General features: G+C 35.2%; 7 protein-coding genes and 1 long non-coding RNA gene across 9 annotated transcripts; 3 read left to right on the top strand and 5 right to left on the bottom strand.

Moving 5' to 3' along the window:
• Positions 1-343: 343 nt before the first annotated feature.
• On the bottom strand, positions 344-7,377 carry LOC101742022 (probable dolichyl pyrophosphate Glc1Man9GlcNAc2 alpha-1,3-glucosyltransferase). Its single transcript, XM_004927809.5, has 8 exons — positions 6,727-7,377; positions 6,362-6,634; positions 5,313-5,460; positions 4,653-4,895; positions 4,371-4,476; positions 2,416-2,614; positions 993-1,079; positions 344-902 (listed from the first exon to the last, which is right to left on the bottom strand). The coding sequence occupies exons 1-8, from the start codon at positions 6,783-6,785 to the stop codon at positions 425-427; spliced, it is 1,593 nt and encodes a 530-aa protein (XP_004927866.1). The 5' UTR covers positions 6,786-7,377; the 3' UTR covers positions 344-424.
• Positions 7,378-9,335: 1,958 nt separating this feature from the next.
• Positions 9,336-31,950, bottom strand: LOC101742597 (RWD domain-containing protein 2A). The gene is made up of 2 exons (XM_062671787.1): positions 31,781-31,950; positions 9,336-11,740 (listed from the first exon to the last, which is right to left on the bottom strand). Exon 2 carries the CDS (start codon positions 10,259-10,261, stop codon positions 9,410-9,412), a length of 852 nt encoding a protein of 283 aa, XP_062527771.1. The 5' UTR covers positions 10,262-11,740; positions 31,781-31,950; the 3' UTR covers positions 9,336-9,409.
• LOC119629381 (uncharacterized) lies at positions 12,566-13,300 on the bottom strand. Its single transcript, XM_038015062.1, has one exon. It carries the CDS (start codon positions 13,298-13,300, stop codon positions 12,566-12,568), a length of 735 nt encoding a protein of 244 aa, XP_037870990.1.
• LOC101742453 (anaphase-promoting complex subunit 4) lies at positions 18,775-26,623 on the top strand. The gene is made up of 6 exons (XM_012691780.4): positions 18,775-19,654; positions 20,184-20,287; positions 20,378-20,569; positions 22,590-23,121; positions 24,218-24,417; positions 25,372-26,623. Exons 1-6 carry the CDS (start codon positions 19,549-19,551, stop codon positions 26,584-26,586), a joined length of 2,349 nt encoding a protein of 782 aa, XP_012547234.2. The 5' UTR covers positions 18,775-19,548; the 3' UTR covers positions 26,587-26,623.
• LOC101742302 (uncharacterized) lies at positions 26,568-32,465 on the bottom strand. 2 transcript variants are annotated; one of them, XR_009974677.1, is made up of 3 exons: positions 31,629-32,465; positions 30,363-30,594; positions 26,568-27,007 (listed from the first exon to the last, which is right to left on the bottom strand). XR_009974677.1 is itself a non-coding variant. In XM_004927811.5 (3 exons), exons 1-3 carry the CDS (start codon positions 31,800-31,802, stop codon positions 26,808-26,810), a joined length of 606 nt encoding a protein of 201 aa, XP_004927868.1. In that variant the 5' UTR covers positions 31,803-31,909; the 3' UTR covers positions 26,568-26,807. The 2 variants fall into 2 exon arrangements, 1 of the variants encoding a protein (XP_004927868.1); XM_004927811.5 differs by having other exon boundaries at positions 31,629-31,909.
• A 3,149-nt stretch (positions 32,466-35,614) lies between these two features.
• On the top strand, positions 35,615-42,670 carry LOC101742891 (COP9 signalosome complex subunit 3). Its single transcript, XM_004927815.5, has 9 exons — positions 35,615-35,934; positions 36,103-36,257; positions 37,334-37,430; positions 38,589-38,806; positions 39,955-40,152; positions 40,506-40,658; positions 40,805-40,936; positions 42,018-42,200; positions 42,536-42,670. The coding sequence occupies exons 1-9, from the start codon at positions 35,880-35,882 to the stop codon at positions 42,614-42,616; spliced, it is 1,272 nt and encodes a 423-aa protein (XP_004927872.1). The 5' UTR covers positions 35,615-35,879; the 3' UTR covers positions 42,617-42,670.
• Positions 42,650-45,071, bottom strand: LOC101742739 (uroporphyrinogen decarboxylase). The gene is made up of 7 exons (XM_004927814.4): positions 44,523-45,071; positions 44,164-44,451; positions 43,937-44,095; positions 43,710-43,853; positions 43,431-43,586; positions 43,177-43,344; positions 42,650-42,857 (listed from the first exon to the last, which is right to left on the bottom strand). Exons 1-7 carry the CDS (start codon positions 44,538-44,540, stop codon positions 42,714-42,716), a joined length of 1,077 nt encoding a protein of 358 aa, XP_004927871.1. The 5' UTR covers positions 44,541-45,071; the 3' UTR covers positions 42,650-42,713.
• Positions 45,072-46,631: 1,560 nt separating this feature from the next.
• LOC110385550 (uncharacterized) lies at positions 46,632-49,197 on the top strand. Its single transcript, XR_002430813.3, has 3 exons — positions 46,632-46,845; positions 46,980-47,038; positions 48,946-49,197. It is a non-coding gene; the product is annotated as an uncharacterized LOC110385550 (long non-coding RNA).
• The last annotated feature ends 20,606 nt before the right edge of the window (positions 49,198-69,803 follow it).

The raw sequence follows: 69,803 nt of genomic DNA, 5'->3' as shown, positions 1-69,803 counted from the left end.
CGCGTACGTGTCCTCTCCTGTTTCTCTTGTATTACGTAAATATCCAATCTATTCTTTTAAATTATTAAACACAGGGACGAAGAAGGTAGGTGCGGTGAATTAAGGAAAGTATCCACCCGCCTATACATGTCGGCAGGAAAATTTATGACCTCGAACATATTTACCACTCGAGGGGGGATTCAGTGATCAATCTCGTCACTATTTCGAAGGTATTAATGTTGTATGTAACGTTCACGATATAGGGAATGTTTTGGTAAATTGTGGATTATTAGCCTTTACCTGACACCTGAATACGGCATATCAGAGTATCTAATATCACTAAAGCATTCAATGAAATACAAGATACGTATTTAGAACATTTTTTATTGATTCAAATTTAATCTCTCGATCTTTTTTCTGTATTCAAAGTTAATAAAATACATAATTATTTGCTTTTCCTTATATTGTATGACGAAGTGCCTTGGCCGAACGTCGGAACTTTACTCACGTTAAAAGTTAAAAAATAATGGTAGTATTTGATCCAAAAATAAAAAACGCCCAGCGCACAATACGTGGACGTCATCATTAGTGGTAAGAATGGCAGCGTTTTGTCTAAGCCCCATGCAACATGTAACATATTTTCGTAAACGCACAATAAAATAAGACCGTATATGTAAATAGATTCAAACGGTCCAATCATCGGCAGTCTCATGAAACGACGTCTCCGCTTCTTAGTAGCTTTCGTTTCAACTGTATACAAAGCTGGAACGTTACCAAAAACAATCGCCACGTGTGTCAATAGAAGAAATATTTTTATTGACAACAAATCTTTCGGGTACAGAAGCGGAAAAAGTGAATAGTGACCCACGGTTGAGAGTAAAATGAATAATCTTCCGTCCACGTCGCCAAGAACCGACAGAAAACTGAAACGAATAAAACAATGAACGGATACAGAATAAATAATTAAAAAAAAAAAGAAACGCAATACACAATTGTTTTTCTTAAACTCTTACCTCAACGGTATTATAATCATCAAAATTGCTTTCTCGTGAACATGCCAACCCAGCATAAACGAACAAGTCGCACAGACGACAATACATCTATGGAACAAAAAATACCAACATATGAACACAATTATCGAAGCTTACCTGTTTTAGTTTCATATAAAAAAAATCGTTTTTTTTTTATTATAAATTAGTACTGGTAACATCATTTTCGCGTTTATTGCAATTGAAATAAATAAATAAATCACCACCCTTCGTTAATTTAGAAATTCCTTTATATGCTTCAAATTGAGTACGGAATTCACTCGAACTATAGACATAGGTACCTACTAATTATATTTGATGCTCTCCACTCCACAACATATCGAGGGGTGAAAAGATACTTGGTTAAAGCGACATTTTTGCAACTTACACGAGAGCTATTTAAAGTGTAAATTATAGAAAAAAATATCATAACAAAAAACTTCTTCGGCTGTTTGAATGGAGTAAACTTAATTGAAGTTCAATAAAAAACATCGAATTGTTGATACTAACACCAAATAAAACGGACCTTTAATTACAAAGATACATCGTCTTTTCGCATTAAAAGTGTACAATTTCCAGAAATATTCTAAATTGAGTTAATATGAGGAATAATTTGGCATCACCAGTATTTTTCTTACAAATACTGTCAAAAGAGCGTAGTTTCGTTTTGTTTTTTTTTTGTTTACCTACATTTTGACTACTATAACAAAACTAATACATAATTTTATCTTACTACTAGCTGACCCGGCAAACATTGTTTTGCCATATATAAGATTTCTAGGGAATTTCTAGTGTAGAAAAAAAAACTTAACTTATTGTAAGTGTGTAAGGATGTGGTAAATGATTGAAAGAGGTATGTAGTGCTGTGAACGATGAGGGAATATATAATAAAAATAACAAAACCTCATTCAACCACATAATACCTCATTATAACAAAAAAAATGTCCAAATAAAAAAATATGTTAGGGGTGGACAACCCTAATCACTTAGGGGTATGAAAAATAGATAGTAGCCGATTCTCAGGCTTACTGAATATGCATAAAAAAATTCATGAGAATCGGTCAAGCGGTTTCGGAGGAGTATGGGAACGAACATTGTGACACGAGAATTTTATATATTAAGATAAAAGACAGATAATGTAACTGGTAAAAAATAAAAAATAAAAGTTGCAAAGATGATTAATATCAAAAATATCACATGTTAAACCTTTAAAACACTCTCTCAAAATTAGTAAGTTTTGAGATTATACAGTTTTAATGCGAGAATGTGTGTGATGATGAGAGATGAAATAATGTCGTGTATTAAGCGAAATGTCGTTTAAACCAAATAGCCAAATAGATATACAGGCAGTAGGTTGGCACCAACGGGCGTGGACTTACAACTATACCAGCAGCTGTTCGTAATTTACCTTATAAAACAAATAGGTCTGTATCTTCTGTCCGCACAAAGACACCACATCTTGTACAATGCGGGCATCATAGACAAACACGTCATTATAAAAGTGAAACTCGGCGTAATTGATGGTAAAACTGAATGGTCGTATTCTTGCACTAGCCCTCCTGTCATCGATGCTTCCGATTTCGGTATGTTAATTCCATATTTTGTTACTAGAAAATTAAAAGATTATAATATAAAGGTTTACAAAATTCTTATATATGTACTTAGTTTTTAAAATATCATTTCTACCCTCTTTTAATTCATCTACTTTCATGATGTTCCTGTGTGATGTAAAATAGCTGTTGATTGACTTACTTGGCTTTTATCACACAACCATAGCATGTTCGATTAATAAAGACTACTCTACAACTATTTGATTTTAAATTGATGGCCATACTTTAATTTTGTCCCTGTGGTTCCCAATTAGTCACTCTCAAAAGTCCTGAATACCACTTCATAAACGAGCTACCACTCTATCGATTTCCGCAGCCTTTCTCTTATGAGGACACTCTTAGTGGACACTAATAAAAATACGACTGAACATCCTTTAAAATTTATCAATATTACGGAAATATCAGTGGTGATGCACTTCTTAGTCCACTGTCAAATAAATACCTAGGCGTCACTCTCGACAGAGGGATGACATTCCACCCCCACATTAAGTCGGTATGCGACTGAGCCGCGTTCATACTAGGACGCTTCTATTCGATTATTTGCAAGGGAAGTAAATTGTCGACGACGTGGACCTAGAATCCATATCAGTAAGTATCTATAATTGACATCAGAGCCCCATTTCGAAAAAGCGGCACGACACGAGAACCCTCTCATCGTGGCAGTAACTACATTCCTGATCCTGCAGACCGAAAGGTAAACAGTCGACATCACCCAAAACACGTCACTTCGGATCCTCCCGATCCACAAACGTTGCTTTTAGGTACCCCAAGCAACGGTCATTGTTCTCGTCGAACCCGTCGCTTGCGACGAAGGGCTCGGCGAGTAAATTAACCCACAGACACAGCCCACTGAGTTTCACGCCGGATCTTCTCAGTGGGTCGCGTTTCCGGTCCGGTGGTAGATTCTGCAAAGTGCTGCTCTTGCTAGGGCTAGTGTTAGCAGCGCCTCCAGGTTTGAACCCCGAAAGCTCACATACACGTTAGGGTTTCGCTGACATAGCCTTTCAAGGCTATCAACTTAGGTAGAATAAAAAAGCACCTCTTTAAAGTTCCGATGTCTTTCATTTAACTGGCTCGATGGTGCAGTAGTTAGCGCCCTTGTTCGACTTTACTTCGAGGTTCCATTCTCACATCGAGCAAATATTCGTGTGATGAACACATTTGTTCACTCTTTGTCTATGTGTGTTTATTATATAGATATATGTATATACATTTATTTATATGTTTATAGGTATTTACATCAGTGATTGGTTCCCATTATATGTACTTATATGTAGGTGTCTACGCGAGACACTGTGGCTTTATTGTTTCAATAATAACACCAATTGAATGCTTGCTACTTGCTTTAATTACAATTTACAATGCTTTAGTCGTGATTGTTCGTCGATGAATGTATGAATGTGACCTTTCTCGAAAAGGAAGGATCTTGTGCCCATAATGATTATAGGTATATTATGAGGTATATTAAGAATGTTGTTGAATGCTGTCAGCGCGCGGTGCCGGTAGTAGTAAATGTTTTGGCTAGCTTGCTGTGCTAAACGCGTCAGGCGCCGCGACAGTAGGTATACCCATTATATGTATTGCCATAAATATAGCTGTGCTTAGCATTACCAATGTACACCAATAAAGGTTTACTTCTAATCCTAACAAGACCATCAAATTAAAATATTATACTGGAATACATGCAAAGTCAGTTTTTACATTAATCTATATATCTATTAATATATCTAAAAATTAAAACAAAAATACTTACATAAAAATACTAATAATTTATCACCTAAATTGTACAGAGCCCAGAAATTGGGAGCCCAATATGCGTGGCAAAGTCCTCTTTTAAATGGAAATAATCTGACTAAAATCTAAAATAAAATGATTCCATTTGTACATTCATTTTAGAATAATATAGTTTAACTTTTAAACACATATTGTCAGAATTTGTTAACTTTGGTAGCAATAGTCATCTAAAAGCAAACAAAATAAGGCTCTATCAAATAATGGAACCAGAATATTTAAATAAAATAAAAAAATCACTCACCTGATTCAAATGGTCTAAAAATGGTCCAAACGATAAAGTAAATACTGATACAACAACAAATGCCAGTTTAATAAAATTTGTTATTGAAAAGGAATACCAAGCTGTGTGAACTCCGTCTATTGATGAAAGAGTGAAACAGTATGCTCTTAACAAATATACCACATACACTGGGGCAATATATAAAAATATATGTTTAAAGTTAAGTAACATAGCAAACCAGAATGCTGCTTGTAGATGATTACACTGAAAAATAAATAAAAGTTTATCATAACTTTTAGTAGTTCAAGAAAGAAAACATTTTTTTGACACAGTTTCAGATGTTGAACAGCTGTTAATCAATTCCTAATATTTCATTTTAATAACTTCATGGTCCTTGAGCACCACAACAAGAGTTACACCATCACCTTGAGACCCGATGTTATAGTCTCCATTGTATTATGATAACAACTGTTCTAAAAGTCAAACTTAAATGCATGACATCTACGGAGCAAAAATAGGCACAATAATCACAGTTGTGTACATGTGTGGAGGCTAATTTTTAAATTGATTTCTCCCTTGCTAATGAATTATAGATAATGATTGATTCAGCTATTTTATAATTGGGTAGTTATATTTAATCTTATTACTTATATTATATAGGAACATCAAGCAAATACATACCCTTATCATGTTCGATATAGAAAACAGAAGAAAACCATATAAAAATCCATTATATTGAAAGTGTATATGATCAACCATCAGCAAGCCAGGGTTGGACACTAATAAAATAAAAACTAATAGCTTTCCATTGCTGACTAGATTTGAGCAACTGAAAAAAAATTACATTAAATTGAAAGTATTTCTTTCCCAACACTACTAAGGATGTAAGGAAATCAAGGGTGAGCACCTATTAGCATTATGCTTAGTAATTAATGAACAACTCATTAAAGCAACAATTGTCAAGTGTAACTTTCCATAACTTAATGCAATACTAGCATCATCATCATGTTATCAAACTGTCCAAACATAGTTTCTTTTTTTATTGCAACAAAGGTAGATGAGTGTGTACCTAGTGGTAAGTGGCCACAGTCACTCATGGACATCATAATGCCAGGGGCAAAGCAAAGCTGCTGCCTATAACACGTGTTAACAGCAGCTTCACTCACTATATCTAGTAAATCAGATTTCTATTATACTGAGATAACTAACTTAAATACAAGTGCGCTTTGATACATTGAAACACCACCATCTATCAAGCTACATTTTCCCATTACCATTTTTTCTACATAAGAGTGAATTTGAAATTTTGTGGGACAAGTAATTGTTACTGTTTCTTTTAAGCAATGATTATTATTGATACAGTTGTAAGTTATAATAGGTATAGTTTTCAGTATTAAAATGTTATCACTCTATTGCCTTTTTGTTTTGAGATGTTAAAAGTACGATATGAATATGAGGAATATGTTTTCAGTAAAGATTTGAAACATTTTTTTAACCCTTTAAGGATGTAATATCATAGACAGGTTTATGAGATGTTACTGTCACTTGATATTGCAAACTCAACTAAGTAGATGGTGACAAATTAGTCAGTCAGAGCTAATAATTTTGGCAATTAAATGAATGCAATCTGCATCATAAGTAATTTCAGTAAAAAACCATAGATTAAATCACTTTATTAAGTGATTTAAAACCATTATATCATGGTAAACAGCTAAATAATATCAACATACCTTTTAACACTAAAAATGTAAACAAAGTCTAAAAAAATCACAGATAATCTTTGGAATAGCACGGCCATATCAGATTTATAATTTAGATTTTCTATTTTTATCATTTTGGGATCAAAATATTTTGCTACAATAGACAAGCCATATTCTAGCCAGGCAAAGAGTGGAGGGTAGTCCAGTGTCCACTCTGATGTCGATTCGTAATACCACTCTTCGACGGAAACATTATTCGTGATAGCCAACCAATTTCGATGCACTTCAAAGTCTGTTGAATGACTAAAACAAATTGAAAAACAATTCATTTAATTATAAGATATGCATAATATGAAAATTTGCAGATGTAAAATGCAATGTATATGTATACTCACTACAATGGTATGAACATAAACTTAACGGCTGTAACTATTAGTACTACTTGGGTAATCATCTTTAACACTTTTTCATTTACCTACAGTAACACTCACAAAGTCTATTAAAACGCACCGGGATAATTTGTAAACATAACCTTCTATTGCAAATTGCAATTGCATTTCATTTTTCTAATGGGAAAGGCGAAGGTGTCACACCAACGGCTTAATGTTTTGTAATTCTATTAAATAAAGATCTGGAGCCAAATAAAATGAATTTGATTAATTTGAGAACAATGTAGACGGTAGAACACTTCGAGGATGAGACATTGGTCAGAACAAGTGGCCGTCAAACACATCTTAAATATTAAGTGTACCTATGATCTATGACTCAGAATGCGAATGCCTCAGTCTCTTCCACAGGCCGCAAAGATCGTAGCAAGTAGAAGAGTTTTCTGCAGCAATGCGTTTCGGTTTGAAGGGTGGGGTAGCTGTTGTAAACTACACTAAGACCTTAGAACTTATATCTCAAGGTGGGTGACGTTGTAGATGTCTATGGGCTCCAGTAACCACTTAACACCAGGTGGGCTGTGAGCTCGTCCACCCATCTAAGCAATAAGAGAAAAAAAAACAGAAGAACAGAAGGACTTTTTGACGGGAAGGGAAGGAGTAAAGTTGTGTGATTTGTTTTATTTTGTTTACTTAGTGTTTATTCAGGTTTAAAGCCTTCGTCAAACAGAACGCGTACTTAGCGCGCGTCAGAGCGCTAAACGCGTTATGACGCCGGGATCATACCGTCAAACAGAGCGCCAGCGCTATAGCGCTCCTGGCTTACCTGGGTTACCGTAGTAGTACAACACATCTCGGCGTCATAGCGTAGCGCTCTGACGCGCGCTAATTACGCGTTCTGTTTGACGAAGCCTTAAGTGCCTTATTCACGATCCATCTTGCTGTACGTCCCGCCAAGGCCATGCACGATGCACGATGCAAAAGGATCATGAATAGGCTTGACGTACGTCGATAATTATTATTAATTGCGGCCTTGAGCTGACGTACAGCCGTGATGGATCGTGAATAAAGCGCTAAATGCATCGTGCATCGTGCATGGCCTTGGCGGGACGTACAGCAAGATGGATCGTGAATAAGGCACTTTAAGTGTGTAGTAACGGTGGTTTATTAACTGTTAAATATCTGTGAAAGTGCACAAATTTGGGAAAATGTATGAATTCTATTTCATCCCATTTCATTTGATTTCATCCCAGTTGAATTGTCTCAAATTAGTCATATTCATTTCATTTCACTCCATATTATCATTTTTCATAAAAATAAGAATTTATAAAATATTTTGTATCTCAGGAATGTGGACAAGATAGGATCATAATAACAAATTACATTGAATTACATAAATATTGTAGTGTTGACAATTGTTATTTTTATATTGTTGGTTATCAATATGTGTAATTTTCAGATGCCCGATGAAGGTCTAATAAAAGACCGAAACGTTGCAAAAATAATAATGTAATTTATTATTATGATCCTATCTTGTCCACATTCCTGAGACACAAAATATTTTATTAATAATTATGGACGATATTATTGATAATAATAAGAGTTTATATTAAATAAGATATGACTTAAAAGTCTTATTTACCAGGTCATAAAATCCCTTAAAAAAGGGACAGGACTTTTTGGCGGGAACGCAAGGAGTGAAGTTGTATGATTTGATATATTTTGTCTATTCAGTGTTTCTTCAGGTTTAAATGTGTAATAACGGTGGTTTATTAACTGTTTACTATCTGTGAAAGTATGAAAGTGCACAAATGTGAGAATATGCAACAAAGCCGCTGGACGCAACTTCTCGGGATCCTAAAAGTCCACTGAAAATTTTTCAGTAAATGACCACCATTTTACGGAGACTATATTTCATTCCATATCATCTCATCTCATTTCATTTATTTTCATTCCAGTTGATTAATGTCTCAAATTAATCATCTTCATTTCATTTCATTTCGTTTCACTCCATATTATCATGTTTCATAAAAATAAGAATATAAATTAAAATAAGACATGACCGGTTAAACTTTCCTTTTGGGTCCGTCGATTTTTGGGTCGGGATGGAGGGGGTAAGGGTTTCTGTATACAAAGGTATACCATACTGTACTGTAAGATAGGTACCACCATCCTTATATCTTTACTGTGTAATAGTTCAGTGCACAAGTAATGCCTAGCCATTACAAATTGTAATTGAGATTTCAACATCAGAGTCTCAAGGTTAGTACCAGCATATAATGTGTTATGTCTGTGGGCTTTGGTAACCAGTTAAGATCAGGTCGGTCATAAGATCATTTCCATATAAGTAGTGCATAAAAAACTTAAGAAGCATGAAAGCTTCAGTGAACCTTGTTCCCTATTTCTACTAAGGCATTACGAAGGCTTATTAGGGCACTAGCTTTTAAAAATAACCTGTATTTTACAGAACCCACCTAGGCTGTTTGGCAGCAGCCTCCAAATGGAGGACAGCCACTGGCCAGTTGGGCTCTATTGCCATGTGAAATTGTTTTACGCCACCAAAGGATTACCTACATCAATGATGAAACATTCAAAGATGTGAAATATAAAATTTAAATCTATTTCAATATTGAAACATATAATTTATTAGTCTATCAAGAAATATTTAGTAATAGAAAAAAAAATAACTATATAGTCATAATCCAAATAATTCATTAAATATTGACTGAAAACCATTCAAGTTCATGAATTTGGAAAACTCACTCATGTTAGAAAATTTTGTGTTATTGTTAGATTGAAATTGTAATTCCTCAAAATTAGTAAACTTTCTATCATTTTCTAAACATTCTAAAACCTCTGATTTCTGAATAACTAATTTCTGCCAATTTAAACATTTGATCTCCCTCCACCAATCTTCACAGTCTTTTGTTTCACCTTCAATGCAGACTATTCCAGGTTTACCGGGCAAACAGAAGCCAGTCAAATTTAACTCTTTTGCTTTCTTCACAATCTTTTCTCTCTTTTTCTTGTTATATATATGATGAGAATACACCCAAAGTCTTGAAAACTTTTCATCAAATAATTTTGAAGTATTAGTTTCTTCTGCAGGAAGTACTTCTGATAGTTTTATATCCTCAATATGTTCTTGTATCCATGTTATGATTGTGTATAAACACAACTCGCCTCTGTTAATAGTTTTCATAAATTCTTGCAGTTGACTATTGATTAGAGTTTCTTGCATTCGATTTAGTTGATTACATCTAATGTATACATCTGGTTCTTCTTCTGGGTAAAAACTTGGAAGATTGATTGAAATTTCAATTTTAAATTGATTGTTAAAAAGATTTAACGTAAAATCTAAATTATCAGGAACATATTCAGAATTATTCTCAATAAAAGACTTAATGTCTTTTATGTTTTTATTACATAAAAGTAAATCCCCTTTATTGGGATACATTGATTCTAATAATTCTAATTCACTCAATTGCTGCGTTAAGCACTCAACAAATCGTTCTTTACTTGAATTATTTGTTCCTTCAATATCCATTTTACGAAGATAAACAATTCAGAGGAACTAGGTACATTAATATTTACTGATAGAAATATGTTTTAAATAGTAATGAAAACTTTTTTTTTTGTCTACACATAATTCTTCTTCCGTTTGATTTTGGCTCGCGCGGCTTGCGCATTTGCCACAAAGAAAATAAAAGCTTGGGAAACTACATAATAAAAACAAAAACTTGAACGAATTCGCAGGGGAGATTAGGAAAGTTAGAGAATATATGAAGATACATATATAAATAAGATTAAATAAAATATGTACATCATTAGATAATATAAATAAAGACAATAAACTGTATACATTATTAGATATGTATGTAGAATTCATAGATACGCCAAATTAGATTGCTACATATATTTTGTCTATTTAGTGTTTCTTCAGGCTTAAATGCAGTGTGACCATCTCTAAACAATAGATCCTGCCTTACTTTAGTTGAAAACCTGCCAAATCCTGCCAACGTCTATAGTAAAAAATGCTTAATTAATGCCAACTTTATTAACCGTTGTAATAAACCAAGAAAAATAAAAATACAGGAGTTTCATATTTTCACATACGCTCTTTCATATTTTCGCTTCATCACCACCACCAATAATAATAAGTATCGCCCAAGAAATGTCTAATATCATAATCCTACCTAATCTATCTATAATTATGTCTCTATGACTGATTAAATCTTCGATCAATAATAGTTATACTCTATTATTTATCGAAGGATTAAATTGAAATATAAACCGTAAACTCGTAGTTATGAATACTCGTTTCAAGATTATCAACTTTCTAAGCAAAGTTTTAAAGTTGTTAATTGAATGTGATACGAATATAGCACGAGAAGTATGGGGAAATCCCCTACATGCTCAAGAAGCAGGATCTTCAGGGTTGTCATTTTTTACATTTTATTTTATTTTCTTTATCCAAATTCCCAATACGACCAAAAAGTGCCAGAAGCTAAAATAAGAGTATGTGGCGTTTAAGAACGCACCTTTTTATGATGCGTAAGCCGGAACGCACGAGAGGTGGGAAAAAGAATATAGTCTGTGCCACGGGACCTTTTTACCGCCAAATATTTAAAACGTAAAAATAATTTATAATGTGTTAAATAACTAATATAATATAATTACTTAGAATTGTTTATGCCGCTACAACAATAAAATTTAAACATTTATTTAAATTTAACATTTACGCAAAATGCGTGTTTGGTGCTCCTGAGGTTACTTTTCTCGGAAACAGAATATCCGCCGACGGAACACAACCACCATCAGAGCGCATTCAAGCTCTAAAAGATTTTCTTCTACCACAGACCGTACAAGGACTCCGTCGTTTCATTGGGATGGTTAATTATTATCGCCGATTTCTGCGCAATGCGGCGAAGTTACAAGCACCGCTAGTCAACGCGATCGTGGCCGCTGGAGGTAAAGGTCTCACACCGATCATTTGGACACCTGAGCTCGAGGAATGCTTTAATGCCTGTAAAGATAATAATAATAATAATAACTCTTTATTTATATAACACCTTAATATGTACACAGTAAAGTAATAAAACAAAAGTCGGTATATAAATCGGCGGCCTTATCGCTGAAAGCGATCTCTTCCAGGCAACCTTGCAGGGAGAGGAATAAGTTAACTGGACGGTGCTATATCTTAATAAACTTACATAAAAATATATACTTAAATACACATGTGAAAAATAAATACCATATAAGATACACAAATCTAGCAGGTTATCCATCACCGATATATGTTCACATATGTATTTTTGAGCATATTCATAATTTTTAGTTACATTGTCCAAATCAGTTTTCAACGAATTTATTTGTGAAGTTAACTTTTCTATTTCTAACTCATGATTGTGATGAACATGTTGTAATTCTTCAAGTGAAGTATCTAGTTTTGTACGCAGTGCATTTCGGTCTTTGCATATAGTTTTTATATAATTAATAGATTTTCTAGTTTTTAAAAGTTGCTCCGTTTTATTTATAAACTTATTTAACTTAGAATATCTCTTATACTTTTTCTTACTAAGAACTAATCGAGAGGAATGTGTGTTAAGATTTTATGTGGAAGAATAAGCAGACTCTTTTTAATATCACAAATTATATTTTATTCACACGACACAATCTTATTAAGTAGAGAATGTATCCATGGTAACGAGTCAACATGACTAGTGCGGCGATACGCAGCTAGTGCTATATCTCAACACTCCTCCTAAATGATAACATGGCTTACAGTTATTATTTAATACACAACTATATCTAACTTAACTAAACAAACAGTAAACTAACTAATTAAGAATTAGCACAAAAACTTCTTAATGCATTTATAAAACTTGTCTGTGCTCAAACTTTTAGTCATAACATCCGCTAAATTTTCATTGGTACAAATATGTTCAATGCTGATCACCTTATTGACAACCAAGTCTTTTATATAATGAAACCGTATGTCAATGTGTTTTGTACGCTTAGAGTTCTCGTAATTCTTGGCCATTGATATCGCACTTTTGTTGTCAACAAATAGCACGGCATTTACATCACAACCTAGGTGCTTACATATGCCTTTTAAATTAACAAATTCCTGTGCTAATGATGCGGCGGCTACATACTCGCTTTCAGCAGACGATAAAGTTACGCATTGTTGCTTCTTTGAAAACCAAGCAATGGGGTTTTGCCCTTGTAGGATAATACCACCGCTAACACTTTTTCTGTCGCTTCTATCTCCAGCCCAATCGGCATCAGAAAATCCGTATAAATTATTGTCATTTGTCTTTTTAAATAATAATCCTTTTTCTTTTGTTTCTTTCAAATAACGTACTACTCTTTTTCCAGCTTTCCATAATTCTTCGTTCGGTTTATCTAAAAATCTGCTCAGATATGACACTGCAAATGTTAAATCCGGTCTTGTTGTTACAGTAAGATAAATTAGACTTCCTATTAGTTCTCGATACGGTACGTCCAAAACTTCTGTATTGTCATTTATTTCTATATTGTAATTTCTTTCCATGGGAGTTTTAATTCCGTTACATTCATCCATTTTGAATTTAGTCAATATCTTTTCAATCATTTTAGTTTGTTTCAGTTCTAATGTATCTTTATTTCTTTTAACTTCCATTCCGAGAAAGTTTTTTCATTTCGCCCATATATTTTGCGTTAAACTCCTCCTTAAGTGCTTTAATAATATCTTCCCCGTTTCCAATGATTAGGATATCGTCCACGTAAATGAGCATCCAGCAATCTTCTTTGTAATACAAACAGTAATCATATTCTGATCTTTGGAATCCCTTAGCTTTCGCAAATTCGTCAATTGTTTCATTCCAACATTTTGGTGATTCAATCAATCCATACAATGCTCTCTTTAGTTTTAATGCTGTATTATTATTATTTTTTATTTCTAATCCTTGGGGTATTTTGATAAATACATCAGACTTCAATTTTCCATTTAGGAATGCAGTGGGAATGTCTAGTTGAATAATCTTTAAATCATCTTGTACAGCTTTTGATAAGATCATTCTTATGGTTGAATGTCTAGCAACGGGTGCATAAACGCTGTCAAAAATATCTTTTTTCTTTTGTTGGAAGCCTCTAGCTACCAGTCTTGCCTTTTTTGTTCCATCTTCTTTTTGTTTAAATATCCATTTTGTATCTATGAGCTTTCTTCCATCGGTTATTTCTTGTTCTTCCCACGTTTGTACTCTTTGGAGTGCATCTAGCTCTTTATTGATTGCGTTTTTCCATTCTGGTTCTTTTATAGCTTCTTCGAAAGTTTCTGGTGCATTTGCACTCAGACATATAACAATATTAGTTTCATTTATGTTTTCTATATTCGTCTCGTAATCTTTAAGATAAGCAGGAGGATTTATCGTTCTTTTGGGTCTGATTATTGCTTCTTCAATCTGATCAGTGTTCATTTCTGCATCTTTAAATTCATCTTCCTGTTCTACAATATCTTGATTTTCTTTATTGATTTCTTCTTCTTTGTCTTGAATATATCTAACTTGTTTCACTTCTTCGTTATTTTTGAATTTAATATCGCTTTCATCAAATCTTACATCTCTGGAAATAACTATTTTATCTTCTTCTGGATCCCATAATCTGTAACCAACAGTTCCATAACCTACCATTCTTGTTTCTTTTGCTCTCTTGGCAAACTTGTCCGGTTTGGGTACTATAGTAGCCCAAGCTTTGGAACCAAATACTCTCAATCTCGATAGGTCGTTTTTACCAAAAAATATTCCGCTGGGTGTCTTGAAGTTTATGGCCCATGATGGCGATCTGTTTAATTGGTAAACTGCACATTGTATCGCTTCGCACCACAGATGTTTTGGCAAATTGGTTTCCGCTAATAGAGTCCTCGTTTTGTCGCATAATGTGCGGTTCATCCGTTCTGATATGCCATTAAGTTGTGGCGTGTACGGTAATGTGTATTCTAAACTAATACCTCTATTTATGCAAAAAAGTTTCAAACTATTAGCAGTGTACTCTCCACCATTATCGCATCTAATTCTTTTAACTTTATTCCCCGTTTCGTTTTCAATTCTTAATACATAGTTCATCAGTCGTTCTGTTGCTTCAGATTTGCTCTTCAGGGGATACACTACGCAAAAATGAGAGAAATCGTCAATAATTGTCATAAAATATTTTTCACCATTAGGTCCTTGATGTCTGATCGGTCCTGCTATGTCTGTGTGAAGCATCTCGGCTGTCATTTTCGTTCTAGGCTTTGGGATAGACGTGAATGGGCTTCGGGTGGCTTTGCCCTCCATACAGGGACTGCAAATTCTATCAGATACAGGTAATTTTAGTATATTAAGGCTTTTCCTATTTAAATGACCTAAACGTTTGTGCCATAGATCTGCCGCATCAGTAACATTACAAACTTCGGACTTACATAATTCGGCTTGTAGCTTATACAATTTTCCTTGCACGGTGCCGCATAAAAATGTATTTTTATTAAATATTTTAACATTGTATTTATTAAAGTTTATGTTAAAACCTGCCTCGACAATCTTTTTCACTGATAACAAATTGTATGAAACATCTTTCACAATTAGAGCATCAATATTAATCGTAGTATTTTGATATTTTACTTTAAGTTTACCTCTTTTACTAGTTGTAATACATTGGCCGTTAGCTACGAATATTTTGACATGTTTATCTAAGTACGTAATATCCGTCATATAATTTTCATATTTTTCATTTATTAAATGCTCCGTACATCCTGAGTCTATAATTAGTTCTATGTTACCACATTCACCCACATTAGCAATAATATTGCTAGCAATGAAACCTATTTCTTTGTCGTCTCTGCCTGCTGCTGAAGTATGTTGATACGTTGTATGTCGTGAACTTGAATTTCCTCTAAATGAGCGTCCACGCGATCTTGGATAGCTCCATCCTCGTGTCAATGACTGTCCTCTACTCGGCCCTTGTCCTCGTCCTGATCTTCGGCATTCGAATGATTTGTGTCCACGTTTTCCGCAGGAGTGGCACGTGATGAAGGCATTATTCTCATAGCTTTCACTATTTCTGTCCATTTTTAACTTTGTCTCCATATCGAGTAGTCTTGCTTTAACAAATTCTAGGTTCAGCTGTTTCTCGGAAGCCATAGTCTCAATTGATGTAATTACTTGATCGTTTAACTTTGGTAGAGAAGACAGCAGATAGCAAATTTGGTCTTCTACATCGACGTTTACGTTGATTGCCGCTAATTCGCTAAGAATTCCTTCAAATTTTAGGAAATATTGCTGTAAGTTGCTTTCATTGTCATAGCGCATTGTTATGAGCTTGCGTTTTAAATAAAATTTGTTACAGACTGTTTTTCGTTCAAATATGGCCTCCAATGACGTTAACATTTCTTTGGTCGTATTCGCATTTTTTACGATGTTAATATATTTGTCGCTCAGACATTGTACCAAAATTGATTTTGCTCGTGAGTCATCTTTATCCGTCGGTTTCTCTTTTAAGAATACATTGCTTAATTGCTTTTCTTCCAGCAGTAATTTCAATCTAAATTTCCAATGACTAAAATTTGAATTTTCAGTCAAAATCGGCAGAAGAGACCCCGCAGTTGTCATCTTTCTTTTTTTTTTATAATTTTTGCCGATATTATTTTTCGTGGATCGCAACCCAATATATTTTTATTTACTTACTGCACGCGATCTGCTACCATGTTAAGATTTTATGTGGAAGAATAAGCAGACTCTTTTTAATATCACAAATTATATTTTATTCACACGACACAATCTTATTAAGTAGAGAATGTATCCATGGTAACGAGTCAACATGACTAGTGCGGCGATACGCAGCTAGTGCTATATCTCAACAATGTGTACTATCGGAGTCACCACCAGTCAAATCTATTGTAGGTATGTCACACTGAGAAGTGGTGATCACTGTTCCAAAAAAACAAAAAAAAAAGCCCGCTGAGTTTGTTTCGCCGGTTCTTCTCAGGACTGTGGCTTTTTTTTGGAACCGGTGGTAGAGTTAACATTGTTATTTGTATTTTGACATTCAACAAGTGTGTCATACTGACATCTAAGTTGAAATAAATGATTTTGAATTTTGAATTTGAATTTGATAAACTTACATACGATTAAATACAAATAAATACTAAAAATATACAAGATAAAATACAAAAGAAGTAGAAACTTATACAGTTATATCATAGAAGCAAAGTAGTGCGATTTCAATCTGGACTTGAAAATTTCTGAAAGATAGCTTGTCATCTGCAGCTCTGTTGGCACACCCGTTGCCTAACGCTGAACTAGGGCTTTTCACCGACACTTCCAGTTCTCACGTTGGTGCCTGCCTTCAGCAGAAAGTCGGTGATGCTTGGCAACCTCTGGGTTTCTTTAGTAAAAAGCTGAATCCCCGACAGTGCCAGTGGCCAGCATACTACCAAGAACTTCTTGCAGTATATGAAAGTGTGCAACATTATCGACACTTCCTAGCCGCACAGCACGTAACGATTTATACGGACCATAAATCATTAGATTACGCGTTCTCGCAACGTCGCGAAAGGCTTCCTCCGGTACAGTTAAATCAACTGTTTTTTATTTCGCAGTTTACCACGGATATTGTCCATATAAAAGGGGTGGACAATACGGTGGCGGACACCATGTCCCGCATCGAAGCTGTTAGTTTTGAAACTGACCATTCTGCTCTCTCCGCTTGCCAAAAACTTGACGACGAATTGAAAAAGTATCGTAACGATGCGAATTCTTCTCTAAAACTAGAGAACGTCTTAGTTCCTGGCACAAACACTGTTTTGGTCTGCGACATGTCAACAGGGCGACCACGCCCATTTGTATCGGAACCTATGCGAAAGAAGATTTTTGCTCAGCTACATAATCTTAGCCAACCTGGTACTAGATCAACCATTCGATTGATCTCAGACCGTTTCGTGTGGCCTGGCATTGCCAAAGATTGCCGTTATTGGTGACAAACCTGCGTTGCTTGCCAGCGAAGTAAGGTGACGCGGCATATAAAATCTCCACTTGGACACTTCTCCAGTCCTACGTCTCGGCTGAAGCATGTCCATATTGACATCATTGGCCCTCTTCCATCTTGTTCTGGCTTCCAATACTGCCTGACTGCTGTGGATCGCTACACTCGATGGCCCGAAGTTTGGCCTATGCACGGAATAACAGCAGAAGAAGTAGCGAGCACCTTTGTAGCCGGCTGGATTGCTCGATTCGGAGTTCCTGCTGTCATCACAACCGACCAGGGACGACAGTTCGAGTCGGACCTTTTCAGACGCCTTACTAATTTATGTGGTACTAAACGTATACGCACTACTAGTTACCACCCTTGTGCTAATGGGCTCGTGGAGCGCATGCATAGACAATTAAAGGCCTCTCTGATGTGTTATGATGATTCGTGGTTGAATGCATTACCTGTGGTCTTATTAGGAATGCGTTCTGCTTTTAAAGAAGATCTACAAGCATCAGTAGTGGAATTGCTTTACGGAGAAACGTTAACGCTTCCAGGGGAACTGTTAGTACCTCCCGGTCCCTCTGGCTTCGAGGACCCGACGGATTTTGTCGTAAAGTTAAGACAGCGTATGTCTAAATTGCGTCCCACTCCGTGTTCCTCACACACTAAACCATCACCTTTCATATTTAAAAATCTTTCCACCGCCTCTCATGTCATGCTCAGGGAGGATTCGGTTAGACGTTCAATGCAACCTTACTCTGGTCCTCATAGAGTTATATCTAGAGCCGAGGACGGAAAACGTGGTCGATTGAAGTAAAAGGGAAACAGGTGACGGTCAGTGTCGACAGAATTAAGCCAGCTTTCGTCGAACATTCTTTAGTAGATGTCGTTCCGGCACCAGCACCACGGGTTTCTGTGCTTCAACCAGCGCAACCGGATGCTACTGATGTCCCTTCATGTCCACTCGTGCCGTCGGCACCTCTAACTGCTACTCCTACGCATACACCTCAATATACCACCCGGTCGCAGAGTCCACTTCTCCAAACCTTTCGACCTCTTTAGTTACCAGGTCATAAAATCCCTTAAAAAATTGGCGGGAACGCGAGGAGTGAACTTGTGTAATTTGTTTTATTTTGTCTATTTAGTGTTTCTTCGGGTTTAAATGTGTGATAATGGTGGTTTATTAACTGTTTAATATCTGTGAAAGTGCACAAATGTGGAAAAATGAAACAAAGCCGCTGGACGTAACTTCTCGGGATCCTCCAAAAAGTCCACTGAAAAAATCTTAGTAAATGACCACCATTTTACTGAGATTATATTTCATCCCATTTCATTTCATTTAATTTCATCCCAGTTGATTAATGTCTCAAATTAGTCGTCTTCATTTCATTTCACTCCATAATATCATTTTTCATAAAAATATGAATATAAATTAAAATAAGACATGAATTAAAGGTCTCAGTTACCAGGTCATAAAATCCCTTAAAAAATATGACATACGCTAAGTCCGGCAAAAAATAATTCAAATAATGTCAACCAAATTTTCTTACACTGGAAAGTGAAAACAACCTAATGTTAACACATGTATACATAGATTATACACTTAATATATTAGAGACATGTATACAAATAATTAACATTCTCGGAATGTTCCCAAATATGTTGTATACTCAGAAATCTCTTCAAAAAATTTGCCACGACGATTACTAGTAACATCAATCAGTTAATTATGACCAGTCTTTAAACTCTAATATAACATATGATATCAATCATAATACTGCCGATGCCGAACCCTCAATTGTCAACATTGTTGCTCAGAGTAGTACATGTGATTTAACTACAAGTAAAATGCATTGTGGTATGAGGCAAGTTGGAGAGAGGCATGTGCCCTATCAAGTTGATCTTATGGTCTGGAGTAACCGTCTGGATTTGCTAGCATTAAGTAATAATAAAGGTATGACAGATCTCAATTCATCATCTAATTTTAAAAAAATATTCTTACAAAACTATGTACACATCGATTGTATGATTCAGACTGAATGCATTATATCTTCTATTTTATCGCGTTAATGTAATTTTTCTTGTACATAAAGCAAGTTTTTTAATTACTAAATCTACTTAGCCCTTGGTAGAGTCTTCAGAATACAATAAATTCAGTCCAGTCTAACAGATGTGCTTTTGTTTGCTGTTGATTCAATTTGCAGTCAGCTCTAGGGCAGGATAATGGTCTGTTCAGAGTTTACGGGACTGCCATCTTAGAAGTTTCTAGGATCTCCATCATCATTAGTTGTGTTAGTTTACGATGACAAGACTTAAACTTGAGTTTGCATTAGGGTCTGGTTTTTTTGCTGATTTAGATAGATTAAGAATGTAAGTCAAACAACTAACTGTAAACTTTCCTAAAAGACGTAAGCAGTGGTGATTAGTTAGTGTAAGACAGGCTGTAAGTTTAAGCTTTTAACTTTTATTTATTTTTATTTAAGGTGAAGTCCAAATACATAGATTGCATTGGCAAAAAGTATGGAGCTTACCACCTCCAAAAGAAAATGGCTGTGTACAAGCGATGGCTTGGAGACCTGATGGAAAGGTATTAAATAAAGCACTAAAATACCAAGTAACAGTACCTACTGAACTGTATTTAATTATAAATCTAGAATTTTGTGGTAAATGGTTTCAGGCTCTAGCTATTGGATACAATTTAGGAATTATTTATACAGTTAGTGTGGAAGACAAGGGTATAATTGATAAGTATGAATTGGAACTAGAAGTCACAGATGAACTTGATACTGCTAAGTATAGCGGCATTTCTTGTATTGTATGGGCGATACGAACTGACATCTTGCAAAGTGCCACTGAATATAATTTATATGTGAGTGATTCAAAGTTAATAATAGCTTATAAATTTAGTAGATATATGTATAAATAAGGACTAGTAATCTAAGGAACCTAAATATGTTTAACGTTTGGGGTTTCAAAGATTAGAGCAATGTCCAATTTTTTTACAGTCAGCAATATTTTGTGTTAATTCTGATCTATCAATACACCACTGATGTTCCAGGTGGCAAAATAAAGTGTATTTATTTTAGAAACCTGCATAAAATTGTGTCATCATTAGATTTATCACCACCAGCTCATTTGATCAAGTCTATACATTCTTTCAGCTCTTCTATTAGGAGTTTTTATTCATATTGCTCTAGATAAGCAGACAAACTCTCAGAGGGCCTACCTTGGGGGAAGGGGATTAGTGGGTCAGCGATTATGCAACTGAATCTTCAAGTCATGTCTCAAAGTGGGCAGTGATATTATGATATCTATGGGCTTAGGTAAATTCTAACACCCTGTCTGCCTGAATATATTTCATAAAATTGGTTTTTTTGCAATGATATATAAAAATACATAAAAATTTGCCATAGTAATTACTGCGAAACTCATAAAATGACTAGTCAATTATATTAGAAATTATAATTACAATAAAAACGTTATTAAAATTCCAAAAAAGTTTCTATCTTAAGTATCTAGCCAATAATTTTAAAGAAAATAGATATGAACTGATTTGAACCATGTACAGTATAAGTTTTGTTAGCTTCGAAAATAGATACCGTGAATATGGAATAGTAATTTACCTAACAAACGATCGCACACTGCCCCCACACAGCTGATGATTTCACACAGATGATCATTATCATTTTATTTTTATTTTTATTGCTTAGATGGGTGAACGAGCTCACAGCCCACCTGGTGTTAAGTGGTTACTGGAACCCATAGAAATCTACAACGTAAATGCGCTACCCACCTTGAGATATAAGTTCTAAGGTCAGAGTATAGTTACAACAGCTGCCCCACCCTTCAAACCGAAACGCATTACTGCTTCACTGCAGAAATAGGCGGGGTGCTGCTACCTACCCGTGCGGACTAACAAGAGGTCCTACCACCAGTAAACAGACTGTATATCCACCCTCTAGAAAGCTAATCAAGTCGTCGTGGCCTAAAGAATGTAATATTATAGGGAATATAGGGAAAACGTTCCTAGGTGACAACATAAAAGCATACTTTAGGCAAAGTTGTAATAAGGTTTATTTAACTTTTTTATAAGTCCATTTGACGACGCATTTTTAAATGAAGAAATCTTTACCCGCGAAAGTAGAAATTAGGTCTCATTTTTTAAATCCGCGAATTGCGAATTTAAGTATAGGTATAGTTAATTTTGTTGTGAACTCCCTGGGACTGTCTCTTTATTTATTTTTTTACGACTCCCTAATCAAGTAACACAAAACGTTATGAATATATTCCATTATACTGGTGGTAGGACCTCTTGTGAGTCCGCGCGGGAAGGTACCACCACCCTGCCTATTCCTGCCGTGAAGCAGTAATGCGTTTCGGTTTGAAGAGTGGGGCAGCCTTTGTAACTATACTTGAGACCTTAGAACTTGTATCTCAAGGTGGGTGGCGCATTTACGTTATAGATGTCTATGGGCTCCAGTAACCACTTATAACACCAGGTGGGCTGTGAGCTCGTCCATCTATCTAAGCAATAAAAATAAAATAAAAACTCGAAAACTATTGGATGACATTTGGAAGTTTTAAACTAACTAAAAATGGTTGGATTTAAAGTAATTATTAAAAAAAGGTTGGCATACGCCACGTAGCTTGGGGTTGAAAAGTGTGAAACAAGATTTATGGAGTTAACTTTTTATGAAAATTGTTTAATTCGTTAAAACCACAAACGTTCATCCTAACTACGGAAGTATTCTGTCGGTTGTTCGACTTACACTTATTCGAATTATTTTAGCGTTTTACAGCAATAGGTACTTTTAAGTTTCCGCGAAAGTAGGTTTTCAAGTCGTGTTTCAAATTAATTTATTTAAGTATGTCATTAATCATTATTTCAGGATGATGCCTCAATATTTTTACAAAAAGTTCCAATGTCGAGTGGATACAAAAACAGTCATGAAGACAACAAAGATTGCAAGTACATACAGAATCCCACACAACTGAACATGTTAATTGTCGGATACGGAACAGGCAACATTTACCTGAACATGTATGGCAGGTATCCGTATGGAACTATTCAACTGGCAGAAGTGGCCAAAGATGATTTTGGAGAGTACAAAGTGTTAGACGTTAATATGTCAGATGACTTCAGTGTCATGCAAGTTCTTTATGTGGATAGATTGACAAATAATGTTTTTTTGGCTATTGTTAACACTGGCGTATTATCTGCATACGCCGATGAAATAAACACGGTAGCACATAAACATGGACAAATTGTTCAGCTGATGACTCAACTTGATCAAACGATGATTTCAATTACTGAAGCATGGGAACATATATTGCTTGAAATGGATACTAAAATGGCATATTACGCTTCATCTGTGCACGAGGGAGGGGTTTCAGCTGATCTATTAGAACTACTCATGTTAGGTCTGTACTACTTCTTGCTTTTCTAAATATATTTTTTTAATAATAAATGACTAAATATTTACTAACGATCACGCCACGTTAACTGGTCCCGTGTTAAGTTCGTAAAGAGCTGGTGTTACAGGTATCAGATAACGGAAATAAATGTAAGATTTTTATTATACACATTATTATACATATTTTATTATTGGTAGGCAGCGGCTTGGCTCTGCCCCTGGCATTGCTAAAGTCCATGGGCGACGGTAACCACTCACCATCAGGTGGGCCGTATGCTCGTCTGCCTACAAGGGCAATAAAAAAAATATAATATATATTATATAATATACATCCATAACCCTAGAAAAGACATTTTATATTTATCATACAAATATTTTCCCTTGGCGGGATTCGTACCCGCGACCCCTTTGTGTAGTGACCATGTCACTTACCACTACATCAGACGGCCGTTAAATTGTGTCCATACGATATGTAGTATTCTATATTGATTATCATTGAAGACAAATGGCAGATGGTAAGAAGTTACTGTCATTCATGAACAGCAGCAATGTTAGGGCGCATTCACGCTCTGACGCTAAATACATTAAACTACGTATCGTTTTTTGTTTGTTTAACCTTTTGAGCGCGAACTGTCGATAGATTGACTCGTCATCATTCTGATGCCCTCTTCTCTGTCACCATCGGTCAGCGCAGTTTGTTTAAAGGTATTAGGTACCGATATGTACGGAAGTGTCTTAGCGCGCGCATATTTAACGTTTTCAATAAGTTAATACATTTGTAAATAATAATTTATTTTGCTGTAAATTTAGCATTGAATTTTGTATATTTTTTTAAGTAAAAGTTTTGTTGTGGCAATTTTTTTCTAAAATCTTTTACAATTTTTTGCATAATATGTGAAAATAAGCTCAGCACTCAAAGGGTTAACGTAAGCTCGCAGGCCTCTTGGTATTACTGTACATAGACTGTTGTCTGGGTCCTGAGCCCTGATCTAGACTAATAAAAAATAACCTATCACTTAATAATTGATCACACAACAGAATAGGTTACTTACTTATGTTTTAAGCATTTCAAAATAATAAAACGCGACCTTTTGTTGTGATAGGTACTCCATCAGTGGATTTACAAGTTTACCTTTTGGAAAAATTGACAACTAATGACTTGAAAAAATTTGGAAATTCTGTTGAATTAAGTTACTCGACCATACAGAAGCTGGTACTGAAACAACTCAATATTGTTGGCCAAAGTTTAGTTTATTATTTAGCCGAACTCAGAGGACTCACAAGGATAGAAGACAGATACAAGGTAATCATTAAAAAAAAAATTAAAACCAAATGATATTCTGTAAATAAATTGCTACTTATTGGTAATAAAAAAATAGACTTGGACTTCTTTACTCAATATGGGTCGCAGCGTCCACATTGGCATCTATGGCAGTAATCGATAAATACTAGGTAAGGTATCTAACCCATTTGAAATACTATATTCAATCCAAGATTTAGTATAAATACAACAACAATACTATCGCATATGTACTACACACCTGTACAGAATTCTTAGGGGTTTGATTCTTTTTTGAGTCACGAAGAAACCGCTAGACTTCCGCTTAAAATTAGAGGCCCGTGGCAGAATTAAACCGTCTAATAGCGCTCGTTGGTTGAGACACAATGGAAATATATGGAACGCTTAGGGTGCTAAAATTCGGACTTCCTTCCTATTCGAGTACCCCTGCTGGCTGAACGATGACGATTTGGTCCGCTAGCACTCATGGCGCGCTGCTTGCTTCTGTCAACACATTCGGCAATTCGGCAAAGAAGAGGACGGCTTTTTTTGTGTGGGTCATTGCGCGAATGTGTGAGTGACCTCATAGACACAGCCCACTGAGTTTCTCGCCAGATTTTCTCAGTGAGTCGCATTTCCGATCAGGTTGTTGATTCTGCGAAGCACTGCTCTTTGCTAGGGCCAGTGTTAGCATCAGTCCCGATTTGAGCCCCGTGAGCTCACCTACATGTCAAGCTGAAATAGCCTCTCAAGGCTTTCAGCATAGGTAGGAGTAAAAAAGTGAGTGTATGAAGCCGCAGTGATGGCAGTCCACCGTGGACTTAGCCACAACCCGGTGTTATTTCTGAAGCAATGACAAAGCAGGGCGCTGGTTCTAACACTTATCCGCTTTATCTATTGAATATCATATCACATTGTATAATATAATCACGATAGATTAGATGCAAATATTTTAAAATAATATAAACCATTTTGCAGATTCTAGGTTTAGAAGAAAGCAGTGTTACAGAAGCGATAAAAGCATGTTGTGCATTTTTAAACAAATGTCTGGAATTACAACAGGTTATTGATGTATCGATGCGGAACTATAAAGCTTTCTTCAGGTGGCTTTTTGTAGTAATCGTTAGACAACTGGATGAACAAACACCAAGTGAAATTGTGAAAATAAATCAACAGGAATTGAGCCACATAGCGGAGTTTCTCTACAATTTTGACAATGTAAAAGTAGACAGTTCAGACAAACCACCTGATAAATTGATCAAATTTAATTTAGAAAGATTAGGGCAATATTTGCAAAATCAAGAACTGACAATTTTGCCAGAAGATGAAGACAACACATGGCATAAATTTCTTCAAGACAATGCTTGCTTCCTTAAAGACAATGATACATTTTTCTCCATGAAAGACTTCAAAAAATATTCATTAGTTCAACAGCAAGCACATCTTATAGAGACAGTCACTAAAGTTTTTGATGTCGTTCATAAAGATACAGGAAAATATTTTTCTGTATTATGTAATATTAGATGCCACGAAGATCAACTGAATAAAAACCTGCACAATAGTTTGAGAGTTTCACAAGTCTTTGATGACACAAATAAACGATTGATGTCGGCCTTTTTGGATATATCAAATGGAAAAGAAGGAATTTATTTTTTGGCTGTCAATATAAAGGAGAGATCTTGTAATATTGCAGTTATGAAATGCTACTTTTCTTCTTATTTAGTTCAAAATGGCACTGATGATCAACAAAACGAACCTACAAATTTATTAGATTTACAATTCTATTCCCCAGAATATTTGTCAGTTATTACAACACATCCTGAAAATGAGGAAAATACAATATTTATTCAGGTACCAGTAAAACATCTCCTAGAAAATTCTACTGAACTCAATATTAACACAAAATCTTGTATTTTTACTGACAGAAGTGTAAAGAAGGATATTGCGCCTTTATTAGAACAGAATGTTTATAAAGTGCTTGAGAAAATGGACGGTTCAAGATTAGCAGTTTCTGGAGGTCGTAAAGTTGCTGTTATCCTTTCAAAAAGTTCTCGAAAAGTTAGAGTATTTGAAATGGAAGTTGATGGTGATGATGATGAAGACGATACTCTCGATACAACACCACAATCTATTGGAAAATTTCAAAACACACCTGATAAAAGTAATACTACCAATGAAGACAATATTTTTTAATATTTATTTAAGAAATTAAATATTCTACTCATCCTTATTATCTAGTATCATTTCTTTATCTACACTAGTACTTATTGAAAATTAATAATATGTAATTGGCAATAGATTATACACATTTGTTTAAAAGCATATTATTTTGGAACTATGTATTTGGAAAAATAAATTATTACAGTATTAAAATCTAAGTCTATGACACATCTTGACTTATGTACTGTTTTTAACTAAATCAAACTACGATGTGGTGATTTAATTTGAATATTTTCAAATACTGAATTGAAATCTGTATCTAATCCTTGGTTATCTATTCCATAGAGAAGTTCAGATGATTGATTTCTGCTTGGTCCCGCAACAGGTTCATGGATGCTAGTGGTAGTTTGATTATATATTTCATCACCATCTATTTCCTCATCTGGTTCATCAACTACAAACAAAATTTAAATCCATAATTTGGTCAGTCATCATACTTATGTGGTAAAATATAAAAAATGATAAGGGCTTTCCAAGTTAGTATAGTAACATTAAAAATACAGTAAAACCTCATAAAGGGAAATACAATTTTTTGCTACACTTTACATTAATACTTAATTCAGAAAAGCAAAGAATACATAATTTATTTTAAATTGATTCAATTACTTTCATAATTTTAGTGATGAATTAGTCTAGTTTTGCTTGTATATAACAAGTAGCTTTTGCCCGCAACTTCGTCCGCGTTGAATAGTTACTTTGGCAGAACGCATAATTTTACCCACCTCTTCATTTACGTAGAAAGTGAAAATGTTTTTGAATAATAAAATGTTAAGGAGCTATTTCCTTAAATAGTAATTAGGTTAAAAACCGTGATTTTGGTACCTTTACCAAAATCACGCCTTTTAGCCAACTCCAAAAGAAGAAAGTTATCAACTCGACCATAATTTTTTATCTATGTTCACCGATTTCTCAAGAATGCTAGAACCGATTTTGATAATTCTTTTTTATTTTTATCGAAAGGGTAGACTTCCCGAATGGTCCTGTTTACATCAAGATCTGATGATGGGATCTTAGAGAAATCCAGAAAAATCTATAGGTAATTGCAAAGCCTATCTTGAAGTGATTTGGGTGTTTCAATGTTGTAATGAATAACGTATACAATACGACCGATGTATCTTGGCGAGTCCGAACTTCGCGCAGAAGGCTGCGCACAAACGTTTTTAGGAACCAAATGGTGGCATGACCGACGTGCGCGGGGCGGAGGTCTAGGCTAGGATTTACTCTGTGTAAACACAATCGTCCCTTTATTCAATCAAATATCGCAATCGATTTTTATCGATTTAGAATTTATTGATATTTGTTTTTATGAGATACTGAACGAAATAGATTTACAAACTTATTGAATGTTGTCGTTAGTAGACGAGACTTCATCTTTAATAATAAAAAAAAACTAATAACACTTTATTTTCTTGGTTGAAAGACACGATTTAGTTGAATATCAGTTATTTATAAACAACTACTACAATAGGAACTGTTTGTTAATATTTTAAACCTTCTATAAAATGGAATATAAATATATTTTTTTATTTAAATTTTAATCAATTTGAAAAAAAAAATCGATTAAACAACATCCTCAAACCCGCATATTGGACATCCCTTTTCTTGACATCGTATAAATTCGGTAATGCTCGGTACGCGGTAATGTGTCTCACTCACACGCTAGTATTAGTGTCGTGTTCGTGTCGCTATCTCTGTCTTGAGTACGGGCGGCTACAAAAGTTTTCATTGATTTGTTATTATTATACTGTTTTTGTTTAGTGCTCAGTTTAGTTTTAAGATTGTTTGTGTTTAAATTTGTTTTAGTACTAACTGTCCTTTGGCATTTATACAATTCGTTAACAAAGATGCCACCAAAGCATAATAGTGTTTTAAATCGTCGGTCGACAAACATCATTTTTGATTATTTTTTTTAAAAACAAAAAGAAGAAAGCGTAATAGATGTTGACAGTTTTATTTAGAGTTGATAACGCAACTGGTGTATCGCAACGAACAGTACAGCAAATCGCAACTGAAGGCAGTGTTCAGGCTTACTTTCGAATTAATTTAATTACGTTATTTTTACAGCTTTCTGTCTTAATTTATTATTCTTTTATTATCTCTCTTTAATTTATTACGTTATTTTTATAGCTTTCTGTCTCATAGTGTTTTGATATTCATTTTATTTGTACTTGGTCCCTGTATATGGAAATTTTAATTCGAATTTCATTTAAAAAAAATTATGCTAATTACACTTTTTTTACGAGTGTACATGCGCGAAAGTTCACCTGTGGCTATATTCAGACTCGCCAAGTTACGTCGGTCGTATTGTACTTAGCCTGACCATAAATACTGTTACAATTTAAAAAAAAATATTCTATTGCAAATAACATTTATTACTTTTACAGTGTGTTAGTTTAATACATAAATATAAAACAATTTAAAGTATAAAAAGCTTATTCGAAGTGGTCTCCATTGGCTGCTATACAGTCCTTTAAACGTTGAGGCCAGTTATCAATAGAAGCACGCTTTTTCCAAGGGAAAAATTTTCACTGTCAATTGTACGGATTGTTTTAGGGACGTAAAAGTATGGCTCAGTCACTCCTTCATAGCTAATACCCCACCAAACCATCACTGAAGTCGGATAGTGCCCACGTTGCACTCTGTCGACTAATTGGGAAGCTTCCTTAGAGCTTTGAGCATAAATACGGTCATTTTGTTTGTTAAAATGTTGCTCAATTGTAAACATTTTTTCATCCGTAAACAAAATTTTTCTATGACCTCCCTTTGCGTACCGCTTCAGTAGTTGTTTCGATTTTACCACCCAATTCTGTTTTAAATTATCAGTTAAGAAATGAGCAGTACGTCTCTTAAAGGCTGCAAGTCTTAAGTCATCTTTTAAAATACTCGACATAGTTCTAGGTGCTATCTTTATCTCCCGAGATAAAATATTTTGCTTTCGGACAGGATTTCTTCGAATTCTTTCCCTTACTGCTTTGACCACCTTTTTCGTACAAACACTATGTGGACGGCCAGATCTTTTTCTGTCACAAACAGAGGAGGTCTCATTGCACTTATTAATAGCCTGGTACACAAACATTTTACTAATACCAAGTGTATGGAGAGTTTTAAAAATTGTATTTGGCTCCATACCTACTTTGTGTAATGCAATCACAGCGATTCGGTTCTCTTTATCACCCCACTCCATTTTAATATCTCAAAATATTGTACAATGTATTGGCGCCAAAATGAGAAAACTCAATGAGCAATCATATAAAAATGACATTCTAAATTCAAATGTAATATTTTGTTTATTTTTAATTGTAACAGTATTTATGGCCAGACTAAGTATATTTGAATATCATCTTTATAAAAAACACCTTCACAAGTAATGCTTTATTTTAGAACAAATTTGTTTAACATAAAAAACATTTTAGTGAGCCAACCTTAATATATAGACATAGGCTATCAACGGACTTTTTTTTAGATTTTTTAAAGGGGAACAATTCTCTCATACATTACTTTAGCGAAACTTTAACCGTCTCCACAGCGCACGCAGTGGAATCTCGCAAAACGGAAAAAACCCCAATTTTGCAACATTCTTTATTGGTGCTCCATTTGTATTGATCTTAGTGTGATGTTATATAGCCTATAGCCTTCCTCAATAAATGGGCTAAAAACTGTTTCAAATCGGATCAGTAGTTGCTGAGATTAGCGCGTTCAAACAAATAAACTCGTCAGCTTTATAATATTAGTATAGATTAACATTTTACCTGCAACTACTGCTCTACCCTCATATTTCTTCCAATCTTTCTTCAGTTGATAGTAAAGTATGGCAGATCCCATAATAACTACTATTGAAATTATAATAGCTGCTAGTTTTACAGCATCAATAGGGGTAAATGCACTAGAGACTAGTATTTCCACTTCACTGACTGCATATTGTAAACCATCAAGACTCTTTGATATGCACATATAGGTTCCAGAATCTGCTTGAGTAACTTTCTGAAATGTTGAGACATATATTTTTTAAATTGTAATTTATAAAAGTGTTAGCAAGTTACCAAGACTCAATTAAGTTCAGTAAAAAAATATAAAAAAATAAATTATAAAATAAATTGATGTCATAAGTTATCATCAGTAAAGCCATTGATATTGAAGAGAATGATAATAAATAAAGTTCATTTAACTATGTTTCTAATTGTTCTTGTAGTCATATCTTGAAATATATCTAATGAATACATGCAAACCAGTGTAAATTTTCGTGTTTTAAGCTGGGAAGTGGCACTTAAATTAATCCTTCATTTCCAGTGTCACACACCACTGCACTGGTGGTAGTAATGGAGAATTTTAGAGCTGGCCAAAGGGTGGTGGCACAAACCAACTTAGACATGTTAATACGAAAACATCTCTTATCCAGTAGCATATTCAAAATTTGAAATTTTTTTGGCATGAGACGATAACTAACAAATAGCTGTGGAGGATCACCAACCAGGCACCAATGGAGATGGAGATCCTTACGCGGAAGTGGCATTGGAATGGTCACATATTAGAAAAGCCATATTAGATCTATCCAAGAGAGCACTGACCTGGAAAGTGTCCGGTAAAAGGAAGAGAGGCCGTCCCAGAGTAGCATACTCAGTAACCACATTTTGACCCACTGCTAAAAACGTCTACAATCCCTACTATGTGTTAAGCCCAGCCACTGGGCCCATAGAGGTTTGAAATATTATGCAATAAGACTACAACCTATCAATTATTGCCATAAAATAAATAAAATATAAATAATCTTAAAACCTAGTCTTGACAACACATTCATTGGTTTCAATGCAGACTGGCCATAAGCAAAGAGCTTCCTATCCTAAGAAACGACTACAACAAAAAGTTTGAGGGTAACTAGTTCTAAAGTAAATCATTACACACAGACCTTATATACAATAAACACTTATTATTATAATTAATTAGCATTGCAGACAGTTCTATTTTGAGAATTTAATCTTTTACTAATTCACTAATTTTTCTTATTTTCTAATACTTACATTAATATTAAGTTTCCCTGATAAAACTTCATATTTATACTTTTTATCATTGTAATCAATTCCTGAACTTATGATTGTAGTTTTGTTAAAGAGCCAGAATAAGAAAATATGATTTAAGTCATTACTAGCACAGTTCAATGCAGCATTATTACCTTCAGCTATTGTCATCTTCATTGTTTCTAGTTTTATTTATTTTCTAGACGAATGAGTCTTCTTCCAACATACGTAATAGAGTTTTTCAACACTTGAGTAAGATTATTATATCACCAAAACTTCTGATGCTGCCACAAAACATTTGAGAAGAGCAAACATCGGTATTACTGAATGCGTGCCAAGTTTATAATTATCTTTACACAGTCATGAAGTCACATGTCCTTCCCCTCAATGCACAGTATTTATTGCTTCCTATTAAGTATGCTTCGAATCATTTTAATACCTACTACTTCCACTGGAGTGTTTGATCAAATGCATGAACACTTCAATACAGAGAACTGGCAGTAGCATCCATATAGGAGTCATTACCACATAAATAGGTAAATAAACTCTATTATATTCCAATTTTATACAAATTATTATTTGTGCAGCCATTTTTAGTCCAATTGCAGCTATGTACCACACATTTTTATTGATGGTTCCTCTAAATCTTTCAATGCCATTTCTGCAGTGTGATACCATATGAAAAAGTACGTAGATCAATAAAATACTATCGTACACCCACATTGGAATAAAAACGATGAACCAATTCCAATGTGTTCTAGACTCTAATCTCAGACATAGCAAAATAAGAAAAATCAAAAATATAAACCAAGTAAAAAGGGCCCTATGTAGAATAGCCATTGTTGAATAATTAGATTTTCCAAACCCAATCAATAACACAAGATTTCTAACTCGTCTACCTGTTTGTACTCTATTAATAAATCTTGAAATTTGTCACAGATTTGTAAAGTTGTTACTACGTGAAATTTGTTGGCATGAGGCATCTATCCATCATTAAAGCGAGTTTATAGATAATAAAAACAGTTAATACATTTTACACATTATAAAGCGAGTCACAATGTACCGTTTAGATCATAGATTATACACTTAATATATTTGTTGTTTAGATGTAATGAGAAATTATTTTCCTTCGGGAAAACTCGATCTTTATCGGAAATAATCGGAATTAGACATGCGTAGTTCCGGACCTAAATAGTTCCTGGAACTATGTCCTCATATGGAACTATATCATTCAATCCGAGTTGTCAAAATTAACATGTTCAGACAGTTCCATTTCCATTCCAAGTGTACTGTTATGCAGGAACTACGAACGCGTTGAACATGACGGACATGCGGACATGATTAGAGCATAGGTACCGCGCGGCGCGGAGGCGTGGCGCGGCGAGTCCACCCGAACGAGTCTCGAACCGACACGAGTCCACGTAAAGAGATAAGGCGACATATGGCACGAATACGAGAGAGTGAGATGGAGCGAGTGCATGAAACTGCGTGTGGAGCTCTTTCATATTACATTTTTATTAATATTGAAGTTATGCTCTACGACCTACGTGTTACAGTCGATAGTTGAATAAATTAAAATGTTTTGCTATGGATTTTGACCTTGACCATGCATCATTCCTACGAGCACTTAACCTTAAGTGTTTGTGGACCATTTCTTAGAAAATCATAATTCAAAATTCGAGAATTTTAAAACATTCACCACTTTCGCTATTCGGTATCTCGGTTATGGGAAAAAGGTTGTAAGGCTACAACGAGCTTAATTTACGTTGTATATCAGAATAACGTGGTATTTTAATTAACAACTGATAGGTTATAGTTTCCGGTGCATCGTACAATACCTACATTGAAAAATAATGAAAGTAGTAGAGTAGTTGAAATTATGACAAAGTAATTACAGTACATTAATAAATTATGCAACCAGCTGTAACAATGAACCTAAAACTAAAAACCTTACAAAATAATAATTACAATAATAATTGCCATAAGCGGCAATCTATTTTTATATAGTGCTTTTAAAAAATTGTATTTTTAATACCTTTTTTGAAAAATATTGTGTAATTAATAATAACTTAATACGTGATTCGCTACACTACAAACAGCTACTAGACTTAACATGTCCGCGGAACTAAACAGCTTCAAACAGCTACTAGACTTAATATGTCCGCGGAACTAAACAGCTACAAACTACAAACAGCTACTAAACTTAACATGTTCGTGAAACTAAACAGTTCCGCGAACATGTTTACTGGAACTAGTTCCGACACTCAAAAGAACGATGTCATGTTCAATCCAGTTCCGGACATGATTAGCGCACGTCTAATCGGAATACGATGACAACCGAACTGTTTTTTTTAAAGGGATTTTATGACCTGGTAACTGAGACCTTTAAGTCACGTCTTATTTTAATTTATATTAATATTTTTATGAAAAATGATATTATGGAGTGAAATGAAATGAAGATGATTAATTTGAGACATTAATCAACTGGGATGAAATATAATCTCAGTAAAATGGTGGTCATTTACTAAGATTTTTTCAGTGGAGTTTTTGGAGGATCCCGAGAAGTTATGTCCACGAAGAAACACTAAATAGACAAAATAAAACAAATCAATCACTCCTCGCGTTCCCGCCAAAAAGTCTCAACCGAACTGTCAATGAATGATAGCATAGATTATACACTTAATATATAATGACAGTATTACATCATAATACACGAGTGACACTTTCATTTCCATTATTGAGTTTCATACACTGAAGTAGGAAACCTAGTTTCATACTTCAGTGTTTATTGAGGAACTTTGTGGGAACTTTATTGTTTAGTGTCAAATTTCAAAATGAATAATGTCATTGTATAAAATAGAATTAGTACATTCTTATTTCATTAGATTTTTTTACTGAACCGACAAAGAAAAAATTACCCATAAAACCAAATCTAAAAAAGGCAAAAACATGTCAGTTTAATAAAATGTGAAATGGAATTAAATAATGCAACAGATTTATTTTTATTGCCCTTGCAGGTAGACAAGCATATGGCCTGCCTGATGGTAAGTGGCTACCGTTGCTCCTGGACATCAGCAATGCCGGGGCACAGCCAAGCCGCTGCCTACCGTTGCGTACTTTTCTTAAGTCTCCTTTAAAGATAGATCATCTGTAAAGGAGATTTATATATATATATATGTATATATATTTTATATATTATATATGGCGTTCGGGAAACACCGTAGAGGGAAGTTCATTCAAAAGCCGGATGGTACATGGCAGAACTCTTCTCCGATAACGGGTGATGTGATTATAAAATTAATATTATGGGATCATCTGAAACAATACATCAGAGCACACCCTATGGGACATACGATACAAAACCCAGAGACAATCGAAGTCTCTCTGTAGACAGAGAGCTCCAAGCGATACATGCGAACGGGAATATGGACAATCCGAACGTCTCTCTTCTGTATGAAGTCCAATGGAAATTATCTGATAGTATTTGAGAGCCCCGGCCCAGAGGTGAGAGCAGTACTCCACGCAAGGCCGGAATTGCTTTGTAAGGCCGAATTTGTTTTATATAGCAAAAATCTGTATCCAGGTGTGAAGTACCAAACACAAGTTTCGATAGTTTTTCCTGCATCATAATGAATGATGGCAAGAAAATAATTTCTTAGTAAAATAGCACCATTCTTGTAATAAAATTAACTCTTCTCATGACTGTTTTCTTTGAATTGATTTTGATTCAATTTTATTTGAGCCGGAATATATTTTTATTACATAATTTTTAGAAAATTAAGTGATTTATGTATCTAGCCAAAAGAGCGAGCGCATCTTTTACGGGATAGTTTCTTATTTCTTCATGTAGTTTTTAAACTAACATTTATTACGGGTGTGATACAGACTAAATTACTGAAAATAACAATAAAAAAGAAAGAGATTAACACATACCTATTTTATCATATCGCACAAATACATAATGTTTTGTCTTATCTCAGCTCAAATTTAATTCATTTCGTTCCGTTTTACTTTTTATACAACACTTATAGCTGTAGTCTTTATTTTTTACAAGATTATGGTCTAGTACCTCTTTGCCTAATATATTGATGTATTTAAATAAACAACTACCGCTGTCAATTTCTCATGTCAAAAAAATATCAATAATTCATGTTATTTTCGTCTGGGTTATTTTAAATGTAGAAAAAAGAAACAATTTATTTAAACATTTATTAATTCAAGCACATATATAATTTATCTGATACTACTATCACAATGGCTTCTCCTTTAGAACAATTTGTCAACAATGTGAGGACAATGTCGGCATCAGGTACCGTGCTATTATAATTCATGGAATAAAAAAAGTAGGCACCTGACACAATCGCAATCATAATAATAATATTATAATAAACCTGATTCTTTTTTAGGAAACAAATTTATTGGAATGTATTAGAACGTCATTAAATCAAACTTCATGGTACAATGTCTTATCTTTCAGGTAATTTTCGCGATTTATATGAGATTATTGCAAAATCAGATGAAGTGTTGCAGAGGAATAGCTTCCACCTCAATACAGTACTTGAAACTCTTGATATCCAACAGCATTCATTGGGTGTTTTAGCAGTCCTGGTGGCCAAATTTTCCTTGCCTCCGGTAAGTGTTTTAATTATGCATTCTAACTTTACATAAATTATTACAATGGCCTTAAAGTGTAATTGAAATCTAAATGTATGTTAAGTCTAACTTAAACTGTATCAAAATCTATATATTAATACATGAAGCAAGAACTTTGTATCCCTTTTTAAGAAAATTGCGCGGACGGAGGAGTATGAAATTTTCCACACTTATAGAGAATATACAGAAGAAGTGCATGATGTTAATATATTTTTTGAATAATGCATAAAAGATACATTAAATCAATAAAGAAAACATTACACACACTACATACCTTGTATTTGACGCACACACGCATGCATACTATTTATTGTCAAACTTTTGTTCTTGACGTCTGTTGTCAAATTGAAATTAAATATTGTTTGTCTTTGTTAATATTTTTTATAGTGTAGTCTTGGTGAAATTTGTGATTATAGAAGTATAAAATACAATCATAATAGTGTAAAAACTTACAATTCCAATTAATCATAGTTGAATTTCGACTACTGCGGGACCTCTAGTATCACTAAATATTCACAGCAATAATTATAACATATATTATATATATTTTATATCTATCAAGGCATTTTATGCCTAAACTCAAATTAAATAAATAATGGTTTAAAAATACTAACAAAATACGCTTTTGTAGAAAATCCAACTAAAAAATAGAAAATAAATTTGATTTAAAAATGGTGTAAGAAAAAATTATTTTATTGTAAAAAAGCATGGGGTGCATGGTGCATGCATGGTAAGGGGGTCAAAATCATGTTCAAAGATTCTGTTACATACTAACATACATACAACTGAAGCTAATAAAATCGTATTAAAAAGCTGCAAAGTCACCCAACATGAATTTTGAAAAAAATCTGTAGTAGTATATTTATTGATACTGACAAACTTAATGAGGTCCAATATTAATTTGAAAAAAATATCTCGTAATAATATAATGTTAACTTAGGTTTTCTCTTTGTTTTGAACTGTATAATGTTCTACAGCATGAAATAAACTGTTCATCACATATTAACTACTTTTATTTCTGTTTTCTGAATCAATATAACTTATGTACCTTACAGGGCAATCCAGAAGTTGATAGGTCAACTATGTATCAACAGTTTCATGATTTTATCAATAACTGCAATGGTGAACAAGTTCGATTTGCAACTGATTTATGTAAGTCTGCTTTTCATTTTGTCAATCTTTTTTAGTCAGAATGCTGAACCTCTATATATTTTACCTTCTTTGATATCTCTGAAAACTAGAGTTGACCCTGCTCATAGCCTAGTAGTATAATAGTAGCCTAGTAGTATAATCATGAGTGTTTCATAGTTCAGTGTGTGATTGTAAATACTGAATTTTTATCAATCAATTTATGTATAATACTTTATCAGTAGCATCTTTTGTGTATAAGCTGTGTGGCTGTGTGGTCTAATATTTCAAGTTAAAAACTGAGAAAAAAGTTTAACACAAACTCAATAAAATAAAATAAATACTTGTTAATAAAATAACCCTCATTTATTACAATATTTAATTATAGACAATCATAAGAAATATTTTCTATCTCTGAGTGCAAGGTCAGTAATACTCACGAATAACCTGTTATTATGCTAGTCACTAGCAGCTAGTGTAATTAATTCAATTTAAATATTAAAATTAATTTTTTCATTGGTCTATTTCTTAAAAAATAGTATCTTATCGCTTTCTCATCTTAACTTAGCAAAACAATTTAAATATGTATAAAAATAAATTAAGTATTTTAGATTTACGCTTATGTAATGGTTTTACAAATATTTATTGATTTAGATCTGCTTCTGATCTGTTATGTTTTGAGGGACGGGTCAGATGAACAATCCCATCACTGACCTATAAAGATTTTTTATGCTCATGAATCATCATTGATCTAGCATAACAGTCAAATCTTTCACTTGCTTCTCATTATCAGTATTATGTTTTATTTTTATGAAAAGGAGTACAATTTTCTTCACTAATACACTATTCTTCTTCCTCGTCCTTTCCTATTAGTTAATTATTAATCACTCTATTTATAAAATGCTTGAAACACAAAAAAAATTACTGTTAGAATGGCATATTGTTAACCACTAGTCCAGTCCAGTCAAGTCCACTTAGTCCTCCAGACATGCAGTCTAGACTAGTGAAATAGCCTCTATATAATTCATAAAAAAAAACTTCAACCTTGTCTTAAAGTCATTTGTGTAATTTGTATTTTGAGTTTATGGGCTGCAGTAATCATTTAATACATGTAGGGCTTTGAGATCCCTGTCTAGAGCAATACAAAAACGATTGTATTGTATTTAATTTCTAAAATTACAGATGCAGATTTGTGTCATCTACTCACAAATCATTTGGTAGAAATCAAACAACCAATAAGGGGCCTGGAAATATTAAAAAAGGCTATAAGAAAGATACAATTGTTTGATTCACAGCTGACCTCAATTCATGCTGATCTTTGCCAGCTCTGTTTGCTCTCAAAATGTATGAAGCCAGCTCTTGAGTTTTTGGACACTGACGTCACTGGGATTGGCAATGAGGTAAAGTGTAGCCTTTTAATCCTCTTTATTTGTCTTCATTCTTTAAAAATGATTATGATAGTGTTACCTCTGAAGGATTGGCGACACGAGAACCCTCTCATCGTGGCCGCCGGTAACTACATTCCAGATCCTGCGGACAGAATGGAAAGCAGTCGACGTCGCCCCCAACACGTCATTTCGGATCCCGATCCACTAACGGTGCTTCTAGGTACCTCAAGCACCGGTCATCGGTCTCGTCGAACCGGTCGCTTGCGACGAAGGGCTTGACGAGTAAATTAACCCTCAGACACAGCCCACTGAGTTTCTCGCCGGATCTTCTCAGTGAGTCGCGTTTCCGATCCGGTGGTCGATTCTGCGAAGCACGGCTCTTGCTAGGGTTCGTGTTAGCAACATCGTCAGGTTTGAGCCCCGTGAGGTCACCTACTAGTTAAGGTTACGCTGAAATAGCCTCTCAAGGCTCTCAGCTAGCTAGAAAAAAAAAAGGGTTGGTAGTAGAGTAAACGTATTACAGTTTTTTTTTATTGTTTAGATGGGTGGACGAGCTCACAGCCCACCTGGTGTTAAGTGGTTACTGGAGCCCATAGACATCTACAACGTAAATGCGCCACACACCTTGAGATATAAGTTCTAAGGTCTCAGTATAGTTACGACGGCTGCCCCACCCTTCAAACCAAAACGCGTTACTGCTTCACGGCAGAAATAGATGGGGCGGTGGTACCTACCCGTGCGGACTTAAGAGGTCCTACCACCAGTAAATATTACAGATTTACGAAGTACGAAAAGAGAGAACACTTAATTAGCGTATATTTTTTATTATAATTAAATGTTAGTGTTTCGGTAGCGATGGTTGATCATCAGGCTATGACTATTATATATTTATTAATAATATAATAAATTAATAGTATAATTACTATTAACTTATTATATTATATATTTTATTAAATTAATTTAATAAAATATATAATATAATAAGTTAATAGTAATTATACTATTAAATTAATTTAATAAAATATATAATATAATAAGTTAATAGTAATTATACTATTAATTTATTATATTATTAATATTATTAGTTATAATAATATAATTATATTATTGAACTAAACTATATTTCATAACTCTAGCTAACAAAACTTCATTTGTTCTAGCTTGGCGGTATTAATGATTCCAAACATTTTCTACTATATTATTACTATGGGGGCATGATTTATACAGCAATGAAAAACTATGATAGAGCTTTGTATTTCTTTGAAGTTGTAGTGACTGTTCCGGCAATGGTTGTATCCCACATCATGTTGGAAGCATACAAGAAATATATTTTAGTGTCTCTTATACTTCATGGAAAGGTACGTTACTCCTTCCAATGATACCTTCAACCTCAATTTTAAACCCATACAGTGAGCAGGACTTTTACTAAAGCCATAACTTAATATATTTTTTAATAAGCATGTAATCAAGCTATGCTAAAAATACATGTCGTACCATTGGAAGATCAAAACCGAAGAATCCAATTTTATGTTATGTTGTTTTCCTGGCTATACAAAAATTTTGTATAAAATAATAATTCCATGACATGATAGAATTGTTTGGTTTTCATTTCTATTTCAAAAATCTATTTAATAAATTTTTTATTCCTATAATGTACTTTTAGTTTTGTTCTTATTAGACATAATGATTTAAGTAATAACTCTTTTTAAAGGTTTTGCCAATGCCGAAATACACATCTCAAGTGGTTTGTCGGTTTTTGAAACCGTTGTCAGCGCCATATCATGATTTAGTGGCATCCCAACATGCTGCAAGCAAACACCGCGAGATATTTGTCAGAGACAAGAATATGGGACTAGTTAATCAGGTCTGTTTTGAAATAATAGCTTTAGATTAAATAGAAAAATTTATTTATTCGATTGATAATGACTTACTAACTCAAATGCAGTGTAATTAAGGTAGTGTTATATTTTGGAAAATATGAATAGTCTTTTATAACTAATTTTTTTTAAGGTTTTAAATTCAATGTATAAGAAGAATATTCAGAGATTGACAAAAACATTTTTAACGCTTTCGTTGAGCGATGTCGCTTCTCGCGTGGAATTATCTGGGCCTCTTCAAGCGGAAACATACATACTTAATATGGTAAGATCAATAACATTAGGTATCTTGAAAAATTTTTGTAGAACTATGTTCTGTAAGACGTGCAGTTAGTTTTATTAATAAGGGAAGCTTGACAGTATACAAACGTTCTATGATAAAATAAATAATTAACATAATAATATTATATTGGCGTTTTGTACGGGAGGAATAAAGAGTCAATTTATTTTTGTAAAATATATTTAATTGATCAAAGTATGCACCGTTGTTATCTATGCACTTTTGCTATATCATAGGTAGTGCATTAATTCCTTTACTAAAAAAACCATGGGGGTGAAAATCAATAAACTCTTTGAAGGCGGTTTGGATTGCCGGATCGAAGTTGAATTTTTTTCCTTGTAAGAAGCTGTCTAAATCCCGGGAAAAAAATGGTAATATGTCGGAGCAAAGTCCGGGGAATACGGTGGATGTCAGTGGCGTAGGCGATTAACTAATCTCAGTTGTTTAGCAGCTATTTCTTCCTTTATGGTTTGCAGTTGCTGACAATAGATATCTGCCGTAATCGTTTGGCCAGATTTTAGAAAACTGTAGTTCAAGTTTTTTACTTTCCCGATTTGCTTCAAGTGGATTTATACAGTTTTATCACTTACCCCGAAGCCTGCAGCTATCTCTGAATTGCTTTGTGATGAATCCGCTTCCACAATAGCCTTTAATTCTTCAATTTCCACTGTGGTCTCCGGTCGTCCACGCGATTGTTTCTGAAGGTCGAAATTTCTAGAACGAAAACGTCGAAACCAAAACCGTACCGTGCTTTCTTTTGCCACACCAGCGCCGTACGCTTCATTAATCCTTCGAGCTGTTTCTGCAGCACTGGTAGAACTCGTACTCGTAAATATGCATGCAACATTTCATGTTTTCCATTGTGCGGTAGGTAATAAGCGACGCTAAAGAAATAAATATATAAAGAAAATAAAAATAAATTACTGTTTTCAAAACTCAAACGTATAGTAGGTACTGGGCAAGAAACAATTCACATCGACCTCTAGAAAGAGACATTCGACTAATTTCAGCTTTACAGTACAAGAGTTACACGGCACAAAACTTCACATTTAATGTTTTTCGACAGATTGAAGAAGGCGAAATATATGCAATGATTAACCAAAAAGATGGTATGGTGGTGTTTCTAGATAGTCCAGAAAAATATGCATCACCGGAAACATTGTGTGTCTTAGAACAGCAAATGGCTGCTTGTACTAAACTTCACCAGTACATACAGGAAATGGATGTTCAGATACAAGTCAATCCACAGGTAACAACCGCTCTGGTAATCATTAACTGAGTATCGAACTTTATAAACGAACTGTTTTCATATTTTCTTATTTTTACTTCCTAACTTTTCATTATTTTTGGTCACCATCTGTAATTATCAGTCCTTTCGAAAAGAATAATCCAAGTTAATTAAAATTTAAATTCTTTTTTTTCGTAATCCTATGTATTTTCTTACAAAAGTTGGACCTGAACTGCTGCATAGTTGCTTTGCTTGATACAAATAGAATGCATGTCTCCTATTTTAAGCTAGGGAGATTTCTCAAAGTTTCGTTTTTGTTTTTTCTACTATGTAATTAATTTATTAAATAATTACAGTATGTGAAGAAATCAGTTGGAAGTCACGATGAAGATATGCCCGGCACAAGTCAAAATACGAAGACAACATACACAATGTAATATAAGTTATTTGTTGTATGCTAAGAATAAAAGTTTTCTGTATTAACAAGCAAATTCTTTAATTCCCAACCATATAACATGCATAAAAATATTCTTCTTATATAGCTTCATGTACTGTTTCAGTAAAAACAGTCATACTCTCAAGTGGGGTTTGTGGTGTAATCCCATGACCCAAATTAGCTATGTATCTATGTTTTCCAAACTTTTTCACCATTTCAGTTGTAAGTGTTTTTATTTCTTCCTGCAAAGAAATAATTCTTAAAAACATGTCTAATTTCATCTTAATTTCTTGTTAATTCGATTTTACTAATGTAAATAAAGTAAAATACATGAAAAGTGTAATTTCTTAAATTTAGTTATTGCGTTAAAAAGTATTTTGTTTTTCAAAGTTAAGTTTAAGACAAGCTAAAATGAATAAGTACGGCACATTAACTCAGGTTTAACAAAAAAAATTTTTAAATCTGGGTTTTATAAAAAAAGCTTGTCATCATTATTCATGACACTGAAATGAATGAAATGAAAGTTTACGTCACCAGAAGAATTTATAATACATTACGTACAGGAGTTTTGTATAAATCCTGAGGATCAAGATTTCCTTGCAAAGTAATGTTTTCACCTACAATTTTCCTGGCTTCAGTAGGATCCACTGTCCAATCTAGTCCAATGGTTTCATAACCTAATTGAGCTTGAATATCTAAGGAATGTCCAGCTCCTTTTGCAAATATGGTCTGAAAATAATATAATAAGTATTCTTAATTGTGTGATTATCTCTAGAGCATGTTATTTACAAGTTATTTTACTATAAATAACTTACCATAGGAACCTGTTCTAAAGATTTTTCTGTAAGTTTAGCTCTAACTCCACTTCTAATGTCTTTCAAATATGGAATAGAAAACTCAGTAAATTGTTCTCTTGAGAGGTGATCTGCACTTGATTCAAATACTTGCAGAAGTTGCGCTCCACTCTCCACCTTCAGTTATACATGCATATACATATAATTATATACATTTCCATTTGAACAAATATATTTGATTTTCAAGATACATTAAGATCGATTATGTTTTTAGCAAAAAATATACTATTTCAAACTTACTTGCATCACCACATAGTCAATTATAACATTAGTAAGAAGACAAAGGAGTCTATGGACATCTTTAGGATACTTCTCGAGCCATTCTTTTGTTTTAGACATTGTTTTGCTTCCTCCACCCTCTAGCATGTATCCAAATAGTGTAAACTAAAATTTTATCCCAAAATTAATTAAATACATGAGTATATTTCAATGGCATCAAATTATACCTAAATATTTGTGATATTTACCGGAGCTCCAGTAAAGCCAATCAAGGGAACTTTACCATCTATTTTATGTCTTGTCAGTGTGATAGCCTTTCCAACATAATCCAACCTTGAAACTGCACCTTCTGGTTGGAGACCATCTATTTCTGATGGGGTTTGAAGTGGTTTAGGAAATACTGGACCCTAGAAATACATTTTTTTGTAATGATGTCAAGAATGGGTAGAGCATTTTTAAATTGGATTTTACTTACGACTCCAGGGTGCATTTCAACAGTCATGCCGAGTGCTTGTGGTATCACAAGAATATCACTGAATATTATAGATGCATCCAAGTGCTCATACCTTCTGAGCGGCTGCAGTGTTACTTCACAAGCTAATTCTGGAGTTCGACAAACCGTGAAAAAATCGTGTTTAACTCGGACTTCCTGAAATTCTGGTAAATATCTTCCAGCTTGTCGCATTACCCAAACAGGGACTTTGTCAACACTTTTTCCTAAAGCTGCTCGAAGTAGTCTATCATTTTTCAATTCTGGAAAATTCTGAAGGAAATTCAAAGATTTTGTTAATAGTGAAAAGTCTAGTAAAATGCACAAAAGCAAACTGCTATTACCTTGTTAGAGTACTCCATGTTATGAATGAAAGATTTTGATTAAAAAATAATTAACCAGGTCCAAATTATGAATTATGAGTAAAATAAAAAAATCTATTAATTTTAATGTATGTACATTTAATGTATTGGCCGACTTGGTTTATCCAGCTGATTTTAATGAGTTTTGTTTTCTTTTTATTTATTTTTAATATTATATGGCCTTGTAACAAGACCTTTAAGCCAAGTTTTATATTCCGTTATTATATGGATATGATAGCGAACTGAGATGCAGTTGATTATTTTGAGACTTTATCAATTGGAATGAAATTAAACATAAAGTCTCAGTAAAAAGGTTAATACTTTTTAAGAGTTTTTCAGTGAATTTTTTGAAAAAAACCGATTAGCTATGTACGTTCAGTAGCTTTGTTATTTTACCACATTTGTGGACTTTCAAAGATACTCAATAGTTAATAAGCCACCGTTATTACACAGTGAAACTTAAAGAAACACTAAATGAAAAACATAAAAAATTCAAACAAATTCACTCTTCGCACTCCCGCCAAAAAGGTCTGAGTTTTTTAAATCGACATAAGATTACTGACACTGACATCAGATATCAAACACTGCTGTCTTACAAGTTACGATATGTGCTATTAGGTTTCATACGTCAGTGGCTATATTTAACAACTATGCGTAAGTTGTAAGAAGCTTGAGAGACTATTCTTAAATATTAAATTACTATTTTATATAATATAATTATTATTTATATTATTATCTATGGACAATATTATGTACTAGCTTCACCGAACGTGAGTGAACGTGAAAAGCTTGAGGTTACTAGCTACTGAGGCTGGGTAGCCAGGGTAGCATTGCAAAGGGCCACTAGTATGATTGCGACGCGACGTGGACATAGCGAACCATGCGCGCTGTTTTATCTGTCTCTTTGGTTCATTGTGGACGAGCAGCGTCTTGTCTTCGATGCAGAAGTAGGGTTTGACTTAGGTACCGCAACGGAGAAAATCAAATCCGTTACTGTTCACTCACAGCAGAAACGTACCATAGTCTACCTTCGCAAGCACTAAAAAAAGCACGCTATATCACAATGTCATATTCGACCGCGACGGGGTAACGCAAAACTGCCGTCGCCCGAAACATGTTTTGTCGGATCCCCAGGATTCACTCTCGGGTTTTTTAGGCCTCTCGAGCACCGCCCCCCGTCCTTGTCGAACTCGACGAGCGAACTAACCTACAGACACAGCTCACTAAGTTTCTAGCCGGATCTTCTCAGTGGGTGGCGATTCCGATCCGGTGGTAGATTCCGCGAAGCACTGCTTTGGCTGGGGGTAGTGTTAGCAAATACTCCCAGGTTGAACTCGTGCGCTCACCTACTAGTCCGGGCGTAGCTGGAATAGCCCCTTAGGCTACCAGCGAATAGGTAGGGAGAGAAACACAATGCAGTAGGTACATTCGCAGAGTTATAGTTCTGAAATCTTATTCCTTCATCGTAAAATTTATTCGTGTAGAATGCTACATTGTGTAATCATTTGTTGCAATTTTTTTTATTGAGTAGGAACGTCTCACATTTCAACGATTTTATTTGCATAACTGGCACTAAGAGGTACCATGGTGTCTATTATAACTTCAATGCCTCTCAGAGCACAGAGATTCATAGTGCTAGTTGTTTCAAGAAGACTAATCTATTCATTCATTTTTTATTATATTTCTATACCGAAAACCGTGTCCGTTTGGTGTTGCTTAGACTAAAACCAGGCTACTTCTTAACGTGAATGTCGTTAAAGGCGAGGTTATAACAGCTAATAGAACGGGCAGGAGTGTTCTTTGATTGTCATACCAGTGTCCTGCGATATTTAATCAGCATCTACTGGTGGAAGGGCGTATTGTCTTCACAGCGCCTATTTCTGCAGAGAAGAAATCGTACATTTATACATTCTTACTTTATACATTTCACTATAATGTCATTCATCATAAAAAAATGTAAATCTTAAAATACCTATGCAAAGTTTGCGAGATTTTTCGTCTACCTGCCGCACCGCACCTATCAAAGTGAAAAAAAATAAAATAAATGAGAGGGGTCTACGATAACAAAGTTTTTGTAAAGCGACACAGGGCGACCTTTCACAATATAGTATTTTTTGTATCAAACCTTTATCCCACTTTCCTAATAAAGTTTATTCGCTTTAGATAAAAAAAAAAACTGAGATCGGATTTTGAGTGACTTCGGAATTTTAAAAATAAATTCGAATATTATGATTTCGTATTTATTTCGTAGTGAAAAGTTATGTTCTTCTGACTTATCAAAGAAAGTAAGAAAAATACTACATAGGTAGGTACGTTTTAAAATTATTTTTTAACCAATATTGTGTGTTTTAACTAATGTGTGAACAGTTCGTTAGTTATATATCAAAGATCATTATCATCAAGCTTAAAGGATTCTGATTTTTTTTCTTTGCTTTCTAGACGTTGCTCACTTGTTTCCCGAGATTATTGAAAAGTGATTATCCACCTTTAGATAATAGGTATGTACATAATATGTGGTCTAATTGTTATATGTAACGATGAGTTCGTTTGCCCATTAAATAAAATAAATAAGTTACTCATGGGTTATTGGCATCAGTAGTTGCATAGTCGCCAGTGTTGATTTTGTGGACTGTTCGGAAATAAAGGACCACTTATGGAAAGATGCAGTGTAAAAGCACGTCGCTTTGGATTAAACACAGTTGCATTTATTAAACAAATTTCGATAGACTGAGAAACAAAAAATGTTATGCAATCCTCGGATTAAATAAAAAAAGAATCATGCAGGTGCAGTGTGACTTGCGCATTCTGTATGTAATGTTGTGAGACAAATTTTGCTAGAGATTTCATTTTGCTGGGTGCAAATGTAAAGGATCACAAACAATAACGCCGAGCTTCATTTTTAAATCACGTTATTATACCTACTACGAAATTAAAAACAAAATAAAGTTGGTGCGATTTGGATCGCTTTGCTTCTGGTATTGCCAATATCTATAAAAACTGAATTGAAGGCAAAAGGTGGTTAGACGTCATAATTTAATTTGTTTTTGAAATAGTGTGGGAAACCATTTTTTATACGAAAGAACAAAGGGAGTCAGAAAAGATTACACGCAATAATTTAAGGCGATCCCGTTATGATTAAAAAAGTTTTCGTTGAAAAAAATTAATGGCTCGTGTATCTGCAATTTCTTTTTCGATTTGTGTTTTTTTTTTTGCAATTAGCCATCAAGTTCGACGAGCTCAGTAGGGGAGGTCCGATAGAATGAGTTTTGTGTTTTCTGTCGATCAGTTAGAAGTTATGGAATATTGTTAACTTATTTTCATAAAAATAAATGATTCGAATTGAAAGAATTCAGATCCAGGATCCTAAGCTGAAAGGTGCTTCAACATCTTGAATAAACAAAATTCAGGGCTTAGATTACATAGAACTAGTCTGTCGGTCAAGTTGGTAGCTGCCATCAGCTCGATGTTTCAATTTATTGATTTAATAATTTAAAGATTTGAAATACATACATAAAGCTTGCAATACCTTTTACCTACTAGGCATAATAGATGAACATCATTATTTTAGTAGAGTAATGTAAACAATTGTTAAATTCATATGATAAAAGCCAGTGATGCTCACAATATGATAGTTCTATTTCTAAGTCTACACGAAGGAAGGTGCACAAGCGCGGCGGTATGGCGGCAATAGCGAACAATTGCCACTAATGCAGGCTCAATTTATTTACGAACCAGTCGCTAGGGGCGCATGTGGACAGAGACAGCATTGAGTGGAGAAGCAAATTTTCACATATTATTTTCAAAGATGTCAAGTCTGTAACCTCATTTTAATAATCATAAATCATAATAAATCACTATGAAAAAGGCGATGTTCATGGTTGGTTTAAAAAAACACAAGTTATTTTTTTCGTTAAAACTAGTTTAATGGTTTAAGTTTTTTCCGATGTGTTTACTTATATAGAATTTTGTAGCCTTGTTTTTTTAATTGTATATTAGGTAAGAATTATGTTAAGAATTGCGTCACGTGAGAGTTGAGACATTAGAACAGCATCGACATCATAGACTAATCAAGATTTAAGTAATTGTCACTTATCTATTTCATTGTTCTATACAATGTAGCCTTTGCCTATTGTTGGTCTTATACGTGGAAGAAGATTTTAATTAGCAAATAAAAAACATGGCCAGATGAATATTTAATTCTACACTTATTTACGTTTTACTCGAAGGGTTTATTTATTATTTATTCATATTATCATTGAAGGTGACGCTTAAAACAATAAGCGATTATAAGTAGCAAACAGAGATCAACGACCTCATTTGCTTCTGGTAGGTACTTATTTGTACGCGGAAGGCGTTCAATTCATTGCTAACGAGCTACTCCAAGGTTTTCCTCGTTCGTTCGCAGGAGGAGGACATTGACTCAAGCAGTGTAAACAGTTCCTTATCTCAAGCTTCGCTGCAACGCCGCCGACGAGTCACTCGCAGCTTTTATCTAAAACAAAATTGTTGTTGGTAGATATTTTAAACACAAGTTTATTGTCGACTCGTTGCTAAGTAAAGGTACATTTTGTGTTTATGTTTGTGTGGTAGTTGCTGCGAAATAAGGTCAATAATTAATTATGGTTAGCGAATAAAAATGAATTACAATATTGGCACACATTGACGTAGTCATTGTTCGAATGTAACCTAATCACGTTTCGAGTCATCGAGCATAAAAATATTATGTAATCCCCTTAAACTAGGTGCGACAGCAGCTCGTCTGCGGGCCTAGTGAAATAAATAAATCTACACAGCCATAAATTGAAAAGCTGTACCTAAAACACAATTAATTAGAACGTGTGCAAACAGTGAAACTAAGTAAGCAGCGTCCGACGGTCGCAAGGCGTTCGTTAATTGACGAAAAGTTGCAGTCTAACGTATATTTTATGCGGAAGCATGGTTTCTGGGTTCCGATTATGATCTCGGGCAAGGCGGGTGTACTCTAGACACGGCTCACGTTGATAGCAGTAATTTAGAAAGCTGTTTTTTAGCCGCAAAGGGCAGATGCCCACCAATCAAAATGTGCATTGTACATTGGGGTTGTTTTAATCGACTAGTCATGACGTAACAGTGAATTAAATGAACGAGAATATTTGCTCGGTTGCGATACATACATATTATAATTTTAAATCCTTAATTCTACGAGTGACACGCTTTAAATATTTATCGGAATAAAACTATCGAGTTCCGCATAACGCAGTTTCATTAGTGGCTGCAGGAACAAACTTCTAAGATCTTGAAATACATAAACACGAATAATGATTTAATATCATAAGAGAAAAAACCTTTATGTGACATGTCTGCATAATACGGACCCGGTGTCTTTTTGAAATCGAGAAACAAAAGCGGCTGTATAATTTTATAAAATTTGTAAAGACGGCGAATCCGAGGGCGGCCGGACTTCGCGTAGGCGTTGCGGGTCGTATCCAGTCACTCGTTTTTACCTTTTTGCCGCTCTACCCTTGCTTAGCTTATGTAATGAGAAACGACTTTTTATTTTAACTCTCCCGCGCACGACTTGCAGCCATCGCAGGTAAATAATGACCCTCTTTTTTTTCTTTTTATTCGCCACGGGTGGAATTTATATCTCTTGCATATCAAAAGGCTCTTCTACTTGTATTACCATTTGTTTTCGTTAAAGATGTAGGAATATTCAAATTCGTTAAGTGTCATGTTTATTTTTTGTTTTGTGAAACATTGATAGGTATGCCAGTTTGCGCAGTATTATAATTAAGTGGATATTATTTAAACACTTATTCGAAAATTTAAATTTCCAATAGTAAGATCAAAATTACAAGTATGAATTACAAGAATTATATGAAGAGATTATTTTTTTCCGGATCATATTTTATTTAAAAAATGAGCTAGCCACTACTAGCTTTATGTCACTTATGTCATCGACTTTCTGTTTATTTTTGTGAAGCCAATCGAACTGTTTTGGTAGTTAAGCTGATTAGAACACTTTAGCTATTTTCATCCAGTCAAAACAAAGATTCGTCCAGTACAAATCCCATATTCCTGATAATTATTCATTTCATAATTCCTAGCTTAGTCACACTCCTCTTTGTCCTTTGTTTACTTTAAACAGTGAATATACCTAATGTTTAGCGATCGGGAATTCCAAAGTTTTGATCTCTCTGAGTCTCTAGCCTAACTCGTCTTCCTCGTCATCAACGATTGATACTACTCAGGAGAAGACAAATTATAATAAAAACAGAATTCATTACTGGTGGTAGAACCTCTTGTGAGTCCGCACGGGTAGGTATCACCACCCTGCCTGTTTCTGCCGTGAAGCAGTAATGCGTTTCGGTTTGAAGGGTGGGGCAGCCGTTGTAACTAAACTTGAGACCTTAGAACTTATATCTCAAGGTGGGTGGCGCATTTACGTTGTGGATGTCTATGGGCTCCAGTAACCACTTAACACCAGGTGGGCTGAGAGCTGGTACATCCATCTAAGCAATAAAAAAAAAATCATTACTTCTTTAAAGGAATCATGCGTATTTTTGTCTATATTTTTACGTATTTTTCGGTAAAAGCTACCTACCGACTTTCGGTAATACCTACGTAATTAGTTATATTGGCGGTTGGGTAAACCACCAACCACAAACCTGTTAAGTGTCTACCTGGCTATTTTGCACTTCAAATCGAAACCCATGATTGCTTCTCTCATAAAATAAAGGATAGTGATACGACCCGACTAACGAAACGCTAATTAATAAATTCTGCGACTTAGTTTTATTGAGCCCTGGCATAGTCGCAACACGTCATGCACTGGGATTCGTACATATTAACCCGCGTCCATTGTACTTTTGTTTAGTTTGACTTTGTTTACTACTGTACCATCCATTTTCTTTTTTTGCCACGTGGGTACCATCCGGCTTTGGAATGAGCTCCTCTCCACGGTGTTTCCCGAGCGCTATCACATGTCCTTCTACAAACGAGGCTCATGGAGAGTACTTAACGTTAGGCAGCGGCTTGGCTCTGCCCCTGGCATTGCTAAAGTCCATGGGCGACGGTAACCATTCACCATCAGGTGGGCCGTATGCTCGTCTGCCGACAAGGGCAAAAAAAAACTATTTGGTTTTTTTACATTCCATTAACGAGAATGTAAAGGGAAACCATATTATTATTACGTGTGTAGGTACATCCTTACTGAGTGTTACATCGTTATTAATTTGTAGACTCCTTTTCTCTTGTTAATTACGAATAAATACAGTTTATTCTAATGCATTTTCGTTGCTAGAACACGTACTAAACAATGAGGTGACGAGTTCTTTAGTGACCTAAACTAAAATAAATACTTATAATTTCAATAGAATAAGCATGCATTTAATACAATAAAAATTCCTGACATGTAAAAAAAGAAAACTAGCAATTCACAAACAAATCCCGACATGCAGCGGCGAGCTCACGACTCACCTAAAAAAGTTAGTAGTCAAATATCCTTTGCCTGGCACAGTCCGCGTAAACTGCCTGCAAGCGACTGGTAACACACAAGGTGATTTCAATGAAATGAGTTGGTTTCCTATTAGAATTTCGTCTGTGCAAGCAAGAAAACGTCAGTGTGCAACAGGCCTCGGAATTCGGGTTCGGGGTGAATACCCTCGAGCCGGTAAAAACTATTTTCAAGGTTAGGCCCGCGTGGAAGGGAGCGTCGCGAGTCGTATGTTGGAGGGCGAATTCGGCGTGGCGCGGGCGAGGGGGAAGGGAACACGGACGCGCCGAAATGCTGATAGCCCTCCGCCCCTGTGTCTATTGCACCTCGCCCCGCGACTTCCTAAAGCCTAGAAACTCTGTAAATTAAAACGAAGACGAGTTATTAAAAAAAAAAAAAGTATTCTTTTCTATTTATACTACAATACTTTTTCTAATTAACATTTGGACTGTACCTTAACAAAAAAAAAGTTAGATGACTACGGACTGTTAGAAGCATATTTATGGAAGCATGTGAAGATTGGTTACCCCGGTCTCCGGAGACCCATCTGGCGCTCTTCGCCGATGACACCGCCATCTACTACTCGTGTAGGAAGAAGGCGTTGCTTCATCGACGACTTCAGACCGCAGCTACCACCATGGGACAGTGGTTCCGGAAGTGGCGCATCGACATTAACCCCACGAAAAGCACAGCGGTGCTCTTCAAAAGGGGTCGCCCTCCGAACACCACGCTGAGCATCCCTCTCCCGACTAGGCGCGTCAACACCCCCGCCCCCGCCGTTCGCCCAATCACGATGTACGACCAGCCCATACCGTGGGCCCCGAAGGTCAAATATTTAGGCGTCACCCTCGACAGTAGGATGACATTCCGCCCCCACATCAAGACGGTACGCGATCGTGCCGCCTTCATCCTAGGACGTCTCTACCCGATGATATGTAGGCGAAGTAAAATGTCCCTTAGAAATAAGGTGACACTCTACAAAACTTGCATACGCCCCGTCATGACCTATGCAAGTGTAGTGTTCGCTCACGCGGCCCGCATACACTTAAAATCCTTTCAAATCATTCAATCCCGTTTTTGCAGGATAGCCGTCGGAGCCCCGTGGTTCGTCAGGAACGTCGACCTCCATGACGACCTGGACTTAGAGTCCATCAGTAAGTATCTTCAGTCGGCGTCCATGCGCCACTTCGATAAAGCGGCACGACACGAGAACCCTCTCATCGTGGCCGCCGGTAACTACATTCCCGATCCTGCGGACAAAATGGAAAGCAGTCGACGTCGCCCAAAACACGTCATCTCGGATCCTCCCGATCCACTAACGGTGCTTTTAGGTACTTCAAGCACCGGTCACCGTTCTCGTCGAACCCGTCGCTTGCGACGAAGGGCTCGACGAGTAAATTAACTCTCAGACACAGCCCACTGAGTTTCTCGCCGGATCTTCTCAGTGGGTCGCGTTTCCGATCCGGTGGTAGATTCTGCGAAGCACGACTCTTGCTAGGGTTCGTGTTAGCAACATCGTCAGGTTTGAGCCCCGTGAGCTCACCTACTAAAGTTAGGCTACGCTGAAATAGCCGCTAGGGCTATCAGCTTAGGTAGGAAAAAAAAAAAAAAAAAAAAAAAAAAAAAAGAGAAAAAAAATTATTACGACTAGCCAAAGAGGATTCTGTTAATTTAAATACTAAAATTTCGATGTGCTGGCGACAGTCCGTAGTTTTTTTTTGTAGAAACAGTCCAAATGTTAATTAGCAAAACTATTATATAAATAGAAAATTATACATTAACGGGCAAAACTAATTATTTGAAAAGTATGCCACGCGTGAAACGTTCCAAAATTATTTAGTGAAACTGTATTCGGATTCAATTCGCGTTTGTTCGTTGTATGACTGGCACATAGGCTACGGTCCCCTTCGTGTAATTCGCCATTAGTCCCCATTTGCACTCGGCTTTTTACCTTAATGAGGCCCCGATGCTTTCTCGAGGCACGCACACGCAACAAATACGCATTTTTGTGCAGCAACCCCAAACAACGCACGAAAAATACCCAAGCGACATGGACACGAAAACAAAAGCTACACTCGACTGTGCCTTAATTATATTTTATGAAAATATTCAGAGCTGATACTCATATTTGTGTTTGAAAGTTTAGGCGATCGGGGAATCTTTGGTTCCAAGACCTATTTATTGTTGCCGTCAACTATACGGCAAGTGAATTTTCAGATTTTCCATTAATTTTATTCTAATAAGTTACGTCTTAATTCTTATAGGTATTCCTGAAAATTATATTGACACTTAACACAGCAAATGCTACCGGTGGTAGGACCTCTTCTGAGTCCGCACGGGTAGGTACCACCACCCTTGCCGTGAAGCAGTAATGCGTTTCGGTTTGAAGGGCGGGCAGCCGTTGTAACTATACTGAGACCTTAGAACTCATATCTCAAGGTGAGTGGCGGTATTTATATTGTCTATGGGCTCCGTTACCACTTAACACCAGGTGGGCTGTGAGCTCGTCTACTCATCTATGCAATAAAAATAAAAAATGTGGTAAATAAAACGAGGCAGACGACCTTATTATGTCTATTGTTGGTATTCTTTTTGTCATTGACGAACTTAGGTAAAGTCTTGAACGACTGCCTTTATTCATCACAACGGTCACTGTCGATTTTGAAGCACGAAGACGAAGCCAAGCCAAGCATGCCAAATGTACAAGCCGGGATTCACGATTGCTAAATTAGGCAGTATCACTTGTCCCGGGATCAAGCTACGGCATTTTCGAAAGACTACAAGAACAGTCTAGTTACGAACGATTGATAAATTGTTACCTATGTGATAGGCATTTTACCCTAGTAAACTATTTATTTAGTCTTAAAGAAAGAAAGAAAGAAAGAAAGAAATCATTTATTCGCCAAGCATAGTACATTAACATTGTACAATGTATTTTTGTGTATATTGTGTAAGTGTAAATATTATCTCTAAAACAGAATATTAAACGTAAAGTAAATCTCGAGTAAATAATATACTAAATTGAACATTTTAATTGAATAAGGAAAAATATCGTAAGGGTTGAACTATAGCTAGGCATAGAAGTCATAAAATTTCAATTTATAACAACTCTGTATTTAAATACCATAAAGAGGATACTTCTATACTTATTTTCTGTATACATAGATAAATATATTGGGTATTATACCCAGGATACAATAATTTATATTTGGCAGTTGACAAATTGTCTAATAGATCGATTGGTAACAGATTCGCTGATGGAAAGGAGGGTTCATACATGCAGGGGTGATGCTTCCGGAATAGCCGTAGTCTTCGTATATCCGGTAGGTGCGAGTTGCCTACATAGTGATGCGAAAGTAAATTTTTTTGCTAAATAAAAAATTAACGCGAAATTAGTATAGTCTGCAAAGTAAGAAGTGTTCTGAAAAGTTCCCGATGTACCTATTTATTGTATTGTTTTATTATTACTGTAGGTACATTTAAAAAGCCATCTTTGTAGGAACATTTTTGTACAGAAATTATATATACTTTTTTGAGCATTGCTAAATAGTAATATTGCTAAATAATAGCTTCGTTGGCCTTATAAGTCAGAGATATTATGATCATAACCAGAGAGTATGCGGGAAGGGTTGCTCAGTAAGTTTTTGCTGTTATTTTACACGGAGAAAAGAACAGGTTGGTAATCCACCTGTTGTCTCATCTGTTACGGAATTCACATGCTTTTATTATTTATACTTTTGTTGTTTAATTTATCATTTCTAAAAAGTATATTGTGAAGACAACGTCCAACTTTCTAGCATGTAAAGTGTGTGCCGAATCAATTTTTGCACGGTTTCGCTTTGCACTATACCACAATTTCAACGTAACTTCGCGTGTAAGTAGCGATTGTGTTGCGTACGTACGTACGTAACGATCAAAGATTTTCGCCTATTATCATGGTTACTTCGAAAAGTGACGAATTGGCAATAAGTATTCAACACGGTTCTGATTTTCATTGACCTTTAAAATATTCGGATTTACTTTCATTATTCCATTCGAGAATAATAGCGGTAGGCAGCGGCTTGGCTCTGCCCCGGGCATTGCTTAAGTCCATGGGCAACGGTAACCTCTCACAATCAGGTGGACCGTATGCTCGTCTGCCTACAAGGCCAATAAAAAAATAAGAAAAAGAAAAAACTAGTGTAGGCTCGCGACGTACGTAACAATTAAGTGGCTAGCTTTAGGATAGTGCGTGCAGTGGGTGCGTGCGATAGCGATCTCAGCGTGCCCCTCGGTCCTCGCCCTGCGCGCCCCGCACTCCTACAAAACAACATTCTGAGTATTTGTGAAGCAGAGGGTTTTTTGCGCGAAGCCCGAGGGTGGCGGAGCGCAATCGCCTGCCACCGTACAAAAAATACTATTAAATAACTCAACAGAACCGCGGGGCGGATTTCTGATCGCGATAGTGGATAAATTATAATAAGCTTTAATTAACGTTAGCAATAAAATTTTCAGCATTGTACTTATTTTGGTGTAATTCATTTACATTTTTCGTGCTAGTGTGCTTGCGAAACTGATTAATTCTTATTAAACTGGTTTGGATACACATTTGATTTCAGTGAATCTTAAATTAGGGCTTTTAGAAATGTGAAAGAAAGAAATCTGAGTCAGAGCACAAAGGACCCCGCTAGATGGAAAACCGTTAAAGTTCCAAATGGTGAGCTACTGTTGTACAAAGATAACGATATCCTGTCAGCCTGGCATCAATATTATTAATAGCTACTCAATCCTACTCAAGCTGCTACACAGCTCGAAAAGGTTGGTAGGAACATTGAACTTAGGAGAGTGAGGTCAAAAAAGTAAGGCGTGGAGCCCACCAGTATTCCAGTGGAAGCTTAGGAGTGCCTTCCCGAAAACGGAATCGCTCAACCATTTCCTCAACTTCTAAACATGTTGCTCTCTTTCAAAAAATTATAGGCGAGGAGATTGAGCACCTTAATTCTGATTTATAAGGGCAAATATTAATGTAACAACTATCGCGGAATCAAGCTCTTAAGCTACAGCTGTTTGAAAGAGTGATTGACAGCCGCGTCACATTCGAGTCTTCACTGTCCAAAAATCATTGTGGCCTTGTACCGGGTTTATCTACCACCGGTCCTGTTCCTAAACACTATTGTTGAAGAGTATCGTGCGAAACTTCGTATTTTTAGACACGGAAAATGCATTTGATCGCGTCCCAAGGGAGTAGAGGTATCCCGCGGCTAATACTACAACCGTACTCGCGGCCCCATCCCTAGGATGCTCGAGTGAGATATTCGACGACTCTACGTCAACCCGTGAGGCTGCTCCAGGCAGTGGTGCTGGTATCCCCGAATACCCCGTGTACCAGTACCAGCTAGCCGGGTCGGAACGCGATACAGCGCCAACTGGTTGTTCTTCCACAGCAGTTTGCTAGAAAATAAGGAAAGCTGAACCCACCACCATTAGGACGAATAGCTAGGAAGAGAGAGAAAGAGAGAGGGTTTTAAGGAACTGTTACCGCAGTCGGAGTATTTTATTAGGAACTCACGGCCATCTGTGTACCAGAGTAATAGACGTCATCACGTTAATGCACCTTGCGATTTGATGTCGAAGTCTCGATGATATTGTGTTACGGCGGCCCGCCCTTTAAGCCGGACGCATGACTGATTCGTGGTAGGAAGACAAGATTGAGGTGCTCACTCGTGCGAACTTGTGCTTTAACATCAGTAAATAACTACAATAATTCAACGTAAAAGTCGCTGACTTCATTCTTCAGTTGATTTTAATTTTGTGACGATAAGTGTTGTGAATAAAAAAAAATTTCAGTTTCTATGATAACTGCAGTTTTTGTATAACTTTTCTCCTAGGATTTTAATTCCTCCACTCAATACATAAGTGTTAACAATAAATATGCTCTCTCGATTCGTCTCTGGTTCAACTTGTTTGTGTTAAGTCTAAGAAAAAAACACAATAAAAACTCGCGACTCGACTCGATCTGGAATAGCGCGCTTTCCCGCGACCAATGCTGTCATTTACCTACGCTACAAATATGTTTGATAATAATATTACATGCCTAAAAATGTCCGTTTATTGTATTTAAATTATGTGATACCTACTGGCGTGAGCTAATTTCTAACTAACCCATTTAGTTACGATTATTAAAATAGGTTCACTTAAGAACTATCACTGAGCAAAATTTAACGTGACACGAAAAAAATGAAATGAGTTTTGTTAAACAGAGTGAACGCTTTAAGCTTATATACTTTAAATGTTGTTTCTTTATTAAGAAATCAACACATACATTTATAATATTGGTCTTTAACTTTTCTTTACCCAATAATCGTATTTTAATAAAAATATTATTTTAATAATAAATAAAATGTTAACTACACACAACAATTAGAAACCACTTAAAATGTTCTTCTTCTTCTTCTTCTTTCAGTGCCTCTTCAATCCTGAAGGTTGGCCGTTAGCTTCCTGTATTCCTTTCTGTTCTAGAAATCTCAAAATTATGAATTAGATTTTATATCGATAACATCCGGTAGAGTTAAGCTCTAATACGGGGTAAAATTAAATATAATTTCGGCATCGTTTATTTTTACGATGTTTGTTCACTTGTGTACGTCGGAATGCTCTTTAAACAATAGACGATCATTACGAAGCCAGTGGATCAGTTTCTCGTAAAATTTTATTTGTTTTTATTATTGTTGATATATGGATCGATTTAATCTCTTGTAGGTATATCTGAGGTGTTCCGCTTGCCTCTTCATTCGTTTTAACTTGTAATTTCGAGTAATCGCTCGTCTCTTTCGATTAATTTCTTCAGTGTTATTACTGGTGGTAGGACCTCTTGTGAGTCCGCACGGGTAGGTACCACCGCCCCATCTATTTCTGCCGTGAAGCAGTAACGCGTTTCGGTTGGAAGGGTGGGGCAGCCGTCGTAACTATACTGAGACCTTAGAACTTATATCTCAAAGTGTGTGGCGCATTTACGTTGTAGATGTCTATGGGTTCCAATAACCACTTAACAACAGGTGGGCTGTGAGCTCGTCCACATACCTAGGCAATAAAAAAAAAATAAAAAAAAGTCAGCATCAAATCCCTTTCTCCTCCGTAATCCACTTCAATTTGTAATTAGTTCTGTCCATATAATTTTAGGTATCCAACGTATACGTATGAACGTATGTATGTCCAGATTTATCGGCATAAAATAGATTCCATATTAATTAGATTTTGTAATAATCCAATAACACGTTATCAAACAATGCTTATGAGTTTTTCTTTAAAAATGCGCTTACTGTATTCCAATTTATTAACCGCATTACTAGGTGACAGTAAAAATATAATTTAGAAACATATTAAATGAAAAAAAAATCTAGCATTACCGTTCTATTTTAAACGAACGTAATCCATAATACTATTTCTGTTAAAAAAATAGTCACAATTAAAAGTTCGATATGTATCGTGCAATTTGTGGGTAATATAAATACATTTTCAAAGCTACCACTGCTGATGATCGATTGCCGTTTCCAATTACAGGCAACATTACTTTATTTTATCATAGTATGAGTCTGTACGACGTATTTAAATTATACTACTAAAGTGAATTTGCGCTGTGGTTATATAAAATGGTTAATTTTTATTATAAGGAGGCTTCATAAAACTAAGCCTTTTTATCATTTTTTATTTTTTTGTTCTTTTCCCTATTCTTCTACATAATTTTCTTTATCTGTATTTAGAGCTATGAATGTCAAATGATAATTGATTTAAAAAATGTTCATTTAAGTAAACCAGCAGCGATCAAGTCCAAACACGTGTAGTAAACGAAATTCTTTCATCGCGATGGAAACAAGCCGTGTCAAACGTAATGGTTATGAGCTCATTAATCATTAATCACTCAATTATCTACGTATAAATAAAAAATACGCAAATTTAGTGAAACAGATCATTAATCACCGACGTGCTTGAAACAGATGAGCTTAAGATTAACTGTTTTCCTGGAATAGAATTGATTTGATACATTTTTTGTAGTCCTTTTCAATTAAGCATGTTTTGGTTTGGGCACTTAACTGTTCCCTTAGTCGCTAACAAATAAAATATAATATGAAATTAAACATTCAAGAGTGATGAGGCACTAGAAGTGGCTATGTAAATTTCATAAAAAAAATTTATTTGTGTCAATAATAGATCAGTTGCGTACGATTGTGGATCATAATCTTAAATTTCGTATTATTTTTAGTAGTACTTCTTCTTATAGCCTATTAATCTGTAACCGAAACCATTTAATAAAATAGAAAAAGTAATAATGTGATCTACTTCTATTTCTTGGTCTCGTGTTATTCTTGTAAGAAGGGTAAGTTGACCTTAATGAAGAAAATTAAAGCAGGTACCCGTAGTGTCAACTATTCTAAAATGGCAATTATAAATGAGAGATTAAGCTTTATACGACTACTAGGAAACTAGTCAATTCCGGGTTACTTTACTGGTCGATTTGAATTTGATTCGATCGCTATCAAACTTCACAGGATCTTTCACTAAGCCAACATGAAGTTTTCTTTTAAATATGTGTATCCAAATACGCTCTAGCCGTTTCGCAGTTTATAGGGAACATAATATGTACAAATAAATACACACATCAAATTTTATCCACCTAAATACGAAACCATCGTATCTACCACTTGGAAAAATACAAAGACGATTTTGGACAACTATTTAAAACCTTTCCTTGATACGTATCATTTGTGAAGTTGACATTAATTAGCGCCTACTTTATTTGTCCTTATGAGATTATAGGGTACTATATTTATGATATTTGTAGGCCATATACCCATATATTAATAGGTAGTTCGGTGAATTAAGACTTTTACTTCAGAAACCATTTTTATTTTCTTCATCATTCGTCCATAGCATAGCCATTACCGAACGCAACTGAGAATTCAACTCTTCAAAATGGGTTCAATTCAAATTGTATCCATTGGTTCCCGTAGCAAATTAACATCGAATCGGCCGTGATTTCTAATGTCTATTTTATGTCTATTTTAACAAAAAGAAGAGTTTTTGTTCACGAGATTGAGCAATTTTAATAATTTACTACAAATATTGCAGGAGGCACTTCACATCAAAGTATTTCACATGCGTTTTAAATTTTATGCCATAAAGAATTTTATCGATCGTAAGAAAGTAGCGTCATACCTTTTAGAGCGATTACCGAGTTAATAATTGATGAGACATGTCAATGTCAGACAACCACAATTGTGGGCATTACCTGTAACAAACGTAGCTAATAGACAAAGTAAATTATCGTATCACTTTTCGAATTGACAACGTTTTAAATCAGCAGAGAAGTCCGCGCGGATAGAAAGTTTCTGTGGTTTATTTTCTAATTTATTAAATGTGCCCCACGATTTCGTTCGCCTTCAAATCGTACAACGCTCTGGCACTTACTCGCATTTTTAATACAATTAGAATACCTACGACGATTTGATATAGAGTGTTGATTTGATGTTTTAGAGTTTTTATAATGTATGTTCAGTCGTTACAAGAGCATATAGACGACCATAGACAATATGAACGCCGCCATCATGAGGTCAAAGTATCGTTTCATTCCTATCCCACCATTGATTAAGTGGGCGAATTCGAATTTTGAATTAATTTTTGTAAAGAACGGTCATTTTCAACTAAAAGATTATCTATCTTCCAAAGCTATATTTTTTATAGAATTATAGCGGTTGAACTATGCGTGATTTTACAAAAAGAAATACAAGCAAGGTAGCCATGTTGTAAACGTTATCATGATAAACAATCATGGTGGACGTTTCGTGAGCCAGAAACAGCTTTGCTCGTACATTATTTCGCAACACGAGTGACCTTTCGTGCGAGTCGGCGAATCGCGCGAATATATCGATTAAACCTTATCTTATCGGATATTATCGCTGGCGTGGCGTTCAACTAAAATGGTACTGAGACGCACGCAATGTGCAGAACTCTGTATAAGCCACTGGCTATTTAAAAATTGTTGACGAACGGGACTTAAGCAAAATTCGTCAGCATTTTTTTCTACTTATTCACTGGTAGCCTCGAGAGGTTATTTCGACTTTATCGGCTTGGTAGGCGAGTTCACCGGACTCAGACTCACAGAATCTGCTAAAGCTTGCCTTAGCAAGAGCAGTGCTTCGCTGAATATACAAGCAGATCGGGATCGTGACTAATTGAAAAAATCCGACGAGAAACTCAGTGGATTGTGTTCATGGGAATCGGCAATATTAATGTAGATTCAGTCTTTACAGAAATTAGTAGGTTTTTTTTTTTATAAATTGAATCGGGCATGATATCTGATAATACGGCTAATAAAATCGATTTACTGCTTATCATGTTATTCTAGCCCTTCGTATCTTCTTCGTATCTTTTGCAGTCGGCTGTGTTTACTAAACGTCTTCTAACCAAAATTGCAATACGCGCATGCGCTGTGTAGCATCCTGTATTGGATGTCTCGGACTCCGCCTACGTATTAGGCACGCGATTCTCAATTCGCCATGCAAATTTATGTGATGAAAGTTTCGTCCGTAGTTCACAGTTAGGTTGCACAAGGTTTGCTTAATACCTACGTGTGCACGAATGATTTGAATAAATTCCGCTTGATTTTTATAAACTAAACAAGCATAAAGTAAAAGTGGGCTAAGTTTTTTTTTTAATTTGAAATTAAAATTTTGCTAATTCCAATGAAAGTTGTAAGCGAACGTAGCGTTGTTTATGGTACAACAACGATTTAATTGCTTTAAAGTTCACGAAATTCCCGCTGCAATTACCTACTGAAGTCGGGTCCGATTTTGATCTTTTAAATGTTTTAACCTCGATACTAGATTTTTAATGTTTATTTTTTAATTTGGCGCCATATTGGGTATAGGCAACCGAGCCAGCCAGTCACAAACAGCTATAAACCTCCACGCATATTAATGCTGACAATACTATTACTTGAAAATTTTTAGTTAAAAAAATAAATATCAAAGAAGTAGGTAGGTGTGAATAATTAGCCTAACTAAGTATCTTAAATTAAAATGCGAACGAAACAGTCACAAATTAAACTTAGAAATTAGCAAGACTTTTACCGAACTGTTAATAATTAGAATGATAATTTTAATTTATGTATTTTGTGCTGTTTTAAACATGTATAATGAAGGTATGTGAAAGCAGTTATTTAAACTCGTTTACGGCACAATCCACCTGCTATATAATCCGCGCTGTTTCGCAACTACATAGTATGTATGTCAATGCGTTGGAAAGGGACGGACATTCATGCGAAACGCGCGAGCGAGTGCGAAAAACAGATAAGACCGGATTCTGCGAGTGACGGAGGGCCTGTACCTACCTACTCCGTTATCTGTTCGCGAATATTGTTGCGCAACGTACACTCGGCTAAATAAGTTTGCACTCAATCAAAGGGATGGCCGTTTTTTTTGACAACGAAATCGATAATGTTCTATATCGATTCCCCCCGAAATTTCTTGTCGGCGTATAGTCCATGGGCGATTGTCCATCGTCGGAAAACAGTTCGCGTTTAAAACCGGCTGAATCGATGCGACATCAATTATTAAATTACACGTTCGACCGACTGTAGGCGGCGGTAGAAATTTGGACGTTTTGAATGCTTTTCGCGTTTTTTCGATGGAATAAAACGAACGTTTCCGTTTCGATATCCAACAAGACACACGTCGTGTGGCTTATTATTTCTGAAGGCTATTATGGCCTTGTGACAGTTTTATATTTAGACTCATTAAAATCGATTCTGTTGGGTATGAACGCTGGTCTTTCTTCTTTCTAGTTTTAATTGAAGACAAATTATGTGGACAGCAGAATTGCCTTTTACAGCTATTTCGGTCAGTTTCGATAGCTATCAGTCATTAATGGGTGGTATTTAATTGTTAAGCTTGATTTTTTTATTGAATAGATGAATAAACAGGGTGTTGTTAAGTGGCTGCCGGAGTCCATGGTCATCAATACGTGAATGCCACCGGCCTTGAGGCATGAGTTTTAAGTCTTATTACTGCTTCGCGGCAGAAATATACAAGGCGGTTACAAAATTGATTAAGACTGGTTTGACAATGCCTTATTTACCATATTTTCATGTCGCAGGCAGTTCAAGATTGCCGTCCGCCTCCTGCTCTGCTTAGTATTTTGAGGTCCTTATCTTGATTTGTGGATCAACCTAGATTGGAATGTGCGCCGTTTCGCTCAAAAAACAATCACGCGGACGTCCTACATTCGAGTGCTATTAAATTATGATTTGCAACTACAACGGAATATTCAATGATGCGCAACGAGCCTGTTACGAAACCTCGTTGAACAGAAGCCATTGGATTCGCGCTCCATTACCGCGGTCGGCGTTCGCGTCACGGCGGCAACATGGCGGCTGCGTACGTACATACGTCGCGCCGCGAGTCAATGGCCTCGAGTGCTGGCTTGCGCAACTGCACGCGCGAATCTCCACAGCAAAACAGTCTTTGAATACGCCTCGCTGTATGCACCCACGCTAGGGCTGCCTGTATAGCCATCTAAATAAGGCGTTTCACGATTTAGTGGTCTCCACGTTCAATGCCTTAGTGAGCAAGTCAGATATTTTTTTTATGGCTTAGTTGGGTGGACGAGCTCACAGCTCACCTGGTGTTAAGGGGTTACTGGAGCCCATAGACATCTACAGCGTAAATGCGCCACCCACCTTGAGACATAAGTTCTAAGGTCTCAGGTATAGTTACAACGGCTGCCCCACCCTTCAAACCGTAACGCATTACTGCTTCACGGCAGAAATAAGCAGGGAGGTGGTACCTACCCGCGCGGACTCTCAAGAGGTCCTACCACCAGTAAAGATGAAAAAGCATATCTCGTGTGTTGCTTATTTTGCACGCCGTTTTTGTAGGCACTTAAGGAACTGCACATATGCAATTCACGTATTTCAGTACTTAGTAGAAAGTAGGCAGCCCTGAATTTGTTTATTATAATTTTGGCTAGTTAAACTATGAATGCAGATGTGTATGTGAAGGGTCCTAATTTAGTTGCGCTCGAACGACCAACTGATTAATTTGACGATAAATATGTAGCTGTTTACGCTGAGTTTTCCTCAATTGGCTCGATATGCAAGACTCTAATTAGATACGTTTTATATGGCTTGCGTATATTTTACATAATAATAATAATAATAATAAAGCCATTTAATCCAATTCTCACTCTCGATTTATAACACAATGATTGTTAGTAAGTTGTATTTTAAAATTAAAAGGTTACATACTTATAATTAATTAATTATTTAATATTAGTACCATTTATGAGATTTGGACCCCTATTTGGGTAAAGGCCTCCTCCATCCTTTTCCATGACTCCTTGTCCTTGCCTGATTTTATCCAGTCGTTTCCTGCGACGTGTGTTATGTCATAAGCCCATCGTCTTAATATTTTACATACCAACACATAAATCGAATTCGGTAATATCAAGTTTTTTTTTAACATCGTCACAAATTCCATCCCGGTTAGCATTCTCTTGGGTTTGCGATCATCTTAGACTTGATCATTTCAACTTTTATTGTTTATTTTCCCGTCTTTTTAAAAAAAAGGTCGTTATATTATTTACAACGTTTGAAATTTGAAATTGAATTTGAAAACTATGAAATATGAAATGATACGTAAAAATTAAGAGGTAAAAATAAGTAAAATAAGTCGTCCGTTAACCACGAAAATTGTGTAGTATTCGAAACGTCAGACATAATAATATTATAATGACTATTAAAAACGCGAGATTAAGCCGTAAAAGTGGTTTGAATCACGTTCCTCCCTAGTTTTATTATCTAAATGTTCAATAAATGAGCGTCAGAATTGCAGCTCGGATATCTATATATTAATACGTGAAGCAAAAACTTTGTATCCCTTTTTACGAAAATTGCTCGGACAGAGGAGAAAGAAATTTTCCACACTTATAGAGAATATAGAGAAGAAGTGCACAATGCTAATATTTGTTTTATAATAATGCATAAAAGATACATTAAATCAATAAAGAAAACATTACACACGCTACATACCATGGTATTTGACGCACAAACGCATGCATACTATTAATTGTCAAACTTTGGTTCTTGACGTACCTATGTTGTCAAATTGAGAATAGATAAAATATTGTTTGTCTTTGTTAATATCTTTTATAGTGTAGTCTTGGCGAAATTTGTGATTATATAATGTGTATAAAATACAATCATAATAGTGTACAAAATTACAATTCCAATTAATTATAGTCGAATTTCGAATACTGCGGGACCTCTAGTCGTATTAAATTTATTAACATAATCTACATGTCAATAATGATAAATCAAAGGCGAAACTAGTCCATCGCAGATACGGGAGTTGAGACGTCAAATGCAGTCCCGTTAAGAACGGTAGCGCGTCGATAGACATCGTCGAATTCGGCAAGCGGAATGCAAGCGCTTTGTCAGCAATGCCGGATTAACTTGCGCTGTTAGCGAGTTCATATATTTCTAATACATGAATATTTATACGCGTTCGTTGTCTTAATTAATTAGTTAATAATGTCTTTTGAGACACGCATACGCTCTTGTGGATAGTTCCGCTGACGGTGTTGAATATGGACCCGTTAACCGAACCCGGAATTTTGAGTAGCACTTTAAGGTAGCTGGAACTAACAGAATTCTATTTGCAATTTCTTTTCTCTGGTAAGACTTTTTGAAACGATATTGATTAAAAGTCGCTTCATCATCTCATTTTAATTGTCAACGAATGTTTTCTGGATTCTTGTTTACTTCAAATTACGAATTGATTTGTCATTAATAAAAAAATCAATTGTTTGTATACTAATTTTATTTTTGTACGCACAAACACGTATCGCGCCATTTAAAAGTACCATGTTCCAATAAGTTTTTGATCTATTTTAGTATTCGTTATTTTAGTATTAGTTTATGTACAGATTTGCCTAAAATAGTAGGTAATTGAAGCACAGAAAAAATCGATACGTCAAATAAAAAACTTAAAACGAATTCGTTTCATTAACACATATTTTTAAAACTTTATCGCTCCTTTACAGTTACTACGAAATAAATTAAACATCTTACAAGGATCTTTTATATGATTACATTTTTACCATAAACAATTTCGATTTTATCTGTTTCCAAACAAGAGACGCAAGGCTAATGCTGAATGCCGAACCGTTGCCGATTAGATTCCAACGTTTGCAATTGTTGAATAGAAGTGTCTTCAGTTTATTATTTTTTCAAACGTTTAAAATTGTATAATACTATAATATATTTCTTCTAAAATAGGCAGACGCGCTCACTGCCTGTTTGGTGTGAAGCGGTTGGGCTGAGCTTATGGACACAACTATATAGCCCCTGCATTTAGTCATAAGGTTGAATTTCAATTGAAATGAAAACTTCTTACCTATCATTGCGATTTGAGACTCGATGAAACAAAAAAAAACGACACTGGAAAGAGACAAACCTATAGGATGTAATCTGCAAGAGAACGGGATAGAATACTTCTGTAGATTTCACATCTACCGTGTATGAACCACACATGAGTTTGTAGTATACGTTGTACCCTTAAATATGTACGTATGAGCTGATTATGCCGTTATTTTCTTAATCAATGATAATTAAGATACATGTATTATTATGAAGTTTTACATATTTTATTCAGTTCAATACATTATGAATATGCACAAATTAATATATGATTACGATAAATTATGATTATGCAGAAAATAATGCAAGCAATACGTAAAGATTGCGGAAAAGCATATGTATTGGAACTAAAAGTCAACAACGTTCGGATAGTCAATAACAAGGTCTTTCACGCCTCTTGCGTCAATTGATTGAAGATTCAATCTCGAAACTACTGTCCGACCCACAAACTCGGCTCGTGAACAAATTGAATGACAATTTTATGCAGGTAGACTAGAAAATGTGTCGAGGTACAGTTTTTAAATCAATTCTTCTAAGAGGGATTGTCGTTGGTTTTCGCATGTCGTAGACATAATTAAAACTAGTTTTACGGCTTAATCTCGCGTATTTTTTAATATTATCATATTATTTTCGTAGTACCTTAACGGGTCTTTCATTTTTATTTAGTACTCTATATACATTATTTTTGTTCAAAAATAACTACACTAATACACATTTAACTTGACATTATAAAGGAAAGATGTGTCTGTGGAAATTATTTATGTTTTCTATAATTATTTTTGCAGTATTTGTAATATGTCAATCAGTTTAAAGTTTCGTTTAATGATATAAAAAAACATTTTTCCATAGTTCATATTTTTTGAGTATTTGTTTTCATCTTTGAAGAAGAATACCAAGAAGGCTGTCTTGAAAATACTATACTCCCTTTCAAAACTAGTAGGAGATTATAGCATTGGATATTTGTCTGATTTCAATTGTAAATTAGCGGTCAAGAAAAACGAAAGTTGTCTCTGAAATTACTGAAAATATGTATAATATATACATATAATATATTTTAAATAAGGTTTACACAATATTCGTTTGCGCTTCCATTGATCGTATATCGGTGGGCGGGCGGTTAAGTTGTTTTTCTACGGAACGCTACGGCCACTACGACCGCGGCAATGAGCTGATGACGGCATCATGAATTTAGGTCACACAAATTTGCATGTGCACCATTCAGTCCTGACTTGGAATAATGACCAGCTGTCTTCGAGTATAGCATTCTAATTTTGTCGCATTCGTCTCTTACGTATAAAATTCATTCATAATTGTTTCACCGTTTTTTGCTCTTCTAATAAATAAAATACCAAAGTAACATTCCAATTTAATCTTTTCGTCTACAAAACTCGTACACGTGTATGTTAATGTATCCTTGCTTTAACCAAGATGAAGATGACATTCGAACTATTGCCTCATATTTGTGTGTTTTTGGCATAATTAATATTTGTGTGACGATTGCATAACGTTAATCTGTTTTTTTTTTTACTAATAATTAACGAACGCTTTAGTAACAATACCTATCGTATTGATCTAAATTTGACGATCGTAATTGATTGCGGTGTGTTATGACAATGTATTTATTATTGGCGGTAAAATAGGTAGGTACGCACGGAATATTTTAATATATTGTAAAGTTCGTTCATGATTAGGTTTTGTGATTATTTTTAACTGTTAGAAGTGAATATGATTAACGCTTATTTATGACCTTAACTAGTAGATGAGCTCACGGGGCGCAAACCGGAGTGATGCTAACATTGACCCTAGCAAAAGCAGTGCTTCGCAGAATTTACCACCGGATCGGAAACGCGACCCACTGAGAAGATCCGGCGAGAAACTCAGTGGGCTGTGTGTGTTAATTCGCTCGTTGAGCCCTTCGTCGCAATCGACGGGTTCGACGATGACGGTGACCGGTGCTTGTGGTACCTAAAAGCACCGTTAATGGATCGGGTGGATCCGTAATGACGTGTTTTGGCGACGGCGACTATTTACCATTCGGTCTACAGGATCGGGTATGAAGTTTACCGAGTTCATGAGCAAGCAAATACTAATGAGATGTACATCTTTTGGTTTTACGTTACTAATGCAACTAGTGCTCGCGAAAAGATCGACTAATACTTCAAGATTACCTCGATAATAACTAATACCTCAAGATTTAGATTCATCTTATGTACCTATTATACATCTTTCTCTGGTTCTCTGTGTGGTATAATTGAAATTAAAGAAAAAATACTCTTTCTAATGTATTGATAACAATAAAGTTATTTATCAGAACATAACAAGAAAAAAACAATATCGT

The sequence above is a fragment of the Bombyx mori genome, chromosome 13 (assembly GCF_030269925.1).
Source record: "Bombyx mori chromosome 13, ASM3026992v2".
Lineage (NCBI taxonomy): Eukaryota > Metazoa > Arthropoda > Insecta > Lepidoptera > Bombycidae > Bombyx > Bombyx mori.
The sequence above is the reverse complement of the archived record's forward strand: the minus strand, read 5'-3'. Positions and strand labels throughout refer to the sequence as shown.

Coding starts and splice junctions, on each gene's coding strand:
- LOC101742302 (XM_004927811.5), bottom strand. CDS start 31,802: ATGAAGATGACAATAGCTGAAGGTAATAATGCTGCATTGAACTGTGCT. Junction 30,595..31,628: donor CAGGGAAACTTAATATTAAT/GTAAGTATTAGA, acceptor TCAACATTTCAG/AAAGTTACTCAAGCAGATTC. Junction 27,008..30,362: donor GGGTAGAGCAGTAGTTGCAG/GTAAAATGTTAA, acceptor TTTTGTTTGTAG/TTGATGAACCAGATGAGGAA.
- LOC101742739 (XM_004927814.4), bottom strand. Junction 43,854..43,936: donor TTGGCTTTACTGGAGCTCCG/GTAAATATCACA, acceptor ATAAAATTTTAG/TTTACACTATTTGGATACAT. Junction 42,858..43,176: donor AGGATTTATACAAAACTCCT/GTACGTAATGTA, acceptor ATTTCTTTGCAG/GAAGAAATAAAAACACTTAC.
- LOC101742453 (XM_012691780.4), top strand. CDS start 19,549: ATGCATTGTGGTATGAGGCAAGTTGGAGAGAGGCATGTGCCCTATCAA. Junction 20,288..20,377: donor CTTGGAGACCTGATGGAAAG/GTATTAAATAAA, acceptor AAATGGTTTCAG/GCTCTAGCTATTGGATACAA. Junction 24,418..25,371: donor GGATAGAAGACAGATACAAG/GTAATCATTAAA, acceptor ACCATTTTGCAG/ATTCTAGGTTTAGAAGAAAG.
- LOC101742022 (XM_004927809.5), bottom strand. CDS start 6,785: ATGATTACCCAAGTAGTACTAATAGTTACAGCCGTTAAGTTTATGTTC. Junction 4,896..5,312: donor CTATATCGAACATGATAAGG/GTATGTATTTGC, acceptor TTTATTTTTCAG/TGTAATCATCTACAAGCAGC. Junction 903..992: donor ATGATTATAATACCGTTGAG/GTAAGAGTTTAA, acceptor TATTCGTTTCAG/TTTTCTGTCGGTTCTTGGCG.
- LOC101742597 (XM_062671787.1), bottom strand. CDS start 10,261: ATGGATATTGAAGGAACAAATAATTCAAGTAAAGAACGATTTGTTGAG.
- LOC119629381 (XM_038015062.1), bottom strand. CDS start 13,300: ATGGATGAATGTAACGGAATTAAAACTCCCATGGAAAGAAATTACAAT.
- LOC101742891 (XM_004927815.5), top strand. CDS start 35,880: ATGGCTTCTCCTTTAGAACAATTTGTCAACAATGTGAGGACAATGTCG. Junction 38,807..39,954: donor TCACTGGGATTGGCAATGAG/GTAAAGTGTAGC, acceptor CATTTGTTCTAG/CTTGGCGGTATTAATGATTC. Junction 42,201..42,535: donor AGATACAAGTCAATCCACAG/GTAACAACCGCT, acceptor AAATAATTACAG/TATGTGAAGAAATCAGTTGG.